The sequence below is a fragment of the Bufo gargarizans genome, chromosome 4, assembly GCF_014858855.1.
Source record: "Bufo gargarizans isolate SCDJY-AF-19 chromosome 4, ASM1485885v1, whole genome shotgun sequence".
Classification (NCBI taxonomy): domain Eukaryota; kingdom Metazoa; phylum Chordata; class Amphibia; order Anura; family Bufonidae; genus Bufo; species Bufo gargarizans.
Genome location: NC_058083.1, coordinates 167,854,542 through 167,926,630, shown reverse-complemented (window position 1 = coordinate 167,926,630; position 72,089 = coordinate 167,854,542). Strand labels below are relative to the sequence as shown.

The 72,089-nt window shown below is 44.3% G+C and overlaps 1 protein-coding gene across 1 annotated transcript; it reads left to right on the top strand.

Annotated features, from left to right (window-relative positions):
- The first annotated feature begins 40,751 nt into the window (after positions 1-40,751).
- On the top strand, positions 40,752-71,184 carry TTC14 (tetratricopeptide repeat domain 14). Its single transcript, XM_044291345.1, has 12 exons — positions 40,752-40,951; positions 43,955-44,079; positions 48,445-48,644; positions 48,733-48,817; positions 50,499-50,628; positions 55,951-56,103; positions 58,363-58,434; positions 58,522-58,641; positions 67,184-67,306; positions 67,601-67,718; positions 69,338-69,447; positions 70,039-71,184. Exons 1-12 carry the CDS (start codon positions 40,761-40,763, stop codon positions 70,787-70,789), a joined length of 2,178 nt encoding a protein of 725 aa, XP_044147280.1. The 5' UTR covers positions 40,752-40,760; the 3' UTR covers positions 70,790-71,184.
- Positions 71,185-72,089: the final 905 nt, after the last annotated feature.

Sequence of the window (72,089 nt, the reverse complement as noted above, 5' to 3'; positions counted from 1 at the left end):
CTGTTTGTCAGCTGATCAAAAGTTTAGGACCACACCTCCCAAAAAAAACTAAACCCCCCAAAACAGAAATCCAACTTACAAACATGAACTCAGTAATGAGTAGCTCCGTCGTTATTGTTTATCACTTCAAAAATTTGTTTTGGCATGCTTGATGCAAGCGTTTACATGAGGTGAGTGGGAACATTTCTCTAAGTGGTGAAGATGGCCGCACGAAGGGCATCTACTGTCTGGAACTGTTGTCCATTTTTGTAAACTTCCCTTGCCATCCATCCCCAAAGGTTCTCAATTGGATTTAGATCAGGGGAACACGCAGGATGGGCCAAAAGAGTGATGTTATTCTCCTGGAAGAAGTCCCTTGTCCTGTAGGCATTATGAACTGTAGCGTTGTCCTGTTGAAAAACCCAGTCGTTACCACACAGACGAGGGCCCTCAGTCATGAGGAATGCTCTCTGCAACATCTGGACATAGCCAGCGGCCGTTTGACGCCCCTGCACTTCCTGAAGCTCCATTGTTCCACTGAAGGAAAAAGCACCTGTCACGAGGGTATCAAGAACCACGCCTGACTCCGTTATACCCGGGGTCAGGAAGTCGCAGCGGTTGGCTGCACGCTCTATTTAAGATAGGGCTGTTTTCCTTATGGTAGCTTTCTGGGTTTGCTTTGCAAACCCTTTTGGCTCACTCAGGGATCCGTAGCTCCTTCTCCTCAGCTGTTCCTTGTCCAGCACTCCCAAACCTTCTTATATTCCTCTCTCACACTTCTCTGGTTGCCAGAGATAGAGCTTCCTGCCTGGACATCTATTCTGACCCACTGGAGCTGTGTTGCTGCGTTCTCGGATTGTTGATTCAGAACGCTACCCTCCGGATCCCTGTTGGACCTTTGTGGACTGCTGTGGTCGCCCACCTGGGTGTATGTGTTTGTCTGTATTTGTCTGTCCTCTCCCTGGTGTTTCCCTCTTAGCGTCAGTGGTGCGGACTAGCGATCCCACCGGCCCGTTCACTATCTAGGGCTCATTTCAGGGAAAGCCAGGGTTTAGGCACGTGATCGCCGCACGGGTGAGGAACCCGTCTAGGGACGTCAGGGCAGTCAGGTGCCAGCCGCAAGGTGAGTTAGGGGTCACCACCTTTCCCTCTCCCTTGGGCAGGGCTTTCCCTGTTTTCCTCCCTGTGCGTGACGTCGGTCATTACATTATCTCTGGCCCTTATTTTGTGTAGGTTAAAAAAAAAAAAAAAAAAAAAAAAAATTTTACCTACTTAGAATCCAGTATGGATCAAATTGCTGCTCTGTCCAAACAATTTCATGGCCTATCTTTGGAGGTGGTAGGATTGAAGGCGTCGGTCCTTCAGCAACAGCAGCAATTACAACTGACCGCAAGCCCAGCGGTTGCTACTGGTAACCAGGTTGTTGCGGAACCCAAGGTTCCTCTCCCTGACAGATTTTCTGGGGGAAGGGACAAGTTTTTGACATTCCGTGAGGCCTGTAAATTATATTTTAAGCTGCGCCCTTACTCCTCTGGTAATGAAGAACAGCGGGTGGGGGTTGTTATTTCCCTGCTGCAGGGGGACCCGCAGTCCTGGGCGTTCTCTTTACCTACTGATTCCCAGGCTCTTCGGTCAGTGGATGAGTTTTTCGGGGCCTTGGGTCTCATCTATGACGACCCTGACCGTGTAGCACTGGCTGAATCAAGATTACGGAGACTCTTACAAGGAGAGCGGCCGGTAGAGGAGTATTGCTCTGAATTCCGTAGGTGGGCTACGGATACCCAATGGAACGACCCGGCTCTCAGGAGTCAGTTCTGCTCTGGGTTATCCGAAAGGGTTAAGGATGCGCTTGCATTATATGAGACCCCCTTTTCCCTTGATGCGGTTATGTCCCTCTCTATCCGTATAGAGAGACGCCTTAGGGACAGGTTGAAAGAACCGGAGAAATTGGTAACCCCTCCCAAGCAGCAGTTAGTCTGTACGGACTTAGACGAGCCTAGGCAGCTAGGAGGAACTACTCGTCAGGTCCGTCCTCCTGAGGCTCGCCGTAGGCGTGGGGTTTGTTTTTTTTGTGGGGAGAGGGGTCATTTCATTAATGTCTGTCCTTCTTTCCTCAGAAACAAAAGACCGTCGGAAAAACTACTAACCCCAGGCTGTGTGGAGGATGTCAGCCGGGGGGTATACGTCTCCTCCATACGTACATCGCAATTTGTGTTGCCAGCGGTTATTATTTTTGGTGATAAGACGGAGACTATTTCTTTCTTTCTAGACAGTGGAGCAGGGGTAAATTTGATAGATGCCCATTTTGCCCGCACTTTGGGTTTGTCTCTCTGTACGTTACAGAGACCCATTCCCATATTCGCTATTGATTCTGCTCCCCTGTCTCAGAGAAACCTCACTCACATTGTTCATAATTTACACCTTCGGGTAGGGGACCACCATAACGAGATGCTTTCAGGTTATGTTCTGGAGGGGCTTCCCACTCCGGTAGTGCTGGGCCTTCCCTGGTTGGTAGCGCACAATCCAGTAGTGGATTGGCAGACCAGGGAGATATTGGAGTGGAGTGAGCAGTGCAGAGAAAATTGCTTAAATAGCAATTGCTTAGTCGCCTCCATAACTACCCTACCTACATTTATTTCGGATTTTGAGGATGTTTTTTCTGAAAAGGGTTGTCAGAAGTTACCACCTCATCGTCCTGATGATTGCCCGGTTAACCTTATTCCCGGCGCAAAATTACCCAAGACCAGGTTATATAATCTTTCGGGTCCAGAGAGACAAGCCATGAAAGATTATATCTCCGAGAGTCTGGCTAAGGGACACATCAGACCCTCTTCTTCACCGGTGGCTGCAGGGTTTTTCTTTGTTAAAAAGAAAGATGGGGGCCTGCGTCCTTGCCTAGATTTTCACGAATTAAATCGGATAACCATCCGAGACCCATACCCTCTTCCTCTCATTCCTGACCTGTTTAACCAGATTGCGGGTGCTAGGTGGTTCTCCAAACTTGATCTTAGGGGGGCCTACAATCTGATTCGTATTAAGGAGGGGGATGAGTGGAAGACAGCGTTTAACACCCCTGAGGGGCATTATGAAAATCTAGTTATGCCTTTCGGTCTGACCAATGCTCCTGCCGTCTTTCAACATTTCGTTAATGACATTTTTAGTCATCTAATCGGCAGGTTTGTGGTAATATACCTAGATTATATTTAAATTTATTCGTCTGATCTGAAAACACATGAGGTGCATGTCAGACAAGTACTGCAGGTCCTACGGACGAATGAATTATATGCTAAGATTGAAAAATGTGTTTTCGCCGTTCAGGAGATACAATTCCTGGGTTATTGTTTATCTGCTTCAGGTTTCCGTATGGATCCTAGGAAGGTCCAGGCAATTTTAGATTGGGATCTTCCTGAGAACCTCAAAGCACTACAACGGTTCTTGGGCTTCGCGAATTTCTATAGGAAATTCATTAAAAATTATTCACTTATTGTAAAACCGCTTACTGTCATGACTAGGAAGGGGACTGATTTTTCTAAATGGTCTGACGCCGCTAAAGTTGCTTTTTCCTCTCTAAAAGAGAGGTTTACCTCAGCACCTGTACTAGTCCAACCTGATGTCTCTCAGCCTTTTATTGTTGAAGTTGATGCGTCAGAGGTGGGAGTGGGGGCGGTGCTGTCTCAGGGTCCGTCTCCTGGCAAATGGCGTCCTTGTGCTTTCTTTTCTAAAAAACTATCAGCAGCAGAAAAGAACTACGATATTGGCAATAGGGAACTATTAGCTATTAAACTTGCGTTTGAGGAGTGGCGTCACTTCTTAGAGGGGGCAGTCCACCCAGTCACTGTGATTACGGACCACAAAAATCTCCTGTACCTTGAATCAGCTAAGCGTCTCACCCCTAGACAGGCTAGGTGGTCGCTATTTTTTACCAGGTTTAACTTTGTGATTACCTATCATCCTGGGGCAAAGAACACCAAGGCTGATGCACTATCTCGTTGTTTCCCTGGAGGGGGTAATGTGAGTGATCCGGTGCCCATTCTACAAAGAGGAGTGGTTGTCTCTGCGGTACACTCTGTTTTGGAGGGGAAGGTGTTAGAGGCCCAGGGGGACACCCCGGTCTCTTGCCCCTCAGAGAAATTGTTTGTACCGTTGAACCTACGTTTCGAATTATTAAAGGAACATCATAATTCGGCACTTGCTGGGCACCCGGGTAGTAAAGCAACTTTGGAGCTATTGTCTCGTCGTTTTTGGTGGCCAAGGTTGCGTCAGGATGTATTGGATTTTGTTCTTGTTCTACCTGTGCGCGTGCAAAAGTTTCACATACACGTCCTACAGGGTCTCTATTACCACTCGTCATTCCCAATAGACCGTGGACACATCTGTCAATGGATTTTATCACTGACTTACCTTTGTCTGCGGGTAAAACAGTTATTTTGGTAGTAGTGGACAGGTTTAGCAAAATGGTACACTTCATTGCGTTACCCGCACTACCTAATGCTAAGACTCTTGCTCAGGTATTCATCAGTGAAATCGTGAAGCTTCACGGGGTCCCTTCCGATGTTGTTTCGGATCGGGGTACCCAGTTTATTTCTAAATTTTGGAAAGCTTTTTGTTCCCGTTTGGGGGTACACTTGTCGTTTTCATCAGCTTTCCATCCTCAGTCGAATGGACAGACTGAGCGTACCAACCAAAACCTTGAGACATATCTAAGATGTTTTGTGTCTGAAAACCAAGAGTTGTGGTCATCATATTTACCGTTAGCTGAGTTTGCCATAAATAATCGTCGTCAGGAATCACCATTTCTTGGTGCATATGGTTTTCATCCCCAATTCTGTACTTTCAAAGAGGGGGGGTCTTCTGGGGTTCCCGAAGAGGAACGTTTTTCGTCATCTCTTTCATCGGTATGGCAGAAGGTGCAAGCTAACTTGAAAAATATGGGAGGTAAATACAAATGCATGGCTGATAAGAGACGGTCGCCAGGTCCGGACCTAGGAGTGAATGACTATGTGTGGTTGTCTACTAGGAATATTAAATTGAAGGTTCCCTCTTGGAAACTGGGTCCTAGGTTTATTGGCCCTTACAAAATTGTAGCCATCATCAACCCCGTGGCTTTTCGCCTGGAGTTACCTCAGACTTTTAAAATTCATAATGTTTTTCATAAGTCGTTACTCAAAAAATATGTTCCACCTCTAGAACCATCACCGCTGCCACCCCCTCCTGTTGTCGTGGATGGTAATCTAGAATTTCAGATATCCAAAATTGTTAATTCTCGTCGGATCCGCCGCTCTCTTTAATATCTGGTGCATTGGAGAGGTTACGGTCCCGAGGAAAGAATGTGGGTTCCTGCGTCTGAGGTAAACGCCGACAGGTTAGTTCGGGCTTTTCATGCCTCTCATCCTGAGAGACCTGGTCCTGAGTGTCCGGAGGCCCCTCGTAGAGAGGGGGGTACTGTCACGAGGGTATCAAGAACCACGCCTGACTCCGTTATACCCGGGGTCAGGAAGTCGCAGCGGTTGGCTGCACGCTCTATTTAAGATAGGGCTGTTTTCCTTATGGTAGCTTTCTGGGTTTGCTTTGCAAACCCTTTTGGCTCACTCAGGGATCCGTAGCTCCTTCTCCTCAGCTGTTCCTTGTCCAGCACTCCCAAACCTCCTTATATTCCTCTCTCACACTTCTCTGGTTGCCAGAGATAGAGCTTCCTGCCTGGACATCTATTCTGACCCACTGGAGCTGTGTTGCTGCGTTCTCGGATTGTTGATTCAGAACGCTACCCTCCGGATCCCTGTTGGACCTTTGTGGACTGCTGTGGTCGCCCACCTGGGTGTATGTGTTTGTCTGTATTTGTCTGTCCTCTCCCTGGTGTTTCCCTCTTAGCGTCAGTGGTGCGGACTAGCGATCCCACCGGCCCGTTCACTATCTAGGGCTCATTTCAGGGAAAGCCAGGGTTTAGGCACGTGATCGCCGCACGGGTGAGGAACCCGTCTAGGGACGTCAGGGCAGTCAGGTGCCAGCCGCAAGGTGAGTTAGGGGTCACCACCTTTCCCTCTCCCTTGGGCAGGGCTTTCCCTGTTTTCCTCCCTGTGCATGACGTCGGTCATTACAGCACCCCAGACCATTATGGCGCCCCCTTCACTGTGGCGCGTAGAAAACATCTCAGGTGGGATCTGCTTGTCATACCAGTAACATTGGAAACCATCAGGACCATCAAGGTAAAAAAAATTCTCATCAGAGAATAAAACTTTCTTCCACCTTTGAATGTCCCATGTTTGGTGCTCTCTTGCAAAGTCCAAACGAGCAGTTCTGTGGCATTCAAGGAGACGAGGTCTTTGAAGACGTTTTTCTTTTTGAAGCCCTTCAGTCTCCGATGCCGTCTGATGGTTATGGGGCTGCAGTCAGCACCAGTAAAGGCCTTAAATTGGGTCGAGGATCGTCCAGTGTATGACGGACAGCCAATTGGATCCTCCGGCTCAGTGCTGATGACTTTTTTTGGGTCTTCCACTTTTTTGTTCCATAACCCTCAGGATCATTTAAGAAATTCCAAATGACTGTCTTACTGTGTCCCGCCTCAGCAGCGATGGCGCGCTGTGAGAGACCCTGCTTATGCAGTTCAACAACCCGACCACGTTCAAAAAGGGAAAGTTTTTTTGCCTTTGCCATCACAACGTGTGACTACCTGACAGAAAATGACAATGAATCCACATCTTTGCACAGATTTGGCCTTTTAAAGGCATGTGGTCCTAAAATTTTGATCAGCTGAAAAACAGCCTGTTTCAGTTTAATTGTTATTTTCTATTAATTGAATGCTCAAAAAATGTTTTGTCTCACTCTCATTTCTTCTTGTTGCATGTTGAAGCTCTACTTGGAACCTTGTTAAGATCCAACAATGTAAAATATGATTTTTTTGCCATTTTTCAAGTGCTCTTAAACTTTTGATCAGGACTATATATAAAATAAGGGTCCATTCACAAGTCAGTATTTTGTAATCCGCAACCGTTCCGCTAATTTTTGGAACAGAACCCATTAATTTCAATGGCCCCGCAAAAAATACGGACAGCACTCCTAGCACGTGATGTGATGACATAGGGAGGAGCTACGTCGCACCCCCCTCCTCTCCTCCTACCACACTATGCTGAACTTCGGCGTCCACATGTAACGGAGCCGTTCTGGATATTGGAGGTGCCGCTGTGCTGCCTGTGGTTAGCAGAGGTGCTCCCCTTCTGAGTAGGCGCTCCCTGGACTTATGCGGTTACAGGCTCCTACTGGCTTTCTCAGTCTCCTCCACTCCCGACAGGATTGCAAGGTTTGGCTGCCTGTGTCTTCTGTCTCTATCTGCCTCCACCTTCCTCAATGTTACCTCCTGCTTCCATGAATAAGCCACCCCCTGCTACCATGAATAAGTCACCTCCTCTATGAGCCTCGAACGTTCCTCCCTGACCCCTCTGTCGTTTATCAGGTATATATATGTTCCTAAGTGCCTACAGCTTATTCTGTTTGTGATACTTTTGACGTTGCTATCAAATATGTACTGGAACTGATCTGCATACTCTGCTGCTGAGTTTTCTCAACCTGCATGGAAAAACTATTGGAAACAGTCTATATTGAGACTAAATTGGAGGAAAATAACTGAATTGGAGGAAAGAAGGAAAAGGCGGAGGGAAGAGAGGGAAGGGGAAACAAATATATAAAAAGAGAGGAAGGGGAAAGGGGGAAGGAAATGTCCCCTAAGCAAAACAAACGTTCAGCGGAACATTTGTCTAAAAAAACGGGGCAGAAAACACTAGAATCGGCTAAAATAGACCAGTTTTTAAAGTCCCCAAATGTAATTACAAGAGCAGGACAAAAAGGGATGGCTGATCTAAATGGTAAAAAAAAATGCCGGATTTAAAGTGGGAAAAGTAATGGAAGAGGCTCTTCAGAAGGAAGAGGTGAGGAGGGAGGAGTTAAAACGATTCATCTATTGTGGAGCCTGCCCCATTAAAATAAATTCTGGCTGCGGTCAAAAATAATTGAGATTTAATACAGAATATCTCAACGCAGCTTGGGGTAATTCAGACAGATGTGGTTCTGATAAGGGACGATGTTACAAAGATTCGGGACAGAGTCACAATTATATGGAGAATGAAGTTAAAATATCTAAATCTGAAATTTCCACATTGAGAATGGGGGTTAACACTCTTAAAAAGAAGGTGGTGGATCTGGAGGATAGGTCTAGGAGATGTAATTTGAGAATTACCTGAAGGCTTTGAAGAAAAAAATCTTGTCGAAATGATACAGACCTTAATTCAGGAAAAGTTTGGGAAGGAACATTTTTCTCCTCTGTTTCTGGTGAAAAGGGCACACCGGGTTCCAGGGGGCAAATCTATCCCTGGGAGGCAACCATGGATACTTTTGGTGAAGATACTAACATGAGACAGAGATATTGTTTTGAGAAGGGCAAGGGAGTGTCCTCCAATTGTATATAATGGAAGTAAATTGCTTTTCCGGACTTCTCTTAAGAGTTTTATGGAGGCTAAAAAACAGGAAAAGGACATTAAATATTAATTTGTCTATCCAGCTAAACTGTGAATAATATTCAATGGTGAAACTCATATTTTTTTTAATACTTCGGATTCTGCTATAGACTGGCTGGATCGGAATAATATTTAAGCAGTTTCTTCATGATCACTTTTTCTCTCCCCCCCCCCCCTTTTTCTACTTTAGATGGCGGTGGGAGAGGGGGAGGGGTGGTCTTAGGTGAGAGATCTGTGCAGTGTGGCAGATCAGGAAGTGTGGGGGGAGGGATGTGGGGTGGGTTGCGATGCGTCTCCTAAGATGGTGGGGTTGGTGTTGGAGATCTGGATTATATCTATATTATGGGAATCTGTTGGTTGGTCTGATGGCAGTTAGAATTTTCACCTGGAATGTGCGAGGCCTTGGGGATAAGATTAAAAGACAGACAGTTTTTGACCAGGTCTAGAGACATCTACCAGCGATTGTTTGCTTGGTGGAGACTCATGCTACCGAGGAGTCGGTTTTGTGGCTTGGTAGGGGATGGGCTGCGCCGACTTATCATTCTACCTTTACTAGCTACTCTAGAGGTGTTACAGTTTTGATTCATAGGGGGATTGATTTTGTCTACGAGGCATCCTCTATCGATAAGCAGGGGAGGTTGGTTTTTCTCTATGGGAAACTCTCCGGAAGATTGTGTATTTTGGTTTTTGTTTATATCCTGCCCCCTTTTCTTTATATGTACTTAAATGTTTATTAACCTTTGTGGTTCAGTGGCCTGAATGCCCCTCGCTGTGTTATGAATCCAGAAATAGATAGGATCACTTTAGGTGGAGATACTTACACTCCAGCCCAAGGGTCCCCCTTGGCATGTTTTTGTCTGGAAGCAGGATATGTGGATGTATGGGGATGGGTTGGAAAAGGGAAAAGAGCTTACTCCTGTATAAGTAAATCTGGAAATTCCATGTCTAGGATAGACCTGGCCTTGATAAATAAAACCATCTCAGACTTATTAAACCTATGAACTACGAGGCCAGGTCGCTATCGGACCATGTACCCCTATCTCTTGAATTAACCATGGGGGGCAATAATTATAAAGTAAGACCTCTATTTAGACTTAACTCCCACTGTATTTCTATAATGGATAAGGATGGATAAGGATACTCAAACAGGAGATGGGGTGCTTTTGGGATAGTAATAATAACACAGTCAGAGTCCAACTGGTATGGGACGCATTTAAGGCCTTTATGAGGGGAATTTTTGTTAGTAATATTTCAAATCTAAAAAAGGGATGAGGTAAGAAGGAGGGGGCGTTAAAAGAAGCAGCGTTAGGTGCCATGAATAAGTTCTCTAGGAATAAAACACCAGGACATAGGGAAACTATACAGAATGCAAGCCAGGCATATGCTGATTTTCTCTTGTAAAAGGCCCAGCAGAGACTAATTTTTAAGGTACAAAAATATTTTTCTGAAGCGGGGAGACCAGGGAAACTTCTAACGAGGGTGATCTCTAATAAAAAAAATTAAAAAAAGATATTCGGTCATTTGAGGGTATAATTATTGAAGAACAAGAGCGTATAAATGCTTTATGAGGCATTTTTCTGAATTAAATAATTCAGATAAGGTTATATCAGACGAAGATATGAATTCATATTTGGACTCTAGATAAAAATGAGATCCCCCTGCGCTCCTATTGTATTGCTACATGTCAATCTACCTGTATGAGGAGATCCTGCTGCTTGGTGTCTAAAAAGGAGCTATTGTTCTCCTTATTTAAGTGTATAGAAGGTAAATATATCACCAGTAGGTGATAAGAGACACAAGCGCTGGTACACAATAACAATCGGCTGGTCCTTAAGGTTTGCACTGTTACCTAGTACCTGTCTGAATGACCAGGTGGTGTGCTGTTAGAATGGTAAGGGTGGTAAGCGAGTGGTTAGTGCTGATATAGCCCCTACCCTCAGTACCTTGTTCGCTCTTCTCTCCAAAATGTTCCCGCTGTCGATGCTCCACTGTGCTGATTCTTCTGGGTTCCTTTTGTAAGGATATTAGTGTCCTTTTAGATCGCAGCATTCTTCTTGCTCTCCTGTCATCAGCAGCGCGGCCCCGGCCGGAAGCACACGCGGCGTGAGGGAGCTTGATCCGTTACCCGGGAAACCTGCTTGCGGTGACGTCACCTGGTGCGAGTATGGTGGCCTCCGTAGGACAGAAGACCGTAACCTACGCGTTTCAGAGCCAAAGCGGGCTCCTTCGTCAGGGTTAGTCTGCGCATTGTTCGTTGGAGGTTTAAATAGCTCGTCTGGTTTCCTATGGTAACGGATAAACACTGTTCTTGGGGTGAAAGAGGTGCCGATATATCAGTCTTTAGTGGGTGTGTTAAATGCGATTATTATCCCCATGGATTCTGTTTGGAATTCATTGTTTATTCAGGTACAATATTTTTGGTTGGGTTATAAAAGAGCAGTAACTACAATTTGTTTTGGTTATATATGTATTGATAAGGCACCACCAATCTGTTGATTGTTATTAGTGTGTTAGTTAGTGATTATTTATTACTGGAATGCAAACAATTCTATCTCCTGGTTTAGTCCATTTGGGGCTAAACTGTTGCATCTAAAAATCCATTTACTTTCAGTTCTGGACATAGGTTTGATATAGTCACCACCTCTCCTATCCTGCTTGACTTTTTCTATACCCCCAAAACTGGATCCTAGAAATTTTCCCTGATGAAATTCTGTATAGTGGCGTGATAGTGGGTGATACTCTGATTTCTTTTTAATGTTATTGATGTGTTCTCTTATTCGGATTCTGAGTTCTCTTTTTGTTCGCCCCACATACATTTTCCCGCATGGGCACTTAATGTAGTAAATGACTCCTTTTGTGTGGCAGGTAATGTAGTCCTTTATTATGTATTTACTTTGTGGGGTGTCTATTTGGAATGTCGGTTTAACCTGGTGTCTCAAAATTTTACAATTAGAGCACAGTCTGCAGGGGTAAAAACCCTTTTTGGCACATATTTTTGAGTTCACTTTGTCATTCTTGATGGAAGGGGCCACTAAATTGGCCAGGTTTGGGGCTTTTTTTAAAATGAAAGTAGGTTTATTGGGGATCTTATTACCAATGATTTTATCATATTTTAAAATGTCCCAGTATTTGTGTATTATTTTTTTGAAGTTATTAACCCCTATACTGTATGTTGTAATGATAGGGATTTTGATATCTTCACTGTGCTGAGGGTCATTTGTTTCTTCTTTTGTCCTAGGTTTTTTTGTCCTCTAATAGAGTGTGGCGGTCTAGGCCTTCTACAATTCTGATGATAGGGGTGAGTGTTTCCAATTTGTAACCTTTTTCCGTAAATTTGGCGTTTAACATTTTCGCCTCTTCTTGGTAATTAGTATTGGTGGTGCAATTTCTACGTGCTCGTATGTACTGACTATAAGGGATGTTATTAAGCCATATCGGTAGGTGACAACTGTCCAGAGGGATGAATCCATTGGTGTCTGTGGGTTTATGATATGTTTTCGTGTGTAGTTTGCCGTTCTCGACAAATATATTAAGGTCAAGGAAGTTAATCTGTACTTTGTCGTAGGATGAGATAAATTGTAGATAAGTCATTTTTATTTAAATTAGTTAAAAAATTGTCCAAGGATGTGGTATCCCCTTGCCAAATAAAAACAATATCGTCGATGAACCGCTTCCAGAGGACCAGACCCGCACCGAGCCCGCCATGGGGAAAGATGGTGAGCTCCTCCCATCTGCCCATGTATAGATTTGCAAAGCTCGGTGCGAATCTGGTCCCCATCGCGGTCCCCCACGTCTGGATGTAAAAGTCAGGTCCATATTTAAAATAATTGTGGTCTAAAATGAACGTGATACAGTCGCCTATAAAATTTATTTGATCACCTGACATAGTGCTATCTTTGTTTAAAAAGTGTTCCACGGCTTCACGGCCCTTTGTTTTTTCAATAACTGTATACAGAGCGGTGACGTCAAGAGTGCACAAGATAAAATCTGTCTGCCACTGGATACCCTCTAATATTTGTAGGATGTGTTTGGTGTCTTTTAAGTATGCAGGTAGTTTAACTACTTTATCTTGTAGCATAACATTGACATATTTGGATAAGTTGGAGGTGAGGCCCTCTATTCCCGAGATTATAGGTCTGCCAGGGGGGTTGGTTTTATTTTTGTGAATCTTGGGTAGGTAATAAAATATGGGTATTCTAGGAGTTTGGTTATTAATGAAGAGAGTCTCTTCTTTGGAGAGTATACCCATATTTTTACCTTTTAGGATTAGTTGATTCAATTTGAAAGTATATTGATTTGTGGGGTTACCTGGTAGCTTTCTATATGTTTTTGTATCTGAAAGGAGTCTTAGAGATTGTTTATGATAATCATCTAAATTTAGTATTACTAGTCCTCCTCATTTGTCGGCTGGCCTAATGATGATCTGATTATTGGTTTGTAGGGATCTGATAGCTCTGGTCTCACCCTTAGTGAGATTATGAGGTCCTTTTTTCTTTTTTTGGTTCATATGGAGGAGGTCTCTGGTAACCAGTGATTGAAAAGTAATCAGTGAGTCTGAGTATTCTGTAATTGGATTGAATTTTGATATTGGTTTTAAGTCAGTATGTATAAATTGGTCTTCTGCGGTCAGGGTATGGTGTGTGTCAGTATTTACTGATCTGGTATTCTCTTCATTTTTGCCCACTCTAGTCTTTTGATGGGTACTGTGATTTTTGGAGGATATTCCCTTTTTTCTTTCCATGGTGTTGATGTTTGTATATGAATTGGTTACTTGTTTATTTATTTTGGCTAATTTATCTTTTTTAATAAATAATTTTTTTAGGGCTAAGTTTCGCAAAAATTTCTTTACCTCTATGAAAGCATCAAAGCTGTTAAATTTTGACGTGGGGGCAAATTTTAGGCCTTTATGAAGGAGGGAGAGTTCTTCCATACTGAGAGGGTGGCTACTTAAATTGAATATGCCCTCTCCAATGGTTTTTTGTTTAAGCAAGAGTTTAGTCAATACTCGGCCTCTTTTCCCCCTTTTTGTTTTTTTCTTTTTGTTGGATTTCGTGCGTGAAAAAAATCCTTTTTAATGGTTTTTTATAGTTATTTTTTAATTGTTGTTATTGTTTGTAATGGTGCTATGTGATCTAGTTTGTCTGGGATTCTCTCTTTGTTCTGGCATTTGTCGGCATTGTGCGATTGTAGCATAACTGGCTTTTTGTTTTAGCTTGTCTATATTGCTGGTTTGGGTGATGGTCCCTGGTGATAGGGACTCTACTTCAATAGCCATATCCTCCTCTATCTCCTCTAATAAGGCATACCTGTTTGGTGATAATATGGAGCCGTTTTCATGTTTTTTATTTTTATTATTATTATTCTTAGCATCGTTGGTCCTAATTTCCTGTATCAGTGGTAGTGGAGTTATATGTATTTCATTATCTTTATTACTGGTATTATGCTCCTTTGCAGGACTGTCTTCATGTACTGTTAGATTGCTCATGGTGCAGTCGCACCATGTACTGTCAATGGTATCGAATTCTTCCTCCATTATTGGGCAGTGCTCTTGTAGGTTATTTTCTGTAATGGTTTTACTTTCTATTTCTAATTCGTCTCTTTTAAATTTCCTAATTTTTTTGGTTATTATAAAATCTTCTTTATTTTTTATTCTATTTTTTATGGATCTAGATATTTTGATCAGATCGTCCTCTTCTTTATAGGGTCTTATTTTGTCAAATAGTTCTAGTATTTCTCGGCTGTTCCTGTTTAAGCTGATTTTTCTCTTCTCTATTACAAATATGACCGCCCTTTTTGAGAAATCATGGAGTAAGGCGTCCCATTCTTTTAAAGTTGCTGTATCGCCCAAGTCTCCATTGAGAGATTTTGATATTTTAAGTCCCTTTGGTATGGTGTCATTTACCAGATATTCTTCTAGGGAGGACACTTTCTATAAGTCCCGCATTTCTGTGATTAATAGTTGTTCTAGTTTTTTTATATTGTTGGTAACTTCCTTTTTATTGTCATTCCAGTTCTTACCGATACTCAGAGGGAGTTTCTAGATTTGGATCTCTCTCTAGAGGAGCTAGATGCTGCACTGAAGGCATGTTTGGTAAATTCTTCCCCTGGGTCAGATGGACTCCCTTGTTTATTGAGGGAGTTTTTAGGATCATTTGAGGAGGGTAGCCTTCCAGAATCAATAACAGAGGCTGTAGTAATATGAATATTGAAAAAGGGGAAGAACCCCCCTAGATATTGGTTCATATAGGCCTATTTCTTTATTAAATACGGATATGAAGCTTCTCTCCATAATTCTGGCTACAAGACTATCCAAGGTTATTACATCAATTGTACACCCTGATCAAAATGGGTTTATTCCTAATAAGGTTACTCACTATAATTTGCCTCGTCTGTTTGCTAATATACAGTCCTCCGGGGGAATCTCTTGTTCCATTGTGTCTTTAGACGCCTCTAAGGCATTTGACAGGGTGGAGTGGGGATTCCTTTGGAAGGTTTTGGGAAGGATGGGGTTTGGTTCTATATTTATAAATTTGATTAAGCTTTTGTATAAGTTCCCTATTGCAAGATTGAACATTAATGGTAACTTGACGGAGAGCTTCTCTTTGAGTAGAGGTACCCATCAGGGTTGTCCACTCTCCCCACTGTTATTCGATATTTATATTGAGTCACTCAGTGCTAAAGTTAGGCAGGACTCCAGGATTGAGGGGTTTGGGATACTAGGAGCTTAGGACCGCATCTCTCTATATGCTGATGACGTGTTGTTTTTTATAAATCATACTAATACCTCACTTCGCAAACTTATTCAAATAGTTAACACCTTTGGTGCAGTCTCGGGCTTTGATATCAACTGGTCAAAGACAACGCTTATGCCTGTGGATAGACCTGAATATTCTATTGAGGGACCCTGGAGTTTGCTTAGGATTTCTGATTCATTTGAATATTTGGGCATGATTATATCCCCTAAAGTTGAAGATTTTTTACATCTAAATCTGATTCCATTGATAAGTAAGTTGAGGTCAAAAGTAATGGTATGGCTTCGACTTCCTTTATCTAGAGCTGACAGAATATCCCTGGTAAAGATGGTGATATTACCCCAACTCCTCTATATTGTTAGGAATTCCCCATTGTGGATTGAGGATACATTTTTTAAGTTAATTGAGAGAATTATTAATGATCTGGTGTTGGGAAGAAAGCGGGTGAGGCTCAAATTGGAATACCTTTATAAGCCGATGGAACAGGGAGGGCTGAACATTCCCTATTTTAAGGGCTATTTTATAGCTTCACAGCTATGGCTTTATAACCACTGGGAGGAAAGTCCACTTTGTAGGATTTTGTTGCGTAGATCTTGTGACACAGTGAAGGGTATTGTCTGGGAAAACAGGTATTTTTCTCCCAGTGTGTGCTGCTGGACTGATTGGCGGCCAGGTGGGGTCAAACAACGGACTAGATATCAGGTGCCGGTCCGGGGTTTTGGTAAAACCTAGCTGCCTTTAACAGACAGCTGGGATCGGCAGAGGGTATCTCTGTGTTGGGTTCTGAGGCTTGTGCCGGGTTGGAGGGCTGAGACCCGGGTGTAGGGGAAACAGGACTCCTAAAGCCTGCTTATGGACTTGACGAGGCAGACCTGCCAGCAGGGTGTGAACTAACACCCAGAAAATAAAGTGAATTTTTTGCTTTATTAACTTTTCGTGTGTTAATAAAGTGACTTGCGTTTTGTGCTATACTTTATGTGTGAATAAACACTGAAGTTTTGCTTTACAATTCGTTTTTTGCCTCTGTACTGCGTCCGCTTACCCTGCCTACCAGAGTGAATCCCTACAATCTACATTTGTTATTTATTAAGTTATTTATTAAGACATGGAGCACTATTAGAGGTTGGTTGGGAATAAGGGGCTCTCTCCACTGTACGCCCCTCTGGCATAATTACTATTTACAGGAGTTGGGTGATCTAGCTGAAGATAAATACTGTATGTTGCACAAGTGGTGAGTAATGGAGATACCGTATACTTCTTTCTTGGAGTTGAGACAAAGAGCATATAATTAATGTATCTTGGTTTAGATATTTACAGTTACTTTCTGCAATTTTAGTGTAAAGGGGAAATTGTTGTTACAGATAGATATACAGGTCCTTCTAAAAAAAATTGCATATTGTGATAAAGTTCATTATTTTCTGTAATGTACTGATAAACATTAGACTTTCATATATTTTAGATTCATTACATACCAACTGAAGTAGTTCAAGCCTTTTATTGTTTTAATATTGATGATTTTGGAGCACATCATGCTTCCATCTGCTGAAAAGCTTTATGGAGATGAAGATTTCATTTTTCAGCACGATCTGGCACCTGCTCACAGTGCCAAAACCACTGGTAAATGGTTTACTGACCATGGTATTACTGTGCTCAATTGGCCTGCCAACTCTCCTGACCTGAACCCCATAGAGAATCCGTGGGATATTGGGAAGAGAAAGTTGAGAGACGCAAGACCCAACACTCTGGATGAGCTTAAGGCCGCTATCGAAGCATCCTGGGCCTCCATAACACCTCAGCAGTGCCACAGGCTGATTGCCTCCATGCCACGCCGCATTGAAGCAGTCATTTCTGCAAATGGATTCCCGACCAAGTATTGAGTGCATAACTGAACATAATTATTTGAAGGTTGACTTTTTTTGTATTAAAAACACTTTTCTTTTATTGGTCAGATGAAATTTGCAAATTTTTTGAGATAGGAAATTTGGGTTTTCATGAGCTGTATGCCAAAATCATCAATATTAAAACAATAAAAGGCTTGAACTACTTCAGTTGTGTGTAATGAATCTAAAATATATGAAAGTCTAATGTTTATCAGTACATTACAGAAAATAATGAACTTTATCACAATATGCTATTTTTTTTAGAAGGACCTGTACTATTAGAGCTTTGAATGATTTGATGGGAAATTTGGGTCAGAAGTTGAAAATTTCTCAACTTTATAAATCGCTTTTTGAAGCACTATTTAATGGTATACGTTCCCCCGGACAAAAGGCTTGGGGATCTGTTTTCAGGATCAAACCAGGTGACTGGGGGAAAATAATGACTAACTTAAGATTAGTGTCACACAAGTTTAATCATGTTTTGGTTCAATTTAATATCATACATAGAGTATATGTCACACCAGTATTGTTTAATAAATGTGGGCTGAGGAGTATGTTTAATTGTCCACGATGTGATTCACTTGGGGCTGATTATTTACACATGTTTTGGTTTTGTTCAGAATATTGGGAGGCAATAGCTAAACCTATTACCCAAAAACTGAAAATAGTGATTCCATATACGGTGGAATGTTGGATCCTGGGTGATTTTTCCCAAATCAATTGTGATAAGTATTAAAAAAAATCCTCCTGATTAAAATACTTTTTTGGGCGAGACTTTTAATCAAACGAGGTTGGTTTTCACGAAATACTCCTAGTGTGTATATATGGTTAAATCTGGTCAATAAGATTAAGGCCTCTGGCAAACGACCGTAAGTATTTTTCGGTCTGCAAAAAACGGATCCGCAAAAAATACAGATGACATCCATATGCATTCTGTATTTTGTGGAACGGAACAGCTGGCCCTTCATAGAACTGCACTATTCTTGTCCGTAATGCAGACAATAATAGGACATGTTCTATTCTTTTGTGGAACGTAAATATGGAAAAGGAATGCACACGGAGTACCTTACGTTTTTCTGTTTTTGCGGACCGTATACAGGACCATTAATTTAAATGGTCCGCAAAAAAAAATATATAATAGTACGTCACAGCAGATCACCCATACCAGTGTGTCACAGCCGATCCCCCCCATAATATTGTGTCAGCAGCAGATTCCCCCCATTATACTGTGTCAGTAGCAGATCCCCCCAAAACAGGGTGTCATTAGCAGATCCCTCCATATAATATTGTGTCAGCAGCAGATCACCCATAATATTGTGTCAGCAGCGGATCCCCCCATAATGTTGTGTCAACATGATTTTAACACACCTTTAGTTCAAAATATTTTTTGCTTATTTTCCTCCTCTAAAACTTAGGTGCGTCTAATGGGCAGGTGCGTCTTATAGGGAGAAAAATACGGTATATGGCTTTTTGATCACTTTTTGTTACATTTTTTGAGGAGGTAATTTACTTCTTTTATCAAGTCCCCTTTGGATCTTGAAGATCCAGTGGGCTGATCGCTGTACAGTGCACTGCAATAGTGCAATGCACTGTACTGTTAGTATTACATTGACACTAAGGCCTTATGCACACAAACGTATTTTCATTCCGTGTCCGTTCTGGGTTTTTTGTGGACCGTATACGGGACCATTAATTTCAATGGGTTCGCAAAAAAAAACGGAAGGTACTCCATGTGCATTCCGTTTCCGTATGTCCGTAGTTCCGTTCCGCAAAAAAATTGAAAATGTCCTATTATTGTCCATCTTATGGACAAGGATAGGACTGTTCAATTAGGCGCCAGCTGTTCCTTTCCGCAAAATACGGAATGCACACCGGATGTCATCAGTATTTTTTTAGGATCCGTTTTTTGCAGACCGCAAAATACATACGGTCGTATGCATGAGGCCTAAGCCTGATCAGACCCTCAGGGTCTTTCCGACTCAGGTACATGGCAAATTTTAATGCCTTTTTAAGTCGTCCAGTTCGGGCGTAACTGTACGCCCGATTGTGTTAAGTTACATGCAGTCTGGTCGTAGAGTTACGTCGAAATGCTGGAATTGGCATTTATCATGGAGAGAAAGTTAATACAAGGCACTTACTAATGTATTGTTATTATCCATATTGCCTCCTTTGCTGGCTGGATTCATTTTTTCATCACATTATACACTGTTTATTTCCATGGTTACAGACCACCCTGCAATCCATCAGTGGTGGTCATGCTTGCGCAATATAGGAAAAAGCACTGGCCTATGTGCGCTCCCATGGCCCCGGCCACCAGAGAGGCTGACGCTTTTTCCTATAGTGTGTAAGCATGGCCACCACTGATGGATTGCAGGGTGGTCTGCAACCTTGGAAACAAGCAGTGTATAATGTGAAGCAATATGGATAATAATAATACATTAGTAAGTGGATCGTGTTAACTTTCTCTACATCATAAATGCCTCTTGCTGAAGTGAGACAACCCCTTTAAAGGAGTTCTCTGGGCCTTTTGTCTAATTAGTAGTTTTAAATAACCCTTTGGAGGGAAGCTCTTTTACATAGTACTAACCCTCCTTAGCTCCCCCGATGTCGCCATTTCCTCTGCACTCGCAGGCACTGCGGGCTCTTCCACCCGGATCCCAATTGGCTGCTTTTTTTTCTGTTCAATTGCATTGACTATAATGCAGCTGAACTGTAAAAGGAACGGCAACATCTGGTCAGGACCCGGGCAGAACAGCCTACAGCACAAACGAGAGCAGCAGAGATGCCGGCATCAGAGAAGGGTAAGTACTATGCAAATAAGCTTTGATCCACAGGTTAGACAAAATGCTGAGTACCCCTTTGAGGTATGTGTATGAGGTCATACTATTGTGTTTGTTTATACATTGTGCTCTATTGTGCTGATATTTCAACCGTTTTATGGTCTACACTTTAGGCTACATTCAGACGACTGTAGTGTTCTGCGATCCGCAAATTGCCCGTGTGCGTTCTACAATTTGCGGGCCGCACATGGCCGGCACTATGATAGAAATGCCTATTCTTGTCCGCAATTGCAGACAAGAATAGGACATGCTCTATTTTTTTTTGTGAGGCTGCGGAACGGAACTATGGATGCGGACAGAACACGGTTGTGGACAGCACATGTTTTGCGGCCCCATTGAAATGAATGGTCGTGTGAATGAGCCCTTATTGTGATGTCACAGCACCTTGTACTGTATTGGCATTAATGTTATGCACTGTTGTAGCAAAGCCACATTGTGTATGTAAATATTTAAATATTTTTCCTTCAAGTTAATTTTCAAGTTACAGAATTAATTTGAACCTAATCCTAACTAAAGTACCTTCATTACCAATGTCATCATATTATAGCCATAAACAATGTCAGCAGAATTCTGCCAATAAACATTGCTAACAAACTGCTCCCAAAGTAAATCAAGCTTGAAGTATTCTTTAGCATACAGGAAGTGCCAGTTACTTAAAGGGGTTGTCCGGGTTCAGAGCTGAACCCGGACATACCCATATTTTCACCCAGGTAGCCCCCCTGATGTTGGCATTGGAGCATCTCATGCTTCGATGCGTTCCATTGCCCTGCGCTAAATCACGCAGGGCACTCGCTCTTTTGTTTACAATAACACACTGCCAGGCGAGGCTTCTGTCTGGCAGTGTGTTGAGTGACGTCAGCGGCTCTGATGGGCATGCTTTAGCGCTGTCCTAGCCGTTTTACTGGCTAGGGCAGCTCTACAGCCCGCCCATCTGTGCCGGTGAAATCACCAGATTTCCTGGCAGCCCCATAGAGAGCCCGGTTCGTCACCGGAACTCCTGAAAATGCCTTTGACCTGCGCGATTTTGTTTTAATTTTATTTTAACTACGGTAGACCTCGGCTCAGTGTACATAATAAATGCATGTCAGAAGATGTAGCAAAAATCACTCTTCAGAAATTCTAGTTTGCCTTAACAACTGCCTAACACCTTTGGGGACACTTTTTATGATTGCATTTTACTCATTTTCGGCTAAAAATATTACTTGCAATTGGTCTTTATAAAAAATTTCCAGCATTAGCGGTTAAAAGTTAACTTGCAGACTACCCTTCCTGAATTCCGTTAGCTGATGTGAAAGCTAACCTCAATTCTGTCCTACAGGGTTAGGTTTCAGCCTATCTGCAGAGTATATTACTTTCATTGTCACAACTGAGACGTCAGGTTGCTGTTCTGACAGTTGGATGTATGGCTCCTTCCAGGTCATAAACACACATTTAAGCCATTGAGCTATAACTCATGTTTATGAGCTGTAATACTGAGTTATGGACTATACATCCAGCCACCAGAGCGGCAACCTAATGGCTCAGTGTGAAACTGAAAGTAAGATACTCTGCAGATAGGATGAAATCTAACACTTGAAAAAATAATGTTTAACCCAAAATGAGTAAAATGCAATCATAATTGCCCCCAAATGTATTCATAGCCTTTAAAACATAATCTTCACTTATACAATAGAACAGTGATGGTAAACCTTTTAGAGGCCGAGTTCTGTCTCTACCTTTTAGAATATGATGACAAAATATAATATATTGAAAAAATTTCAGCACATGACTATAATGTAATTCAGAAATACTATTCAGAAGTGTTACAGCACCCTCTGGTGGAAATCACAACAATACACTCAATTTATCACATTTAAAAAAAAACTACACATAACTGGTATATACATTGGAAAATGTCCAATTTCATGTTATTTTTCCCTACACTGTGAACACTAACAAAAAAAAAATAACGGCAGAATTGCCATTTTTGGTCACCTTGCCTCCCCCCAAAAACAGAATAAAAAAGCTGCATATACCCCAAAATGATAAACAATAAAAACAGAGCATTCAAAAAGTGAGCATTCACACACCTCTGTTGACAGAAAAATTAAAGTTATAGGGGTCATAACATTGCAACATTTTTGGGAAAAAAAGTTTTTCATTAAATACTCGTAAAAGTAGTAAAACATACCATATAAATTTGCTATTGCCGTAATTACACTGACCAACTGAATGAGCCTGACATGTAATCTTTACCGCACAGCGAGTGCCGCAAAAATACAATAGGGTAATTGCATTTTTTTCTTTTTCAGCTGTGGGGATTCGCTCTGGTAGTTAGGACTAGCGGATGCAGTATAGAGGCAAAGTACACAGTTCTTGAATCAAACAGCGGTGATTATTCACACATTGGTGTATAACAAAATGCAGCTAAGCTGTATCACAAAGGTCACGCAGGTGGCTTGGTGTTTGTTCACACACAAGGAAAGTCCATAAACAATAAAATTCACCTTTTCTCCTGGTTGTTAATTCACACCCTGTTAGCAGTTCAGCCTCATCAAGTCCATACGCGGCCTGTTCGCCTTTAGAGGGGCCTGAGTCCTCCAGCCCAGCTCAAACCTTAAATCCCAGCACAGCCCTCAGTTCACAGCACACAGACTCCTGAGCTCCATTGTCATAGGAAGGTAAATCCACACACCTGGCAGTGCTGGCTGGTTTTTATGCCTGGCAAAACCTGGCCTGGAACATGGGGAGTAGTCACCCACCCAGCACTTTGACTACTCTCAGTAAGAGCCGTCCCGGATCAGCTATAACAGCCATGCTAAATCTTTAGGTGTCAATTAGCAATAGCTGCTGCTGACACATAATACCAGCTCTTACTTCACTGAGGCCAGGAACCTCGGTGACACATACCTTCCATCCACGATGATTCCAGGTACCTTCTTACACAGCCCACTACTAATTTTTCTACAGCTTTACAATACAGTAAAGGGAACCTTACATTGGGCCATTAAAAAGTTAAACTTTGCAAAAAACAAGCCATCATATGGCTCTTGGAATGCAACAAGTTTCCAAGATTGTTATTTTTTTGGGCAAAACACAATTCCACCATTGTTTATATGGTTTTCAGTGTGTGTTAAATACATTTAGGTCTCTTTGAAATGAGTGAGTTTTCCATCAGGGTGCGATGCGTGAAGCAGGGTGTGATGCGTTTTTCACAAATCATTTCTGCGTTCAGGAAAAATCGCAGCATGTTCAATATTCTGTGTTTTTCATACAGCTATGGCTCCATGGAAAAGAATGGGGCTTCAGTGAAAAACAGATTGTCTCCGGTGTGGGGATTCACTCTGGTAGCTAGGAGTAGCGGATGCAGTATAAAGGCAAAGTACACAATTCTTTAATCAAACAGCGGTGTTTATTCACACATTGGTAGATAACAAAATGCAGATAAGCTGTATCACAAAACGCAGGTGGCTTGGTGTCTGTTCACACACAAGGAAAGTCCATAAACAATAAAAGTCATCTTTTCTCCTGGGTGTTAATTCACACCCTGTTAGCAGTTCAGCCTCATCAAGTCCATACGCGGCCTGTTCGCCTTTAGAGGGGCCTGAGTCCTCCAGCCCAGCTCAAACCTCAAATCCCAACACAGCCCTCAGTTCACAGCACACAGACTCCTGAGCTCCACTGTCAGAGGGAGGTAAATCCACACACCTGGCAGTGCTGGCTGGTTGTTATTCCTGGCAAAACCCGGCCTGGAACATGGGGAGTAATCACCCACCCAGCACTTTGACTACTCCCAGTAAGAGCCGTCCCGGATCAGCTATGACAGCCATGCTAACTCTCAAGGTGTCAATTAGCAATAGCTGATGCTGACACATAAAATACTGTATTTTACTTCACCAAAGCCAGGAACCTCGGTGACACATACCTTCCATCCACAATGTTTCCTGGTACCTTCTTACACCGGATACAACCTGGATGCAATCGTTTTTCACTGATGGTTGCAAGGAGATGTAGATTGTTATTCTTGTTTTTTAATGCACATGAAAAATGTATTAAAAACTGATTGCACCTACGTGTGCGGTATGCCAGAGCTTGCAAGGGAATTATGCGTGAGGTCACGGTGTGGGCATTAGGTGTGCCGAGGTAAATACAGTTCTGGTTACTCACGGTTATGTTGTCCCTGGGCAGGCTCGCATAAGTGAAAAGGAGAATGGCACAAGGATTCTCTGGGGCACACTCTGGTATAAGGGATACACTGCCCAAATGGGGGTTTGAGGTGCCCTTGGTGGTCTGTATTAATGTGCCAGTGGCAATGTCCCTTGTAATCGTGACGCCAATACCTTTTGTATGGAGGTACAACCATTTACTATAGTGTTAATAGAGGAACTGAGTCTGAGGCAAACAGGGTGAAACTCAAAATGGCACTTTACTGATGATGACTCTTGATTACAATAAATCCATAGGCATTAAACAGTCTCTTGATACAATCCGGCATTAGGCACAATCTCCCATGCATATGGGGAAAAGGAAATACAAATCCTCAATGAAGTACAGGCTCTTGTAATACATAAGAAAACTACTGCTCAGACTATGCTGGTAATAATGAAAGTCTAAGGGTCCATTCACACGTCCGTTGTTTCTTTCCTGATCTGTTCCGTTTTTTGCGGAACAGATCTGGACCCATTCATTTTCAATGGGTCCTGAAAAAATATGAGACATTGTGCTGTCCGATTTTTTTCAGGACCCATTGAAAATGAATGGGTCCAGATCTGGTCCAGATCTGTTCCGCAAAAAACGGAACAGATCAGGAAAGAAACAACGGACGTGTGAATGGACCCTTACACTGGTACCAACTCCGGCCGGATTCTAATCCTTGAATAAAAAGGTGCTTTTCTGAATCCTGAAACTTCTATTCCAATGCTGTTCTGACAGTTGGCCTGACTGTCCTCAGGATTTAAACTGGAGATGTAGATGCTTCAAGCTATCTCCTACATCTATTACAAAGGTGCCTAATAAGTCCTCAGGTAATGACTATCTTGCTAATCCTTTGTCTTGCATAAACATGATAGTTCCTCAAATACTCGGCTGCATACAGTTTAGACATTGGTCACCCCGGAGGAGCGATCTATAGGAGTGGATTGCTCACCTCTAGGAAGAATACTTGTAGGCCTTAACCCTCGGCTATGGAACCGACAGGGACAGAGTAGAGAGGCTGTGAATATGTCTCCCTCCAGATATTCAGCTACATCACTGTTGCTTTCTTGAAGGATCATGAGAGAACTGCATTCAACTGAACTCTCACTTGGATTTACCTGAGCTCATCTGCACTGGTTTGGATTCACCTCCACCAAGAACTGAACTTCTCCAGAGCAGGACTGCACACGCGGCACATGACTGCACAGCCTAACTTAGGTCTGAGCTAAGCTATTTATACACACTGACACTGCTCCATCCTGTGGAGAATCGAGTGTAGTGCACCCTGACTAGGCCTGTGTAAAGGATACTTGCATGTAAAATCACATTGTGACATGAAGAATATGACAGGAGATAAAATACAAAATACAGGCATATCACAAGACCTTAATACATGGTAAAAATGCGTTTGCGGGGCCCACGGTTACTTGAGTGGGATGCTGCACGTGGAAAAAACACTGAATGCAATCGCAGACAAAACTGACTGACCTGGCGTGCAAAATCATCAGTATTTTCTTAAACAGATCCTAAAAGAATTCGTAACGCTCATGTGAAAGAGGCCTCACTCTTGTGGAATACAATATTTTTTATGTTTTTCCACTTTCACGCAATAAAAACACTTATTAAAAGATAATTTGCTTTGAAAAGGCAAATAAAATTTTCATTTTTCCATCAGAGGGCTTTTTTTTTGAGGGGGGGGGACAACTTGCAGTTTTTATTAGTACTATTTAGGGGGTACATACAACATTTAATTCATTCTATGGGAGGCTGTAATTTTACAAAACACCTTCTTTCTGGCATCAAGAGTTAAATGTCTACGGTTATCATCTAAAGGGTTAAATGGCAATGATAGCCAAGCACCGACTAGCCCTTACACAGAAAACCAATGCCCAGGCTTATCTGACAGTGCCATAAAAAGGCATATCACAAACAGTAGAGCCCTTAGCGGCTTCTTGTGCCCTATCTCCTCCTCCTTCCTCTGCGGCCCCTCTTTATCCTCTTTGACTGACAGGCCCAGGTGAGAGGACTATGTCTCCAGTAAAATTCTTAGCAGTGCCGTTTTGTAGAATCAAAATTTTGTGACAACTGTGCTGGATTTACAGAGTCACTGTTTTCAAAGGCGCCCATCTTAGGGCTCATGCACACGACCGTATGTATTTTGCGGTCCGCAAAAAAAGATCCGCAAAAAATATGGATAACGTCCGTGTGCATTGCATATTTTGCTGAACGGAACAGCTGGCCCCTAATAGAACAGTACTATCCTTGTCCGTAATATGGACAATAATAGGACATGTTTTATTTTTTGGCGCAACGGATATACGGACATACGGAAACGGAATGCACACGGAATTACTTCCGTTCTTTTTTTTGCAGACCCATTGAAATTAATGTTTCCGAATAAGGCCCGCAAAACGGAACAGACACGGAAAGAAAATACGTTCATCTGCATGAGCCCTAACATTGACATATTCATAGCATGAAAACGCCATCGCCAGTCTATTGCCTGATCACTACAACCTTACTAACTAGTCATGTAAGGGGAAGGAGTTATAACATGGAAGATTTCAGTGGCGCCATTTATGACATTTCCAACCTAAAAAGGGCGTGTTCTGACATCACACTGATTTCAGTGTATTGCGATCTGCAGCTCAATGACATTAGTTTAATATGCCAAATGTGGCTGAGAGGTTCCCTTTAAAGGGTTAACACTAGATAGAGAAGCCTATGGAGAGAAATATACTACAAAACATTGCTTAGAGCCTCCTTGTATTGTCAAAAATGACAAAAGCCAAAATGCACACAGCCAGCCTTAGGCCTCTTTCACACGGGCGTGACGGATTAGGTCCGGATACGTTCAGGGTGTGTTCAGTGAAACTCGCACCATTTTGCAAGCAAGTTCACTCAGTTTTGTCTGCGATTGCGTTTAGTTGATCAGTTTTTTCCACACAAGTGCAATGCGTTTTGATGCGTTTTTCACGCTCGTGATAAAAAACTGTAGGTTTACAAACAACATCTCTTAGCAACCATCAGTGAAAAACGGATGCAATTCGTTTTTCACTGAAGCCCCATTCACTTCTATGGGGCCAGGGCTGCGTGACAAATGCAGAATATAGAACATGCTGCGTTTTTCACGCAACGCAGAACTGATACGTGAAAAAAAAAACTCATGTACACAAACCTATTTAAATGAATGGGTCAGGATTCAGTGCGGGAGCTATGCGTTTACGCCATGCATTGCACCCGCGCGGAAAACTTGCTCATGTGAAAGGGGCCTTAGGGGTGTGCGACCGCCCAGGGCACATTCCTCCCTACATCTGAAGGGGGCCCCAGGGGATTCTATAGTGTGTATGTATAAATTATGAATGTTTAGGGGCTATTTCAGGGTGTGCAATTTATGATATTATTAAATTCAAGGGCACAGTGCAATGTATTACCGTATCTTTGGACCATAAGACGTATCTAGGATATAGAAGAAGAAATAAGGAAAAAATTATATTTTTCAGCAGACCTCAGATCAGACCCCAAAGCTACATCAGACCTAAAATAAAAACCCCATTCCTCTTCAGACAAGACCCCCATCAGACCCAATTCCTCCTCAGACCTCATATCAGCCCCTTATTCCTCCTCGGATAAGACCCCCAAGCTACATCAAACCTCAGATCAGACCCCCATCCAGTGGCGTACCAAGTGGCGGGCCGGCCCGGGTGCCACTCACAAGGGGGGTGCCGGGGGGTGCCATGACGGAGTCACCCGTCCCCGGCTCCATCCACTGCTGCACCGCGACGCGACTCCGCCAGGCGCCGGCTTCGGTCCGGTGGAAGGATTATTGCGGCGACGGGCGGCGCGCAACATGACGTGACGTCACGACGCTGACGCCGCGCCGCCTTCAAGGATCAGAAGCGGAAGGATCCATCCATTATACCAGCGGTCGGACGGCCGGACGGGCATCATCAAAATAAATGTGAGACGAGTAAAGTAAATAATTGTGTAATTAAGGGGGGTGTACCGTGTAATTAAGGTGGGGAGGGAGGGGGTGTAATTACGGGGGGGGGGGGGTGTTATTAAGGGAGGGGGTGTAATTAAGGTGGGGAGGGAGGGGGTGTAATTAAGGGGAGAAGAGAGGGTGTAATTAAGGGGGGGTGCAGGATTTGTTCATTTTATTGATGGGGATTTGGATTTTTTTTCTTTTTGGTGCAGATGGAAAGTGATTTTTTTTAAGGGGGTGCAGGTTTTTATTTTATTAACCACCTCCGGACCGCCTAACGCAGATGTGCGGTCCGGAGGTGGCAGCGCTGCGCACAGCGATGCATATACGCGTCATCTCGCGAGACGCGAGATTTCCTGTGAACGCGCGCACACAGGCGCGCGCGCTCACAGGAACGGCAGGTAAGCGAGTGGATCTGCAGCCTGTCAGCGGCGATCGCTCGCTGGCAGGCTGGAGATGTGATTTTTTTAACCCCTAACAGGTATATTAGACGCTGTTTTGATAACAGCGTCTAATATACCTGCTACCTGGTCCTCTGGTGGTCCCTTTTGTTTGGATCGACCACCAGAGGACACAGGTAGCTGTGTAAAGTACCACAAAACACCACTACACTACACTACACCCCCCCCCCCCTGTCACTTAACCTGCCAAACAAAGGGTTCGCCCCGGGTGCCAAATGCTCTAGGTACGCCCCTGCCCCCATCAGACCTCTGTATCAGACCACCATTCCTCCTTAAACATCAGATCAGACCCCTATCATACCCCAGTTCCTCCTCAGACTAGATCCCCAAGCTCCATTAGACAAAAAAAAATATGTATTTATCTCTTCTGCTCTGAACTGCGTTGACACTCAACGATCGCTGGTCTTCCGCAGACCCACTGTAACGGGGAGCAGGCGACGCGCTTCCTCCTTGCGTCCTTGTCTCCATGGGGACCAGGGGGCACGCTGAGGAGGTGTGCGCGGACGGCATCCTCCTAGCTGAAAGAGGTGAAAGAGCACAATTTATCCGCGCTCAGATGGTTTGGGCTGGACTTTGGTCACGTGATGCTGGCCACGTCATGTGACCTACTTGTTTTGCTATTTAAAAAGGCAGCCTACTGGCCACAGGTTGCCTATGAATGGTCTTGCTACCCTCACCAGCATTTTCATATTGTGCCTTCTGTGTGTTCTGGACCTCTGCTCTGTTTTTCACCTCGACCTTGTGACCTCCGTGGTATTGACGTTACCTCTTGGCTTCTGACTCTGGACTGTGTTTTGACTTCGTTATCAGATTGCTCCCTGTGTACCTGCGTGACCTCCTGGCTTTGACTTTGGCTTGTCTGACTCTGTTACCGTACTTCTGTTATCTTCTTAGGCCCCTGCACATAACTAAGCGAGGGACTGCTGCCAAGTTGTACGCCGTTGGTTAGTACGGGCCGTGCAAGTAGGCAGGGACAGAGGTCGGGTGGAGTTTAGGGCTGCACTTATCCCTACCCTCTGTCGTGACAGATTCACAGGCCTTACCTATACCATGGACCCTATGCAAGTCCTCACGGACCAGGTACATAGTCTCGCCCAAATGGTGCAGGATTTGGCGGAGAGGCTACAGCAGCAGGAATTGCACCAGGCCCCACCTGTAGTGGCCTCCTTCGCTCAAAATCTTGAACCTCATGTCAAACTGCCTGACCATTTTTCAGGGAATAAGAAGTATTTCCTGACATTTAAAGAAAGCTGCTTTATTTTTGTTTATGTCCACATTCTTCGGGTTCTGAACAGCAAAGGGTAGGCATTATCATGTCTTTTCTGCAGGGAGATCCGCAAGAATGGGCCTACTCCTTTCCCGTGGACTCCCCCTGCCTAACTACTGGTAAAGCATTTTTTCAGGCCTTAGGGGTACTCTATGACGAACCTGATAGGTCGACGGTAGCAGAGTCCCAGTTAAAGTCGCTTTGTCAGGGGGACAGACCTGTTGAGGAGTAATGCACCCAATTCCAGAGATGGTGTGTTTCCTCTGGCTGGAATGACCCAGCACTTAGGTGTCAATTCAGGACTGGACTCTCCGATAAACTGAAGGACATGTTGGTCTGTTATCCCACCCCTGACACTTAAGCACTTTAGAACAGACTATGACCCTAGCTGTCAAACTAGATCGATGTATTAGGGAAAGACGGCGAGAACTCCTGACTTTTCCACAGGTGGTGGTCAAAACGGACTCTTCACCCTTGAGAGTCAAGTTGGAAAGTAACCCAGAAGAACCCATGCAACTTGGGATAACCAGGAGGGATCTTAGACGTCAAAAGGGTGCCTGTTTCTACTGCGAAGAATCTGATCACTGGGGACGTCTTTGCCCCAAAATTCCTCCCTCCAAGAGATTCTCCAGGCCTGATGATCAGAAGGATAAGGTGCTCCCAGAGGTAGTAAAATAAAAAGTATTGTTTCCAGTGATTATTTCTTTGGGCATTTGTAAAGGGTCTGGGAAGGCGTTTGTTGATTCTGGGTCCGCCTCTAATTTTATCAACTATAATTTTTCCTTGTCATTGGGATTACCTATTTTGTCTCTTCCCAAGCCTATACACATTATAGCTATTGATTCCACTCCTTTGGTGGGCGGTACTGTCGAATATTGTACGCCTGAGGTAACCTTGACTGTGGGGGTTAGTCATATAGAGAGTTGTTCCTTTTTTATATTAAAACATTTACCCGTGGAAGTAGTTTTGGGCATGCCCTGGCTTCAAATTCATAATCCAATTATCAACTGGTCCACGAGTGAATTAGAGAAATGGGGTCAAAAGTGTGAGTCATGCTGTTTACCGGTTTTTCAAGCTGGAATCGCTTCTGAATCAAATAACCTGTCCCCTTAGATCAGGGACTTCGGTGATGTGTTTTCCAAGTCTGATGCCGAGTTCCTTCCCCCTCATAAACCGTATGATTGTGCTATCAAACTTATTCCAGGATAAAAGTACCCTAAGGGTCGTATTTATAATCTATCTGGCCCTGACCGGAGGTCTATTAGACACTATCGGAAGGAAAGTTTACAAAAAGGTCATATTAGACCTTCGGTTTCCCCCATAGGGGCAGGATTTTTCTTTGTTGAAAAAAAATATGGTGGATTAAGACTTTGTATTGATTACCGAGATTTAAACAAAATTACTATAAAAAATCAATTTTTTGCCGTTGATTCCAGAACTGTTTATTCAGGTCCTTGGAGCCCAATGGTTCACTAAACTCGACCTCAGGGAAGCATATAATCTCATTCGTATCAAGGAGGGGGATGAGTAGAAAACTGCTTTTAGTACCCCTGAGGAGCATTATGAATATCTAGTGATGCCATTTGGTTTAAGCAATGCTCCAGCGATTTTCCAGAATTTTGTCAATGATATTTTCAGGCAATTTATTGGAAAATTCTTGATAATTTATTTAGACGATATTTTGATTTATTCATCCGATTGGGATTCTCATGTTAGACAAACTAGACAGGTACTAGAGGTTCTTTAAGAAAACCAACTATTTGCTAAAGGTGAAAAATGAATATTTAGGGTGCAGTAAATGTAGTTTTTGGGGTATGTTCTCACTCCCCAATCCTTTAAGATGGATCCAGGGAAGGTGCAGGCGATTCTGGAATGGGTGAGGCCCTCCTCTCTAAAAGCGTTACGTTTTTAGTTTTTTTCCAATTACTACCAGAAATGTATTAAACAAATTTCGGTTGTCGTTAAGTCTCTCACTGACCTAACTAGAAAGGGAGCGGATTTAGTGAATTGGTCTCCCGAAGCCACTAAGGCTTTTGAAACACTCAAGAGATGTTTTATTAACGCTCCTATTTCGGTCCAACCTGACCAAGAGAAGCCTTTTGTGGTCGAGGTCGACAGCTCCAAGGATGAGGTAGGAGCGGTACTCTCCCAGGGGTCATCAACTTTCACGAACTTGAGACCGTGCGCATTTTTCTCTCGTAAGTTCTCTCCTACCGAGAGAAGTTAAAAGGCTTGTGCCAGCAAGCGGGCGTGTCTTTCTCTGAAGGAGGGTCACATCGTGCCATGTGTTTAGAAGGACCTGCAATCAGCTGACATCACTGCCCTCCATGTGACTACAGCAAAGGACTAATCATCACCCAAAGGAACAGTCATCTACCAGGTAACTGACTTGTACTCTGTGTAATCCTGTTTGTACCATATTACCTGTATTTGTAACTTCAGACCACTGTATATATTCCTTATGTATATTGTGTTATCTAGTGTGCCCTTAAGGCAATTAAATATATAATTTAATCTTGTGCTGTCTTGTATCTCAATCACGAATCCCAACGTCCGTGTTTCGGCCTGGTTATAAGCTACCGTGGGTTGGTTTCTCACCCTATATAAAATCCTGTTAGCAGACCGGCCTTTTATCAAACGAGAAGCTGGTGCCAGATTTCCCGGGCTGAGGAAGCACTGTTTCACTGGGGCAGTCACCAGGCTCCCTCAGCTTGTTGCCTCTCTGTGCCCTTGTGGACAGGAGGAGTCGGTGTAAACTGTACCAAGCTGACCTTACATGCTCCTTCGGGAGAGCGTAACGTCACGTCTTGGTAACCACTGACCATACCGTATCTTGTGAGCTTGATGTAGTCGAAGTCTGACGTCAGTCGGGACATGAGGGGTATGGTATTCCTCACACCAGGATACTGAAAAGGTCTCCAGGACAGGACGATCAGAGACACAGGCTTAGCAGTAGGCTACTACTAAACATAAATGTGTACTGATGGAGATTTAGGGATGTGCGACTAGTGGTAAGGTAATCTTTTTATGTAGCGGTACAGTGGTCCCCCAGAATGAATTCTACCTGTGGGCCCTTGTCACCCCAGTCCGACACTGCACCTGCAAGTGCTACTTCCTAATGCTCTATGCAGTCAGGACACGTACATGCTGATGACCATGCTTCCATAATGGAAGCCCTACATTTCCCCCCCCCCCCGCCCCCTGCTTTTGGGGGGGGGGGGGATGTGCTTCGTACACACGGTGTACATTAAGTGTTTTTTTTCATGTGGAAATTCAGCATTATAATACAGTACCAGCTAAGTATAAAGGATGTTACTCATCAGTGTGGACCCACTGCGTCAACTAACAGGTTTGGCTTTGGGCTAAATCATAAGGGCATTATTTCTGCACTCCTCTGGTATTCACTATTTAGCCCCTGTACAGGGATCCGGACTTCGCTGCAGAGGGCAGTCCCAGTATAGTTGACAGCTGACTTATTGTGCACCAGGAGCTCAGGATAACAAAAAATGCACCAAAACCACAGGTGTGGTCTGAACAGTCACTTAGACTTGATTGCTGAGGTTCAGGAAGCACACAGGAAGTATAGATGAATGCAGACACAGGATATACTGGCTAGCAGGGTGATACACAGGCAGGAATCCAAAATACAAACAAAACTGAAAGTGCAGAATCACACATGCAGGGCGGGTCAGGACTGGAGACACACTGGATACAGAGGCAAGAGATAACACAGATGAATCACTATAGCACTAGACCACAATACGCCTTTGCTGGTCACCAAGGAACCTTGACGCTCAGGCACCCTCTGCCTGGAGAGGGCCATTGGCTGGAGAAGTATAAGCAAGCGCGCTCACTGGCCCTTTAAGAGGTCGGAGATGAGCGTGTGCACCATAAGGCCTCTTTCACACGGGCGTCACGGATTTTGTCTGTAATTGCATTCCGTTGTTCAGTTTTTCCACGCGAGTGCAAAGCGTTTTAATGTGTTTTGCACGCGCGTGATAAAAAACTGAATGGACTTCTTCACTGAAGTTCGGGTTTGGGTTCGGTGTTCTGTAGATTTTAATATTTTCCATTATAACATGGTTATAATTGTAAATAATAGCATTCTTTAATACAGAATGCTAAGTAAAATGCCCCTTGGGGGTTAAAAAATGATTTAAAAAAATTACTCACCTCATCCACTTGATCGCGCAGCCGTTATCGTCTTCTTTCTTATTCTTGCAGGACCTACAAAAGGACCTGCGCTGACGTCATCGCGCTCACCACGTGGTGAGCGTGGTGACGTCAGCACAGGTCCTGATGAATGAAAATAGACCTGCGCTGACGTCATCACGCTCACCACGTGGTGAGCGTGGTGACGTCAGCGCAGGTCCTGCTAAATTAAGATAGAAGGATCTTTTATCTTCATTCAGCAGGACCTGTGCTGACGTCACCACGCTCACCAGGCATGCTCAACCTGCGGCCCTCCAGCTGTTGGAAAACTACAACTCCCAGCATGCCCTAATAGCTATAGGCTATTCAAGCAAGCTGGGAGTTGGTTTTGCAACAGCTAGAGGGCTGCTGGTTAGGGCATTCTATGTTAAGTCGGTCTGTATTGTTATTGGCCATGTCGTATTGCTGGTGCTACAAAGCCATTAACAACACAGACCAACTAAACAGTGCCGTCCTCATTACTTTAATTAACCACTTCAACCCCCCTAGCTGAAACCCCCTTAATGACCAGGCCACTTTTTACACTTCTGCACTACACTACTTTCACCGTTTATTGCTCGGTCATGCAACTTACCACCCAAAGGAATTTTACCTCCTTTTCTTCTCACTAATAGAGCTTTCATTTGGTGGTATTTCATTGCTGCTGACATTTTTACTTTTTTTGTTATTAATCGAAATTTTACGATTTTTTTGCAAAGAATTTTCACTTTCAGCTGTAAAATTTTGCAAAAAAAAATGACATCCAGTTATAAATTTTTCGCTAAATTTATTGTTCTACATGTCTTTGATAAAAATAATGGTTTGGGTAAAAGTTATAGCGTTTACAAACTATGGTACAAAAATGTGAATTTCCGCTTTTTGAAGCAGCTCTGACTTTCTGAGCACCTGTCATGTTTCCTGAGGTTCTACAATGCCCAGACAGTAGAAAACCCCCACAAATGACCCCATTTCGGAAAGTAGACACCCTAAGGTATTCGCTGATGGGCATAGTGAGTTCATAGAACTTTTTATTTTTTGTTACAAGTTAGCGGAAAATGATGATTTTCTTTTTTTTTTCTTACAAAGTCTCATATTCCACTAACTTGTGACAAAAAATAAAAACTTCCATGAACTCACTATGCCCATCACAAAATACCTTGGGGTGTCTTCTTTCCAAAATGGGGTCACTTGTGGGGTAGTTATACTGCGTTGGCATTTTAGGGGCCCATATGCATGAGAAGTAGTTTGCAATCAAAATCTGTAAAAAATGACCAGTGAAATCCGAAAGGTGCACTTTGGAATGTGTGCCCCTTTGCCCACCTAGGCTGCAATAAAGTGTCACACATATGGTATCGCCGTACTCAGGAGAAGTTGGGGAATGTGTTTTGGGGTGTCATTTTAGATATACCCATGCTGGGTGAGATAAATATCTTGGTCAAATGCCAACTTTGTATAAAAAAAATGGGAAAAATTGTCTTTTGCCAAGATATTTCTCTCACCCAGCATGGGTATATGTAAAATGACACCCCAAAACACATTCCCCAACTTCTCCTGAGTACGGCGATACCACATGCGCAAAGGTGCCCAAATTCCCTTTAGGAGGGCATTTTTATGCATTTGGATCCCAGACTTCTTCTCACGCTTTAGGGCCCCTAAAAAGCCAGGGCAGTATAAATACCCCACATGTGACCCCATTTTGGAAAGAAGACACCCCAAGGTATTCAATGAGGGGCCTGGCGAGTGCATAGAAATTTTCTTTTTTGGCATAAGTTAGCGGAAAAAGATTTTTTTTATTTTTTTTTCTCACAAAGTCTCACTTTCCGCTAACTTTCAATCTTTCATGGACTCAATATGCCCCTCAGCGAATACCTTGGGGTGTCTTCTTTCCAAAATGGGGTCAGTTGTGGGGTGTTTGTACTGCCCTGGCATTTGAGGGTCTCCGCAATCATTACATGTATGGCCAGCATTAGGAGTTTCTGCTATTCTCCTTATATTGAGCATACAGGTAATGAGATTTTTTTTTTCCGTTCAGCCTCTGGGCTGAAAGAAAAAAATGAACGGCACAGATTTCTTCATCCGCATTGATCAATGTGGATGAAAAAATCTCTGCCCAAAAAAAAAAGTAGGGGAAAGGCGTCTGCCAGGACATAGGAGCTCCGCCCAACATCCATACCCACTTAGCTCGTATGCCCTGGCAAACCAGATTTCTCCATTCACATCAATCGATGTGGATGAATAAATCATTGCCGGGATTTTTTTTTTTATATATACAAAGTGTTTGCCAAAGCATAGGAACACCGCCTCCTCCTCAGCTCATATGCCTCGGCAAACGTATCTTTTACTGCAGAGGAGAAATCTCGTCTTGCAGCGCCGCATACACCGACTTGTGTGTAATCTGACAGCAGCGCAATGCTTCTGTCAGAATGCACATCAGTGCTGCAGCTAGTCAATCGGTTGGTCCACCTGGAAGGTAAAAAAAAAAAAAAAGAAAAGAAAAAACCAGGCCGCAATTATTTTATTAACTTTTGAACAGAACATATAAACTTTAACTATTTGAACTGAACATTAACCTTTTTGCTTACTGGTGATTTTTTTTTTGTTTTTTACCTTTATAGGACAAACCTCTCCTTCCCCATGGGACAATGTGCAAAGCGCAAATCGCCCAAAGATGTGACGAAGTGCGTTATGCACTTTGTCCCAGGTGAAAGGAGAGGTTTGCAGCAGCTCTGTGTGAATGGGCCCTAATAGCCCATGTGTGCCTGTCCTGGTGAGATGTGATGCCTATGCTAGGTGTACCTGTGTGTGGTACGTCCGGAAACACTCCCCTAAGCATAGGGCAGGGTGGTCAGGGCAGTCAGGACAGAAATAGCGGGTGTCACGCCTTATTCCACTCCTGCTACAGACACAACATCTTTTTCGGGGTGACGGTTGGGTTGAGGTACCGGCAACGATATTGGGGAAATGTCACTCGTGTAGACGGCTAACTACATTGGTGGATGGGGCCACGGAACCTCCTGGGTACAGGAGGTTCTCGATGATCTCTTCCTGAATTTTGAGGAAGGATCGTGTTCTCCCAGCCTTACTGTAGAGATCAAAACTATTATACAGAGCCAATTGAATCAAATATACAGACACCTTCTTATACCAGCGTCTGGTTCTGCGGGAAACTAAATACGGAGACAACATCTGGTCATTGAAGTCCACCCCTCCCATGTGAAGGTTATAGTCGTGGACTGAGAGGGGCTTTTCAATGACACGGGTTGCTCGCTCAATTTGTATTGTCGTGTCTGCGTGAATGGAGGAGAGCATGTAAACGTCACGCTTGTCTTTCCATTTCACCGCGAGCAGTTCTTCGTTACACAAGGCAGCCCTCTCCCCCCTTGCAAGACGGGGGGCAACGAGCCGTTGGGGGAAGCCCGCGCGACTAGTTCGCGCGGTGCCACAGCAGCCAGTCTGTTCTAGAAACAAACGCCTGAAGAGGGCCACACTTGTGTAGAAATTGTCCACATAAAGATGGTACCCCTTGCCGAATAAGGGTGAAACCAAGTCCCAGACTGTCTTCTCACTGCTCCCCAGGTAGTCAGGGCAACCAACCGGCTCCAGGGTCTGATCTTTTCCCTCATAGACACGAAATTTGTGGGTATAGCCTGTGGCCCTTTCACAGAGCTTATACAATTTGACCCCATACCGGGCGCGCTTGCTTGGGATGTATTGTTTGAAGCCAAGGCGCCCGGTAAAATGTATTAGGGACTCGTCTACGCAGATGTTTTGCTCTGGGGTATACAAATCTGCAAATTTCTGGTTGAAATGGTCTATGAGGGGCCAAATTTTGTGGAGCCGGTCAAAAGCAGGGTGGCCTCTGGGACGGGAGGTGGTGTTGTCGCTAAAGTGCAGGAAACGCAGGATGGCCTCAAAACGTGTCCTGGACATAGCAGCAGAGAACATGGGCATGTGATGAATTGGGTTCGTGGACCAATATGACCGCAATTCATGCTTTTTGGTTAGACCCATGTTGAGGAGAAGGCCCAGAAAAGTTTTAATTTCGGAAAGTTGGACTGGTTTCCACCAGAAAGGCTCGGCATAATAGCTTCCCGGGTTGGCGGTTATAAATTGTGTGGCATACCGGTTTGTTTCGGCCACAACTATGTCCAAGAGCTCCGCAGTCAAGAACAGCTCAAAAAATCCCAGGGCCGAACCGATCTGAGCTGTCCCAACCCGAACTCCAGACTGGGCGGTGAAAGGGGGAACTACAGGTGCGGCTGAAGTTGGGGACTGCCAATCAGGGTTTGCCAGCACCTCAGGGATTCTAGGGGGTCTACGGGCCCGTCTTTGCGGTGGCTGCTACGGGGTAACTACTGCACGTGCCACCGTACCAGCTTCAACTGCCCTTCTGGTGCTCGCCACTTCACCAGGTTGTACGGCAGTGCTGGTACTAGGTCCAGGGAGGGCTGCGCTGCTGGTGTATGCCTCACCACGTAATCCAACAGCGCCAGCCCCACTCTGCTGCCCTTGAAGCGGATCCTGCGCAACCTGTGGTCTAGCGACACGGGGCCGGGTACGTCTGGTGCTATCAGGGACCTAAACCTTCTCGTCCGAACTTTGGGTCAGAGTGCCACTGCTTTCTACAGGTTCATATTCTGACCCACTAGATTCGTCAGATGAGGGTTCCCATTCCTCATCCGACTGGGTCAGAAGCCTGTAGGCCTCTTCAGAAGAATACCCCCTGTTTGACATTTGGGCAACTAAATTTAGGGGTATTCCCTGAGACTACCCAAGAAAAAAAGCAAGCCTGTCTTACAAATGGGAGGCTAGCGAAGTACCGGAGGCCGCTGCGGTTGATAAAAAATATCAAAACTGATTTTTTTATCGCCGCAGCGCGTGTAAAGTGAATGTGCAGTGAACAAAAAAAAAATTTTTGGGGTCACTGCGGCGGGGCGGGTGTGGGCGAACGATCAGGCCTGATCGGGCGAACACTGCGTTTTGGGTGGAGGGCGAACTAAAGTGACACTAATACTATTATAGATCTGACTGTGATCAGTTTTGATCACTTACAGATACTATAAAAGTACAAATGCTGATTAGCGATACGCTAATCAGCGAATAACGGACTGCGGTGCGGTGGGCTGGGCACTAACTGATCCCTAAACTACCTAACCAAGGGACCTAAACTATCCTAAAACCTAACGGTCAATACCAGTGAAAATAAAAAGTGACAGTTTACACTGATCACTTTTTTCCTTTCACTAGTGATTGACAGGGGCGATCAAAGGGGTGATCAAAGGGTTAATTGGGGTGCAGGGGGTGATCTGGGGCTAAAGTGTAGTGTTGGTGATACTCACTGTGAAGCCTGCTCCTCTGCTGGATCCAACCGACCAAAAGGACCAGCAGAGGAGCAGGCAGCCATATAACAGATCATATTTACTAATATGATCTGTTATCTGGCTCTTGATTGGATTTTTTTTAAAATCATCAGCTTGCCAGCCGCGATCATTGGCTGGCAAGCTGATGACGCGACCCCCCTTGAAGAAAATGCTGGCCCGCATTGCGCATGTGCGGGCCGGCTAAGCGCGTCATCACGTATATGCATCAGTCTGCCTGCAGCTGCCGCCTCCGGACCGCGGATCTGCGTTCGGCGGTCCGGAGGCGGTTAAAGGGGTTGTCCGTGTTCAGAGCTGAACCCGGACATACCTCCACTTTCACCCAGGCAGCCCCCCCCCCTGACTTGAGCATTGGAGCAGTTCATGCTCCGATGCTCTCCTTTGCCCTGCGCTAAATCACGCAGGGCAAAGGCATTTTCAGGAGTTCCGGTGACGAACTGGGCTCTCCATAGGGCTGCCAGGAAGCCCGGTAACGTCACCGGCACTGATGGGCTGGCTTTAGCACTGTCCTAGCCAGTAAAACGTCTAGGGCAGCGCTGAAGCATGCCCATCAGAGCCGATGACGTCACCGAACACACTGCTGGGTACAAGCCTCCGCCCGGCATCGTGTTATTGTAAACAATAGAGCCCTTGCCCTGTGCGATCTAGCGAAGGGCAATGGAGTGCATCGGAGCATGAGATGCTTCGATGGTAACATCAGGGGTGCTGTCTGGGTTAAATTATGGGTATGTCCGGGTTCAGCTCTGAACCCGGGCAACCCCTTTAAAGGGGTATTCCGAGCCAAGCGCGGCACTTGGCTTCCTCCGGCACATCAATAGAAATGAATGGAGTGGAGGCGCGCATTTCCATCTAACTGCTCCATCCATTTCAGGGGGGCTCCACGGGGTATGGGGTCCCCCATTACCCTGATCAGATAGTTATCCCTTATTCAACTTCCCTATAGAATCTGCATGTTTTATATGTGCTTTTAGTTGAGGATTTCCCCCTGTGGATTGCAAAGGATATAAGCGGTTATAAAAATCCACACCGCGGGCCAATTTGTGCCCAGCTTTTTTTTATGCAGAATGTGCATAGGAAATGAAAGGTGGGATCTGATTGGTTGCAATGGGGACTTTCCATCAGGTTTGATAAATCTCCCTAAAATGCTATTTCCTACACACAGCAGTTTGTAGGTTACTTAGAGGTACTGTTTATAGGAGTGCTTTCTTATCAAGGGCTGATTTACAGAGCTATAAGGACTATACATGAGAAGAGGTGACGCTTCAGACCTTGCAGTCAGCACCGCCCTCCTCTCTCTCACTCCCACTGAGAAGGACGGCGCAGTCACGTGGCGCGCCTAGGTCCGGTCACATGGCGATGACGTCACACCCTCGCCCGGACCCCAGTGTGTTATGTGTGGTGGTGGTCATGGACAAGGACCTGGTGCGGCAGAGCCTCAGTTACCACGGTCCTACTCTGCTGTCCTTGGTAAAGAGTGAGCAGCATGAGCACGCCGGCTTCAGGCAGCTGCTGGGGGAGCTCTCCAAGTGGCCGCAGTACAGGTAATCCCCGGAGACGGTGGTTCCTCTGCCATCCATTGCTGGCTAAACTTTACTCCCCTGTGTGGAGCTGTTCCTGTGTTGTGTCACAACGATTCTGCCAGTGGGCTAAACATAGAACTTCCCTGTAACTCAGAGATTAGCAGGTGACAACTCTGGGAGTCCCTCATCTGTTTGCACCCTACAATGGATTTAAAGGGGATGTCCATCATCTAAAAGATTTTAGGGGTGGCCAGGCATGGCCTAAAAACAACAGCGCATCTTGCCCCCTGTGTACAGGCATGTTACCACTGGCGCCACACAGTGACGTGTGGAGGACGGTACGGGACCCCTGAGAGCCAGACAGGTAGAAGTAGGTTGATGTTGACCAGCAGGTTTGTTTCCCAGACACGGCCATACGCGGTTTACTCCATATTCTTACTGCCCATACATGCTCAATGGACAAAAGATCTTTCTTCCATCAGACGAAAAATATTAAAGGGGTTGTCAGGGTTCAGAGCTGAACCCGGACATACCCTTATTTTCACCCAGGCAGCCCCCCTGAGGCTAACAGAGCATCTCGTGCTCCAATGCGCTCCCTTGCCCTGCGCTAGATCGCGCAGGGCAAGGGCTCTTTTGTTTATCATAACTCACTGCCGGGCGGAGGCTTCTGCCCAGCAGTGTTGAGCGGGCTTTAGTGCTGCCCTAGCCGTTTTACTGGCTAGGGCAGAGCTAAATCCTGCCCATCAGTTCTAGTGACGTCACTTGGCTTCCTGGTGGCCCCATGGAGAGCCCGGTACGTCACCGGAACTCCTAAAAATGCCTTTGTCCTGCGCGATTTAGCGCAGGGCAAAGGACAGCATCGGTGCATGAACTGTTCCCATGCTCATGTCGGGGGGGGGGGGGGGGGGGCTGCCTGGGTGAAAATGGAGGTATGTCCGGGTTCAGAGCTCTGAACCCGGAAAATCCCTTTAAACATGAGCTCTTCGTTTTCAGACAATAACGCTTTGTCATTGGTTGGCTAAAATTGTTAATTTCACCCAATGAATGTTCGTTTTGGGTTACATTTGTCCGTTTTGATCAACTTTAGGGTTCATTCACACAATTGTATTTCTGGTTCCGCATCTGTTCCCCAATTTTGTGGAACTGGTGAGGACCCATTCATTTCAATGGGGCAGCAAAAGATATGGACAGCGGACCGTGTGCTGTCCGCATCCGTAGTTCCGTTCCGCTGCTTCAGGAAAAAGATAGAGCATGTCCTATTCTTGGCCGCAATCGCTGGCCATGTGTGGGATCACACAGCCGGTATCCGTGTTTTACGGATCTGCAATTTGGGGACTGCAAAACTCTTGTGGTCATGTGAATGTGCCCTAGACTAATTTGTATGGCCACCTTAAAGGGAACCTGTCACCTCTACTATGCTACCCTCGCTGAGCGTTTCTAAATGTTCATTGTGTTACCCTAAACATATAAATTACACTTTTTTAATTTCATTTGCAGACAAATTCAATAAGTATTATGCATTTTTGTACTTCCTGCTTTTTATGCAAATTAACATAAGTCATATCTTACTTGTGTGACCAGAGAAGAGTCATATTTTCAAGCTCTGACTCATCTCAGGTTAAAATTTGCATATGTATCAAATCGGTTTTCATAAACAATAAAAGCACACAGAGCTATGGGGACTGGGTATTGTGGATGTGCTAGCGGTCATCTAGCAACCCATGTCCTCAGCTCTATACCCAAAATCCTGGTGACAGGTTCCCTTTAAAAGGGTTTTCTGAGACTTTAATACTGATGACCTATCCTCAGGATAGGTCATCAGTAGGGTTGCATCAGGTATCGAATTTTCAATACCCAATTTATACTTTTATGCCAGTATCGATTCGGTACCGGGATTTGCGTTGTTATGATACTAGGCTGCGCTGCTGCCTCCCTCCTATGATGCGGCCGCCACTGAAACCAATGAAAAGAGCGGGCTCTGAGGCTGCCCGCACCACTGCTACCAGTGAATGTGCGGCTTAGTAAAGCACGAGGAGGGACGGGGAGGGAATAAACTGCTGCGCCGTCTGAGCTAGTAAGGGCGAGGCGCTGGCTAGGGTTGAGGGCCCCTTGCGAGGCGCTGGCTAGGGTTGAGGGCCCCTTGCGAGGCGCTGGCTAGGGTTGAGGGCCCCTTGCGAGGGTTGAGGGCAACAAAAAAAAACACAGGCAGCTAGTAGAGCATATCAGCTCTGTACACAAAACAGGATTCTATATTGTTAATAAAGACCAATTGAAAAAATAATTTTTAGCTCAAAATAAATATAATGCAATAATAAAATAAAATTGCCCCCAAAGGTGTACATAGCCTTTAAGGATCTGTCATATTGAATCTTGCCTTGCCCTTCGAGAGAGAGATCAGCAGTGCCAGAGGTGTGTTGACACAGCTTATCTAAGGCCTCTTGCCAACGAACGTAAGGGGCCCGTGCCCGTTCAAGTGAATGGGTCCGCGATCCGCATGCGGCTACCCACGGTCGGTGCTCGTGCATTGTGGACCACAGCATGGGCACGGAGCCCTTACGTTTGTGGGCAAGAGGCCTTATTTCAATGAAAAACCATCACATATATGCAGCTTGATTTCAGGGGGAAGTATTATGGCCCGGTGCGGAAGCTGTATACATAGTCCCAGCATCAGGAGTGGATCCTCTTCTGTAAGAGCAGGAAAACCCTGACAGGCCGATGGTATCTAAGCCTGTCCTTGGCTAATATGCACATCCTGCACTGGGCCACAATACACTTGTGTGACACAGGCGTGCAATTTTGTTGGTGAAAGAAAATAACAAGGTGCCCGCAGCTGTGTGAGGTCAATGCCAGACTACCACCCCCCACAGCTCAGCCTCCTGGACCGTCAGGTTCACGCAGCACAGTTTTAATAGCAAAGATGAAGCTTTCCTCTATTATTTCTCATTTAGAACCCACTCCTCGTTTTAACTTGCACTGACTGGACTTCATCTATCAGTTTTACCACATTTTTATGTCTTCTCGCAGGAAGGAAAGGAATCTCGACAACATTGAAGTTCAGCAGTTTATTGCAAGGAAGGCAGATCTGCTCTTTGCTCTTTCATGGAAATCTAATGTTCGAGAAAAAGCAGAATCGCAGGAATCATCAGAAGGTATGTTCATGTTTGATACATTTTCCCCTGAGCTGCTTTTAGCCTATAAGCATAGAAGAATGCCCTGCCATAGATTACATTTTCTTGCACATGAATCTATGGTGTATGAACCTTATTGTATTTGAAGGCTTATTCCCATCTTAGTTGTTCGTGGAGATCGGAATAACCAGGGGTGCTGGGGGCTCTCCATCATCCAGCTGACTGCTATACTGTATGCATGGCTCAAATTCCTTTGTAAGGGAATTGCAGAAACAGTGTGTCAGAGCCCGCTTGGCTGTTTCCTTAAAGGGGTATTCCCATCACAGACAATGCCCCCATTGTCTGATAGGTGCGGGACCCGCACCTACAATGAGAACGAAGCGGGGAAAGGAATGGAGGGCGCAATGCGCATGCCCAGCCCCCCTTTATTCATTTCTATGGGGCCGCCGAAAATAGCCGAGCCATAGCTCGGCTATTTCAGTCTGCCCCATAGAAATGAATGGGAGCAGGGGCCGCGCGTGTGCGGTGCCCTCCTATTCACTTCTATGGGAGCAGCACTTGGTGGACAGACCCCAGGAAATCCGGGGTCCTCCAGCCACAGCTCTCCCCGCTCTATTCTTGTTGTAGGTACAGGTCCCAGAGGTGGGACCTGCACCTATCAGACAATGGGGGCATATCCTAGCGATATGCCCCCATTGTCTGTGATGGGAATACCCCTTTAACCAAGTCCACTGTGTATTGAACGGCATGGATGGGGATAACCGTTTGAGGTTTATGCTATGAAATCAGCTTATCTACAGGGTAGGAAAAAAGCATCTGAGCTATGGTGGTCCAAATACTAGGACCCCCACCAATTATAAGGGCAGTCCCATGTGTAGGTATGAATGGAACAGCATGTTTAGCCTGTGTGCTGCTGCTGCATTTCATCTGTATGGGACTACTGGAGAGGGATAGGTTGCATGGGACCGCTGTCCTCATAATCAGTATGGGTCCCATAGGTCGGATCCCCACAGATCAGACACTTCTCATATACTATGATTGGGGGATAAGTGGACTTCATGGCACAACCCCTTTAAAGGGGTGTTCTGATATTTTAATATTGATGGCCTATCCTTCAATATCAGATAGGCTGAGGTTATACAACTTGCTCTGGTGCCGAAACTACACAGCTCCCACCACTGTAGTAGATGGTGCTGGTTACTGCAGCACTGCTTCCACTTAAAGGGATCCTGTCACCATGAAAATGCTAAATAATCTGCAAGCAGCATGTTATAGAGCAGGAGATGCTGAGCAGATATTATAGTTTTGTGAGAAAAGATTCAGTAAAACTTGTATTTCATTCATTTATATTCCTCCTGATTCTGGGCTGGGAAGTCACTGAAAAGGTCCTATGAGTGATTGACAGCCTTCCCTCTATGACTGTGTATACATAGCTGCCAATCACTGATGGGACCACCTCTTGGACTTTAAAGCCCAGAATGAGCAGAGATATAAATGAATAAAATAAGTTATACTGAAAATTGTGCGACAAAACTATATATCAGTCTTCTGCTTCTCCTGCTCTATAACATGTTGCTTCACCCAGCTCAATGTGACTTGTTCCTTTTTAAGCTTTTGGAGAGCTGTTCTGCAGTAACCGGCTTTGTCCACTATATGATAGAGGGAGCTATGTAGTTCATGCGCCAGTGCCAATTGTGTGAAGGCAGCCCAACGAGTGTTTAAAGTGACTGCATCAATCAAGTATAAATTAATGTTCCGTTTTTATTTGGTAGAAGTTTTGGAGATTCTGTCCCATGAATAGTAACAAGTGTGATATCCCCACCTTTTTCTTTGTATCCCTTAACTCCTTGCTGCAGTTGAGGTAATAGTATGTTGGTGGCCTTAGGTAGTTGGTGAACCTTGATGGGAGGATACCTGTAATACAGCTACACTCCTGCTAAAGCTCTCTTGAGCTTGATTCAGGTACTGTTCAAGATGGTTGACCCCCCCCTTGTTGATGTGATCGCATAACTGTACAGTCATTCTGGGGAGTCTCTGGTAGATGCCTGGCATATCAGTGTATCGTTCCTTATCTTCTAGTCAAAAACCTATGACAAGCATAATGTACCTAGGGATTACCTACAGTCAGGTCCATAAATATTGGGACATCAACACGATTGTAACATTTTTGGCTCTATACACCACCACAATGGATTTGACATGAAACTAACAAGATGTGCTTTAACTGCAGACTGTCCGCTTTAATTTGAGGGTATTTACATCCAAATCAGGTGAACGGTGTAGGAATTACAACAGTTTGCATATGTGCCTCCCACTTGTTAAGGGACCAAAAGTAATGGGGCAATTGGCTTCTCAGCTGTTCCATGGACAGGTGTGTGCTATTCCCTCGTTATCCCAATTGCGATGAGCATTTAAAAGGTCCAGAATTCATTTTAAGTGTGTTATTTGCATTTGGAATCTGTTGCTGTCAACTCTTAAGATGAGATCCAAAGAGCGATCACTATCAGTGAAGCAAGCCATCATTAGGCTGGAAAAACTAAACAAACCCTTCAGAAGGATGGCAAATACATTAGGCGTGGCCAAAACAACAGTTTGGAACATTCTTAAAAAGAAGGAAGGCACCGGTGAGCTCAGCAACACCAAAAGACCCGGAAGTCCACGGAGAACAACTGGTGGATGACCGAAGAGTTCTTTACCTGGTGAAGAAAACACCCTTCACAACAGTTGGCCAGATCAAGAACACTCTCCAGGAGGTAGGTGTATGTGTGTCAAAGTCAACAATCAAGAGAATACTTCACCAGAGTAAATACAGAGGGTTCACCACAAGATGTAAACCATTGGTGAGCCTCAAAAACAGGAAGGCCAGATTAGAGTTTGCCAAACAACATCTAAAAAAGCCTTCACAGTTCTGGCACAACATCCTATGGACAGATGACACAAAGATCAACTTGTGCCAGAGTGATGAGAAGAAAAGAAACTGCTCATGATCCTAAGCATACCACCTCATCAGTGAAGCATGGTGGTGGTAATGTCATGGCGTGGGCATGTATGGCTGCCAATGGAACTGGTTCTCTTGTATTTATTAATGAAGTGAGTGCTGACAAAAGCAGCAGGATGAATTCTGAAGTGTCTCGGGCAATATTATCTGCTCATATTCCGCCAAATGCTTCAGAACTCATTGGACGGCGCTTCACAGTGCAGATGGACAATGACCCAAAGCAAACTGCAAAAGCAACCAAAGAGTTTTTTTAAGGGAAAGAAGTGGAATGTTATGCAATGGCCAAGTCAATCACAAAACCTGAATCCGATTGAGCATGCATTTCACTTGCTGAAGACAAAACTGAAGGGAAAATGCCCCAAGAACAAGCAGGAACTGAAGACAGTTGCAGTAGAGGCCTGGCAGAGCATCACCAGGGATGAAACCCAGCGTCTGGTGATGTCTATGCGTTCCAGACTTCAGGCTGTAATTGACTGCAAAAGATTTGCAACCAAGTATTAAAAAGTGAATGTTTGATTTATGATGATTATTCTGTCCCATTACTTTTGGTCCCTTAACAAGTGGGAGGCACATATGCAAACTGTTGTAATTCCTACACAGTTCACCTGATTTGGATGTAAATACCCTCAAATTAAATCTGACAGTCTGCAGTTAAAGCACATCTTGTTCGTTTCATTTCGATTCCATTGTGGTGGTGTATAGAGCCAAAAATGTTAGATTTGTGTCGATGTCCCAATATTTATGGACCTGACTGTACATGTGGTTGACTTAAATGGGTATTCCCATCACATACAATGGGGGCATATCACTAGGATATGCCCCCATTGTCTGATGGGTGCGGGTCCCACCTCTGGAACCTGCACCTACAACGAGAATGGAGCAGGAAGAGCTGTGGCTGGAGGACCCTGGATTTCCCAAGGTCGGTCCACCACCAAGCGCTGCTCCAATAGAAGTGAATAGGAGGGCACCGCACACGCGCGGCCCCTGCTCCCATTCATTTCTATGTAGCAGACTGAAATAGCCGAGATAGCGCTCGGCTATTTTCGGCGGCCCCATAGACATGAATGGAGAGCTGTGCATGCGCAGTGCGCCCTTAGTTCAATTCCCCGCCTCGTTCGCATTGTGGGTGTGGGTCCCAGAGGTGGGTTCCGCACCTATCAGACAATGAGGGCATATCCTAGCGATATGCCCCATTGTCTGATGTGGCAAAACCTCTTTAAAATTGAAGGATTTTGCCAGTGCTGCCCTCTTTATGATTTTGGTAGCAGTATAGATAGATAGATTAATGAACTGATTGCAGCAGTTTAGGCTACATTGTTTTCTAACTAGACTGTCCACGTTATGTCTTCTGAGATCTGCAGCTAACAGTTCTGTATTTTGCCCTGCAGGTTGTTATGCGGTCATGCCCCCTTTGGAGCAGTTCATGGAGGTCCCCAGTGGTCAGAAAAGTGAATTGTTCTTTAGAGATGTTGAACGCGGGGACGTTGTTGTTGGGAAAATAACTTCAATTCGTGATTTTGGATTCTTCATGGTGCTGATCTCCATGGGCAGTGGCATTTTGAGAGACATCGAACCATTAGAAATAAGTGTAGGTATTTATGCCGCTATGTTCCACGCTGTTTAATTGACCGTGTACACTTACCTATATATTATTATTTTTTTTTTCCTTTAATCAGGCATTGTGTCCTCTTAGAGATGTGCCTTCTCAGACTAACCGTGGTGATCCGTTATCATACTATCAAATTGGCGATCTAATTCAAGGTAATGTCACAACTTCTACTTTATACTCATGTAGGGTATAAGTACATGGTGAATTTAGGAAAGCTTTATTCACATGGATATATTGCGGCTGTGTGTATAAGTCTGTTGTATGTTACGGATCTGTCTTCTCCCTGAAGCAGTGCTTCTAATGGAGAATACCTCCATACATACAAGGTCTAAAAAAACTGGTACAGTCGAGGGCTCTGGAACCTCAGTAGGAGCCTTAGTGTGGCACCATACAAAACAGAGCTGTAACGCAGCTGTGTGCATGAGGCCAAAGGCTATTCTCATTTCACACAAATTCTAAGGGGAAGATGTATTAAACTGGTGTAAAGTAGAACTGGCTTAGTTGCCCTTAGCAACCAATCAGAGTCCACCTTTCATTTTCCAAGGGAGCTTTGAAAAGTGATATCTGATTGGTTGCTATTGGCACCAGTTTTGATAAATCTCCACCTAAGTATTTTGCATGGCTCTGTAATGTGTCTTTGTCTGCCTGGAGCCTAAATCGGAGTCTTTAGAATTCATATAGATCTGCCAGGCAGCTCAATAGCTAAGGATCTTTGTACATTGCATTGTCTCATTCTGAGAGAGAGAGACCGAGAGAGAGAGACCGAGAGACCGCATCCTGATGGAGACTAAAGGACACAAATGAATTCTCTGAATGTGTGTGAACATGGCCTAGTTGATTGTATACTCAGACTTTGTTTGTCTAAATAACATTGAACTAAGTAGTGAAATGGCTTTCACTGACCAGCCCCAAAACTACAATTTGAGTGGCATAATCAGTAACCACTTGTGCTGTATGTACAACCCCCAACTCCAAAAGGTTGGGGCACTGTGTAAAATGGAAATAAAAACAATGCAAAGATTTGCAAAACTCAGACTTTATCCACAATACATCATAGAACTCCAATCGGATATACAGGGATTTGCAGTACAGGATCAGGTCAGTTTTTAATGCGGAGCCGCCCGAGGGCCCGTAGATCATAAGCATCCAATATTACCCATCAGCCTTGTGCGTATATATGGATTTCTCCAGATTGTCTGACATTATGTTCCGTAGATAGTGGGATATTTAAAGTCTTCACAATTGTACATTAAGGACCATTTCTGAAATTGTGTCACAATTTTAGACGCATTTTTTCGCAGATAGGTGCATCTCTGTTCATCTTGACTTCTGGGAGACTGTCTCTCTATCTCTATCATGCTCTTTTATTTATACCCAGCCATGTGAGTAGTAAATTGCTCATCCATCTGTTTTCTTTAAGTATCACTTATTTTTTTTCAACCTTTTGTTGCCCCGTCCCAACTTTCTAGAGATGCATTGCTGCCATCAAGTTGTAAATTATTATTATTATTATTTTATTTTTTATTTTTTTTGGGGGGGGGGGGGGGTTCTCCATGAAACGATAACATGTCTCACTTTCAACATCTGATGTGTTCTATGAGTATTGTGAATAACATGTGAGTCTGAGATTTGCAAATCATTGCATTTATTTTACACAGCGACTTAACTTGGGGTTGTCAGTAAATCCTTGCCTCACTTTACATCATAGCGCCTTCAGAACAGGTATCGCACCTACTTCCATTCTGCTAGATACCAGCTCGGAATCGGCTCCACTGTTTGTATCATGTTCTGACTGTTATCAGATGTTATGTGGTTTCATTCAATCTCTTGTAGCTGCTGTAAAGGACGTTGACCGTTACAATGAAAAGATCACGCTTTCCTTGCATAAGTCTTCACTTCCAAGTCATCTGTCCCATTTAAAGCTTGGTGTTCTCAGCTCTGAAGACATGCCAGACTACTACAAGTATGATCAGGACTTTAATTTTATTTTTTATTTAATTTTTTTCACATTTTGTCTCTAAGGCTCTGTTACTCCATTATTGCCAAAGAAAGTGTTATCAGGTTTTCCATCAGACATGCTGATATTTTTCACTGCAGGAATGGTGCAGTCTGCAGCATTATTCTTGGCATCAAAAATATGGAATGCCTGAAGGACCCAATTAAAGAAGCCTTGTCACCACCAGTGATGAGCGGCAGGGGCAATATTCGAATTTGCAATATTTTGCCAATATTCGTGATATGTTCGCGAGTTTGTGATCTTCAGTCATTATTTTCTTGATCGCGCAAATCGGCAATCTGAAAATTTGCTATAAAAATTTGCGGTCAACACTACTCCTAAAGTATATTGCAGCCTTCTCATTGGCCCAGAAGCAGTGAGGAATCATTGGTACTGATGAAAAAAAATCTAGAATCTTCGCGATTATGAAGATATACCAATATAGTCTAGATATTTGCGAATTCTCGTAGTGCCAATATTCGTGATTAGAATATTCGCAATCAACACTAGTCACCACAAAATGCAATCTGAAAGCAGCATGTTATAGTGCAGTAGAAGCTGACCAGATTGAGATATAGATATATATTTATATTATATACTGAATCTTTTCCCATAATCATCTTATATCTTTGCAGGAGAGTGGGGTTATTGGTGACTGATAGCTTTTTGTGTATGTGTGCATACAGAGATAGCTGTCAGTCATTGATAGCACCTCCCTCCTGTACAGATAGGAAGTGAAAAAAGCTAACGTATAAATTTATAGATGAAATTACAGGATTTACTGAATCTTTTCCACAAAAATATATATCAATCCGCTCAGCTTCTCCTGCTTTGTAACATGGTGCTTTCATATTGCACTGCGTTTTGTGGTGACGGTACCATTTTGCTACCAGCGCTGTACATGTACAGTGCACATGCAGCGGGCGTCATGGCTGGCAGGTCTCTGCTGTTTCAAACAGCAGAGACCTGCAGCTAATTACCTCGACCGTCAATTATGGGATTGCGCTAATTAAAGCATTAAGATGCTTTGAGAGATCAAATGCGCATTAATTACTGTGATGCCGTACAAGGAATAGGCATCGCAGTGCGCATGCGCCGGCCGACGGACTGAGTGCGCAGGGGCGGGATCTCGGCGAAACAAGAAGTAAGTAGATGGACGGGCAGAGGGAAAGAATGGGCAGGGGGAAGCGAAAATAAGGCTGAGCTAGCGGGGCACCTACGAGGGTAACGCCGCCCCTGGGCACTTGCGAGCCCTCATTTGCATATGCTACTAAGTTGTTTTTTGCCAGTTTTATAAGTCCAGGATTGCTCATAAATGTAACGTTTTTATTAACTGTAAGGCTGCTAGAAAGCTATGGGAAGGGTTAAAAAGGTGACTTTGATTACAGACTCCCTTTAAAGACTGTGAACACCTTCGGAGGCAATTTTTGTTATGATTGCATTTTACTTATTTTGGGCTTAAAGTTGTTTTTTCAGTTAAAAATTTTCAACAGTTTCTGTCCAATATTTTCTTTTATTGTATTTGCAGAATATCTTGCTCCCGTTTTTCAAAGAATCCATCAGGCAGCTGTATTTGATGTGTAGCACTCATCTCTGAACTCCTGACGACTCATAAACACTATAGCTAAATTCTTATCGGAATATGGCTTAAATGAGTGCTTATGAGCTATCTGTCTGCAGATACAATTAAAGTGAAGGCTGTAGAACAGAAACTGTTAATAAAGACAAATTGAAAAGATGATTTTTAGCCCGAAATGCAATGATATAAATTGCTGCGAAGGTGTACATAGCCTTTAATGTGCGATTTGGCATATAAACCAAAGCAAACCTGTACTTTATAATATGGTGTGACTAACTTTTGTTTTCTAACCTGTTCAAGACCAGACAAATTTGTTTTGAATTTTAATTTATTTTTACATTCCTATTTTTTTTAAAGCACGCAGTGGTGCTAAAAATCTTTTTTTTTTTTTCTTCTTAAGGTGTCCTTTTTCCATTAAAGGGGTATTCCAGGATCAGGATATTGATGGCCAATGTCTAGCACAGGCCTTCAGTATCAGATTAGTGAGGGGGGAACTCCACTCACCCACACTGATCAACTACAGTATTTGAAGGGCCCACATCATTTTTTTTCAAGCACTCTTCATTGTCTACCTGCACACCATCTACATTGTTACAGTAGTGAAGGGTAATTACAGCTCCCTCTTTTTCACTTGAAAATAAGGAAGCTGTCATTGCCCTGCATGGTGGTAAACAATATCTCTGACAGCTGGCTCCCTTCTTGGAACAGCTAGATATCCATACAGCTGCAAACTGAGCCAGGAAATTCAGCAAAGAGTAGCTGGGCAAACTGCTAATAAAAAACAGCCACCTATCAACTGATATGAGTTGAAGATGTATCATTAAAGACCAAAACCACATGTCCATTAACCCCTTCCTGACACATGACCTACTATTACGTCATGGAAGCCACTGCGTTCCCGCAATTTGACGTAATAATACGTCATGGTGATCGGGCGGGCACCAATGCGATGTGCGCGCAATCACTGCAGGGGCCCAGCCGATGCCGGCGGATTAACCCCTTCTCCGCCGCGGTTCACGCTGACCACGACACAGAAGGGGTTTGTGTTGGGTGAGGGAGCGCATCGAGTCCCCACGCTGCTGTGGCGGGGACTCTGTGTCAGAAGGCAGCCTGACGCTGTGCAGAGGTTGCCCAGTGCCTTGCACGGCATTGGGACCTGCCTCAGGCTGGGTCTCCTACGAAACCTGTTCGTGTACTACTCACTTTAGTACACAAACAGGCAATGCATTACAATACAGATGTATTGTAATGCGTTGCAGAGGGGATCAGACCCCCAAAAGTGAACATCAGAAATAAAGTAAAGAAAAAAAAGTAAAAGAAAAAGTTTTCAATAAAATTAATAAAGTAAAAAAGAAAAAAACGCCCCTTTCCCCTTATTTTATAATAAAAATCAGGAAAAAAAACACACATATTAGGTATCGCCGCGTCCGTAATGACTGACTCTATAAATATATCACATGATCCACCCTGTCCAATAAACACCATAAAAAACTTAAAAAAAAGCAATTTTTGTCACCTTACATCACAAAAAGTGCAACACCAAGCAATCAAAAAGGCGTACGATATGTCCCAAGAAAATTGGTATCGATAAAACCATCTCATTCTGAAAAAAATTAACCCCTACCTAAGACAATCGCCCAAAAAAATTAAAAAAAATATAGCTGGAGACACTAAAACATAATTTTTATTATTTTTTTGTTTGTTTCAAAACTGCTATTATTGTGCTAAAGTCAAATACATAAAAAAATATATACATATTGGGTATCGCCACGTCCGTAACAACCAGCTCTATAAAAATATCACATGACCTAAGCCCTCAGGTGAACACTATAAAAACTGTGTAAAAAAAAAAGGTATTTTTGTCACATTACATCACAAAAATTGCGACAGCAAGTGATCAAAAAGGCTATACCCCCAAATCAGAGCCAATCAGTCACCTCATCCCGCGAAAAATGATTTCTTACCTAAGACAATTGGTCAAAAAATAAAAAAGCTATGGCTCTCAGACTATGGATACACTAAAATATCATCATTATTTCGGATTAGAAAAATGTTATTGTGTAAAACTTAAATCAGAAAAAGTAGACATATTAGGTATTGCCACTTCTGTAATGATCTGCTCTATAGAAAAAAAGTCACATGACCTAATCCCTCAGGTAAACGCTGTGAAAATAAATAAATAAATAAAAACTGCGCCACAACAACCTTTTTTTTTTTTTTTTTGGTCACCTTGCCCCATAAAGTGTAATAATGAATGATCAAAAAATCATATGTACCCAAAAATGGTACTAATAAAAACGTCAACCCTTCCTGCAAAAAACGAGCCCCTGCACAAGACGATCGGCAGAAAAATAAATAGGGCTTTCTCAAAAAATGGAGATACAAAAACGTAATTTTTGTTTTAAAAAATGCTTTATTATGTGAAACTGAAACAAACATCATAGAAAATAGACATATTTGATATCATTGCGTCCGTAACAACCTGCTCTATGAAATTGGCGCATGATCCAACCTGTCAGATGAATGTTGTTAAAAATAAAAACAAATATTTTTGGGTTACCGTGTCTCACAAAAAACGTAATATAGAGCAATTTAAAATGTATATGTACCCCAAAATAGTACCAATAAAACTATAACCTTATCCCGTAGCTTCCAAAATGTGGTAACTTTTTTGAGTTTTTTCTCTAGGGGTGCATCAGGGGGGCTTCAAATGGGGCATGGCATCTAAAACCAGTTCAGCTAAATCTGCCTTCCTGTGTGGCCATACAGCAGTTTACAACCACATGTGGGGTGTTTTTGTAAACCGCAGAATCGGGGTAATACATATTGAGTTTTGTTTGGCTGTTAACCCTTGCTTTGCTACTGGAAAAAATGGATTAAAATGCAAAATCTGCCAAAAAAGTGAAATTCTGAAATTTCATCTCCATTTTCCATCAATTCTTGTGGAACACCTAAAGGGTTAACAAAGTTTGTAAAATCAGTTTTGAATACCTTTTAAGGGGTCTAGTTTTTGGTAAATTTGGAATTTTTTCACAAATAAAGGTGAAATATATTGACTCAAATGTATGACTATCCTGAAGTACAATGTGTCACGAGAAAACAATCTCAGAATGGCTTGGATAAGTAAGTGTTCCAAAGCTATTACTACATAAAGTGAAAACTGGCCCGAGCTAGAAGGGGTTAAAATAAATACATGGTCAGCTACCGGTAATTGAGTGCAAGTGATGAAACCGCCTCTTCCTTGTCTATATACTCTAGTAGGGAATAATGATGGGACATCTCCTTTTAAGGGTATGTTCACACTGTGAAAATACATGTCAGAAAAAATCCTACGTGTATTTTTGCAGTGGAACCCGCAGCTGAAATCTGAGTCTGACCCTTGGATTTCTGCCGCAGTTTGAACTGCTGTGGAAACCTCCCTTGGATTAGCAAATATGAGCCATGTGTACTAACAGTGCATTTTCCAATTGAAAACAATGTTAAGTGTATTGTAAGCGTTTGTTACATGGATTCTAGAGCAGAAAAACACAATCTACATTAAAAAATGTTGTGCGCAGTATGCTCCCCCCCCCCCCCCATAAAATAGCATATTTGACATTATGAAAAGCCCACCAAATGAGCCATAATGTCAGCAGATGCTAAAAATAAGAAGCTCATCCTTTTCATGGTAAAAACAAGTATAACTACGGACTCAATTTGTTTCCATCCAGACACAGTACTGCCTTCTCCAGCAGCAATGACACTTACGAAAAGGTCCTGCGGCAATCTGTCGCATTTTCCAACCCATCTACTGTGGAATTCCTCTTGAATACTCTTGGAATTGATGAAACAAAGCCACCATCATTAATACGGGGCCTGCAGAGGTAATGTTATAACAGATCCACAAGGTATAAATGATGTTGGTCTCCGATACTTATGCAGCTGCATAATGACTAGTAGTCTGTCATTTGCTAATGCACGGAAGATATGAGACCGGTTCGCTTAGGTTGCATGGCTTTTCATAGATCATAAAGCAGATCTGTGTGTTTGCTCCAGATTTTCTCTTAGCTACAGATGTTCTGCGTTGAGTCACTCTGGCATTTAGGCCATGGTCACACATTGTGGCACTTGTTCAAATGAACAGGGATGCTGACATGAACACCTTTTACTGCGATGGAAATGAATGGGTTTTAAGGAAACTGCATAGCACAGATTGCTTGGCTGCTTTGGTAACCCCTAATGTACTCCGTATGCATTCTGTTTTTCCTTTCCGTTTAAAGATGGAACATGTCCTATTATTGCCCGGAAATCACGTTTTGTGGCTCCATTATAGTCAATAGGGCAGCAAAAAAAAGGGAACACATACGGAATGTACTCCATGTGCCTTCCATATCCGTTCTGTTTTTGCGGAACCATCTATTGAAAATGTTATGCCCATCCCAATTTTTTTCTATGTAATTACTGTATATGACATATGGAAAAACGGAATGGAACCAGAAACACTACTGAAAAAACGGATCCGTTAAACACAGCCCTTAGGGTCCATTCACACGTCTGCATGAATGGTTCCACAACCATTCCGCAATTTTGCAAAACGGGTGTGGACCTATTAATTTTCAATGGGGCTGGAAAAGATGCGAACAGCGCACACTGTGCTGTCCGCATTCGCACTTCCGTTCCGCCCAAAAATAGAAAATGTCCTATTCTTGTCCGCAAACACGGACAAGAAAAGGCATTTCTATTTAAAGTGCCTGGCATGTGCGGTCTGCCGGTGTCCGTGTTTTGCGGACGTGTGAATGGACCCTTAACCCCATAGTGCCCAAGCAACTTTTTTTTCACTGTTGCATTCCAAGAGCTATAATTTTTATTTTATTTTTTCATTGATGTAGCTGTATGGGGACTTCTTTTTTGTGGGAACAGTTTTTAATGGCACCATTTTGGATACACTCAGCTCATTGATGAACTGTTATTAACTCTTTCTGGGAGGAGTTGGGGGGGGGGGGGGAGAAATCAGCAATACTGCCATTGTCTTTTTACATGCTGTTAGTGGAATTAGAAAGGTAATCTATTAGGCTGTGCCACCGGCCTGGCCTAATAGGCATGGACAAAAGGCAGACCTCAAGGCCTTCATTAGTCCCCTGGCTGTCATGTAAAGGCCTCAGCACCCTTTGGTCATATTTGCTGGGGTGCCAATGGGTGACAGAGGGAGCCCCCTCTCTCGAAAATCACTTAGATGCTGTAGTTGCTATTGACCACGGCATCTAAAGGATTTAACAGTCCTGTGTAGCAGTTATGCTGATCCGAGCTGTTAGAGCAGGAGCCTGGCTGTGATTAGACTGCTGGTCTTCTGCTCTTCCCTGCACAGGAGACGCCTGCAGCACTTATTCCTTCATAAGAAAACAGCCATATAGTCCAAGGCCCCTTTGTGACCACCATATAAAGATGCATTTGTGGTAACTAAGGGGTTGTTCTGCTTAAAAAGTACTGCTGCTGAGTTCAGATCAGTCATTGGTATCTCTATACTTACCCCCGGTACCTTACTGAGTCCACAAATCAGGGTTTCATGAGGAGTACAGAAGTAAAAATTATTAATGTGAATTCAACTGCAGCAGTACCATTCATGCATTACTGTAGTTCATATTGCTGGACTGAGGTGACAGTCCTTTTAACTTTTACACCAGGGCCCATGAGCCTTCAGCTACACCCCTCAGAATGTGGTCAAATACTAGGGTTAGTTCAATGGTGAATTTCGTTTAGAAATTGATTGTAACGCATGAAGACAGTTGTTTTTTTTCTTTTTCTTTTTTTTCCTCTTCAACACAGTTGAAAAAGATGGAAGAAATATGGGATAATGAACTACCATTCTCTCAAATTTTTATTACTATTTTATTTTTATTTTTTTAGAAAGTGGCAGAAAAAACACCTGCTAGTCAGGAGGGGTACTGCCTTACTGCGCCCCAAATCGCTGTTTTTACATCCATTTTGTAAACCTTTGCCGCTGTTCTTCAAGTTCTTGTGCACGTACTTATGAAGGACTTCTACACTTAAATGGAACAAGTCTCACTAAATGTTAATTGTTAAATATTAACCAGTATTGTTACTCTTAGTACAAGATTAAACTGAAAAAAAAAATATTTCTGCAGGGAGAATTTTTGTGACCAAGATTATGCTCCTCCTTTAAGAAGAAAACAGTCGTCTTCATGGGCATTAAAGTGGTGAGCGAATGTTTTTTATAATTTTTTTTTATTAATATCCTTATGGTAAATTACTCAAACACCTTCACAACCATTTGCTTTTTACAGTGTGAAGATAGGAGTTGATTACTTTAAACTGGGTCGTCATGTTGATGCTATGAATGAATACAATAAAGCTTTAGAAATTGACCCCAAAAACGTTGAAGCTTTGGTCGCACGAGGTGCCTTGTGAGTATTTATTACTTCAAACTGCATTCTATGTATGTACAATAAAATATATAATTAATTTTTTATTTTTTTTGAAGGGGGGGGTTAACCCCTTCCCGACATATGACGTACTATTACGTCATGGTGATCGGGCGGGAACTGGAGCGGTGCGCGCCCAATCACTGCAGGGCTCCTGCTGTTTCAGCCGGCATCGCTGTACAAGCCGATGCCAGCGGATTAACCCCTTCTATGCCGCGATCAGCGCTGACTGCTGCATAGAAGGGGTTTGCGGTGGGTGAGGGAGCCCATCGGGTCCCCGCGCTGCTGTGGTGGGGACTCGATGGGTGAGAAGGCACCCTGATGCCATGTAGAGGCTGCCCAATGCCTTCTACGGATGCCCAGGAGATCCAACCTCAGGCTGCGTCTCCTGGGCAACCTGTTTGTAAGTATAATACACTAACAGGCAATGCATTACAATACAGATGTATTGCATTGCAGAGGGGAGCCGACCCCCAAAAGTACAGTCCCAGAGTGGGACAGAAATAAAATTAAAAAAACAAAAAAACGCCCCTTTCCCCTGATTTTATATTTAAATAAAATAGAAGAAAAAAAAAAACACACACATCTTGGGTATTGCTGCATCCGTAACGACCGGCTCTATAAATATATCACATGATTCACCCCGTTCGATAAACACCATAAAAAAAATAAACATTTTTCACCTTACATCACAAAGTGCAACACCAAATAATCAATAAGGTGTATGCCCTCCCAAAATGGTACCAATAAAACTGTTACCTCATCTCGCAAAAAAAGAGCCCCTACATAAGACAATCGTCCCCAAAAAATAAAAAAATAAATTAGCTCTCAGAACATGAAACTAAAACATAATTTTTTTGTTTCAAAAATGCAATTATTGTGTTAAAGTAAAATAAATAAGAAAAAGTGTATATATATTAGGTATTGCCACGTCGGTAACGACCTGCTCTATAAAAATATCACGTGACCTAACCCCTCAGGTGAATGCTGTAAAGATAAATAAATAAAAATGTGCCAAAACAACCAATTATTTTTGGTCACCTTGCCTCATAAAGTGTGATAATGAATGAACAAAAAATCATATGTACCAATAAAAACGTCAACTCTTCCTGCAAAAATCAGCCCCTGCACAAGACGATTGGCAGAAAAATATAAAAAAAATGGCGTTCAGAAAATGGAGACACAAAAACATATTTCTCGCTCATATCATTGGGGGACACAGGACCATGGGTATAGCTTGCTGCTGCCACTAGGAGGCGACACTAGGCTGAAAGCTGTTTGCTATACCCCTTCCAGCCTGGAGAGAGCATATCAGTTTTTAGCTTAGTGTCGTAGGAGGCAGACCTCCCTGCTGCGCAGGGTGGCATTGCAATTTTTTATTTTTTATTTTTATTTATTTTTTTCAGATTCCGGATGGGGGTCCAGGGTCGCTTGCGTCCCTGCATCCCTGGGAGGCTGGCCGGTGTACCTCGTTCACCGCCTTGCCCCCCCCAAGAAGGCAAAGTGGACCAGGGCAGCCTCACTCCCCTGCTTCCCCCCAGCTACAGGGTCATCCTCCCTTCAACCCTCCTCTGCCCGGACCCCTGCGCCTGGTGCCAGCGGTTTAGGGGTGACCCTGCTGGCGATACAACTGAGGGTGAAGACCACAGATGAAGACAGGTGAGTGGATCTTCGCCCTCAGCGCTCCCCTCTATCCAGACCCCCCTCGCTCAGTGAACGGCACGGGAGGAGTGCTTACAACGGGCCCTTGCGTTATGCCGATCGACCTCCCAGTTCCGTCCCCTCCACTGCGCTGTTTTATCCGCGCATCTCAGGCTTGTCGGCCACCGCCACATCGGGCGGTCCGGCGCCTCCTGACTGTCCGCCGTTCCGCTCCCGCTTCGCCGCTTAACTCGCCGCTGCGCCGCGCACATGTTTTCGGTGCGGTTGCAGTCGGCGTTCCGGCAGGGACATGTGGTGCACAATATCCAGGAAGGGGGCCTCCGCGCGGACATATTGGGGAGGAGCTTTAGGCACTGGCCGCAGCTGCGGTCACGTGATCGGAGGGGGGCGGGACGCAGTTTCCCCACTTTAATCGGACTGCCGCTCCCGGGCTTTGAGGGGGCGTGGTTTATTCTCCCGCCCTGCTACATCTTCCTGTTCCTTCCGACTCAGCGTGGGTTAGGACACAGGACCTGGGATCCCTCTCCGTTTTTCTGGTAGGCGATAGATACCCCGTCCAGCAGGAAGGTTCTGACCATGTCTGACCCGGCCACTGACCCACCTCAGACTACCTGTAGGACCACTTACTATGCCTGTTCCGTGTGTTCAGCTAAATTCCCTCGGGGCCAGTCACTTTCACTGTGCTCGGCTTGTCAGAAGCCTGCGCAGAGCAATCCCCCTAGAACACTGCAGCCCGCAGAAGCGTTAGATCGCCCGGTTCAGGGGGAACCAGACTGGGCAAGGTCTCTGTCACGGGCAGTGGAGGACCTCTCTAAGATCTCCCATTCCACCCTTTCACTGCTGGGTCGTTTAGTGGAGAAGTCGCCACCGGTGCAATCCGCGCAACCGCATTGCACGCAAACCAGAGGCAGACCTCCTGGTAAGCGCCCCAGAGCAGGCAACCGTTCCTCCTCTGACGCCTCAGCATCCCCCCCTGCTCCTGGATCCCAGTCACAGGCGTCCTCCCTGTTAGGTGACGCACTGTCAGAGGGTGAGCTTGGGGATTCGGATGCGGATATGGATCTGGAGCACTCTTCTCAGATTGCTTCCATGGTGGATAGCCTGATTTCGGCGATAAGGGACACCTTCCGGGTTCAGGAGGATCTTCCCTCCGCTAGCCAACAAGGGGTGTCGTTTCTGCGTGCGAAACAGACCCCCAAGGCGTTCCCATTGCACGAAGATTTTTCTATTGTGGTTAACAAGGCTTGGGACCAGCCGGGTTTGCGTTTTGTTATCCCAAAACGTCTGGACCTTCTCTACCCCTTTCCACGCGAGACCGTGGAACTGTGGTCCTCCCCGCCGAAGGTGGATCCGCCGGTGGCTCGCCTGGCAAAATCTACGACCATTCCGGTAGCGGATGGTTCTTCACTCCAGGATCCGGGGGACCGTCGCGTGGAGTCGCTCTCCAAGTCAATCTTTACGGCGAGCGGTTCGGCACTGCGTCCGATTTTCGCGTCCGCCTGGGTTGCCAAGGCAGTTTCGGAGTGGTCCATCCGGTTAAGCCAGGACATTTTGTCCAACCTCCCGCCTGCTGAGCTCGAGTTGTCTGCGCTCCAAATTTCCCATGCGGGGAAATATATCTGTGAAGCGGCACTGGATGCTGGGTCGATGGTGGCCCGTGCCTCAGCTCTCACAACTTCGGTCCGCAGGGAGTTATGGCTCAAGGCCTGGAAGGCTGATTCTTCCTCCAAACGCTCTCTCCTAAAGCTTCCGTTTTCTGGGGCTAGGCTTTTTGGGCCGAAACTGGATGTCATAATCTCAGAAGCTACGGGTGGCAAAAGCACCCATCTGCCCCAACCCAAAGCGAAGCGGCCTTTTCAGTCCAGATCTGCGTCTTCACGCTTCCAGTCCTTTCGCCGTTTCTCGGGCACCCGTTCAGTTCCCACCTCCGCGGCGGGACCACCCAACCAGGATCGGCGGAAGGGCCCATCTTTTAAGCCCCAGCAGGCTTGGCGTCCGCGTGCTCAGCAACCTCGCACAGCGCCAAGTAAGCAGCCTTCCGCATGAAGGTTTGTCCCCACCCTCTCAGGTGGGGGGGCGTCTTCTCCTGTTCCAGGACATTTGGCACGCCCACATTCCGGACGCATGGGCGCTCGAGGTAGTTTCTTCGGGCTACAAAATAGAATTCAGGTCCCTTCCCCCCAACCGTTTCTTCCTTTCCCAGCCTCCCAGAGATCCCGTCCGGGCCGCGGCTTTCTTGAACGCCGTCCAGTCCCTACTTCTGCGGGGGGTGATTTCTCCGGTACCTCCAGAAGAGCGTTTCACAGGTTTTTATTCCAACCTGTTTGTGGTCCCCAAGAAGGAGGGCGATGTGAGACCGGTGCTGGACCTCAAGCTTCTGAACCGCTATCTACGGGTTCAGAGGTTCAGAATGGAATCTCTTCGCTCCGTTGTGGCCTCATTGGTGCAGGGGGAGCACATGGCGTCTTTGGACGTACAAGATGCGTATCTCCACATACCTATCGCTACCATGCACCAACGTTTCCTCCGGTTTGCCATCCAGTCGGATCACTTCCAGTTCGTCGCTCTGCCATTTGGTCTGGCGACGGCCCCGCGGGTGTTCACGAAGGTTCTGGCACCCCTTCTGGGGATTCTGCGGTCCAGAGGCATTACCCTTCTCCCATACCTGGACGACATCTTAGTCAAAGCCCCGTCAGCGTCACAATGCGCAGACAGCCTTCGGATTACGATGAGCATGCCTGTCTCCGACCACTCGGATCAGGTTCCTTGGTATGACGTTGGATTCCGAGGCCGCCGTGGTCCGTCTCCCTCTGGACAAGAGATTGGGCATTCAGAATGCAGTGGTTCTGCTCACCCGGCGTCGCAAGGTATCGATTCGCAACTGCATGCGAGTTCTGGGGCTGATGGTGGCCTCATTCGAGGCGGTACCGTTCGCCCAGTTCCACACCAGGGCGTTTCAGCGGCTCATCCTGTCCTCCTGGGACAAATCCCGGGATTCGCTGGACCTCAGGATCTCGCTGTCTCAGCCCGTTCGCGAGGCTCTCGCCTGGTGGATGATTCCGGACCACCTGTCGTCAGGGAAGTCGTTCCTGCCGGTGTCATGGACGGTGATTACGACCGACGCCAGCCTCCGCGGTTGGGGAGGGGTCTTCGGTACTCGGACAGCCCAAGGTGTCTGGTCTCTGTCGGAGTCCAAGCTACCCATCAATATCCTGGAGCTCCGGGCCATCTACCTCTCCCTTTGCCATTGGACCACCGATCTGCGGGGCCGTCCGGTCAGGATACAGTCGGACAACGCCACAGCGGTTGCCTACGTCAATCACCAGGGGGGGACGCGCAGCGGACCGGTGATGGACGAGGCCGCGAGGATTCTGCAGTGGGCGGAAGCCCATGTCCCGGTGGTCTCGGCGATCTTCATCCCGGGCGTGGACAATTGGACGGCGGATTTCCTCAGCCGAACGACGGTGGACTCGGGGGAGTGGGCTCTCCACCCGGAGGTGTTCGAGGACCTTTGTCTCCGGTGGGGTCGCCCGGAAGTGGACCTAATGGCATCTCGGTTGAACCACAAACTCCCGTGCTTCCTGTCTCGCGCAAGGGATCCGATGGCCTACGACGTGGACGCACTCGTGGCACCGTGGGACGACTTCAGTTTTCTGTACGTATTCCCGCCGCTGCCGCTCCTACCGCGGATTCTTCGCAGAATCAGGATGGAGGGTGTTCAAACGCTCCTGATTGCCCCAGACTGGCCGCGCCGAGCTTGGTACTCGGAGCTCGTTCTGCTCCTGGGGGACGCGCCGTGGCCTCTTCCACTCAGGCCCGACCTGCTCTCACAGGGCCCAGTCTTCCACCAGGGTTTACATACGCTGCGTTTGACGGCGTGGCTATTGAAACCTTCCTGCTGAAGAACAGGGGTTTCTCGGATGCGGTCGTTCGCACGATGATTAGGGCTCGGAAGCCCTCCTCTGCGAGAATCTACTATCGTACGTGGAGGTCGTTCTTGAAATTCTGTGAGGACAGGGACCTCCCCTCTAGGAGGTTTTCCCTCCCTACGGTGTTGGCCTTTCTTCAGGCGGGTTTGGAGCTGGGTCTGGCCCTAAGTTCGTTGAAAGGGCAGGTTTCGGCCCTTTCCATTTTTTTCCAGCGTACACTGGCGGTGCTGGGGCCTGTCAAGACCTTCATGCAGGGTGTTGCGCACACCGCGGTTCCATATCGGCCACCGTTGCATTCCTGGGACCTGAATTTGGTGCTGGTGGCACTTCAGTCCGAGCCGTTTGAACCCCTGCGAGAAGTCTCCCTCCGCATGTTGTCATGGAAGGTCGCATTCCTGGTTGCCATTACGTCCATACGTCGGGTGTCGGAACTGGCGGCACTGTCGTGCAAGGAGCCCTTCTTGGTGTTCCATCAGGATAAGGTGGTGCTCCGGACGGTGCCGTCGTTTCTGCCGAAGGTGGTGTCGGCGTTCCATGTCAATGAGGACATTGTCCTCCCCTCGCTTTGCCCTAAACCTTCCCATCCTAGGGAAGTGGCGCTTCATCGTCTGGATGTGGTGCGGGCCTTACGGATTTACCTGGCCGCGGTAGCCTCCTTTAGGCGAGCGGACTCTCTGTTCCTAGTTCCGGAGGGTCCTCGGAAGGGTTTGGCGGCATCCAAGGTGGCGATTGCTCGGTGGATTAGATTGGCCATTCACGAGGCCTACCACTCCAAAGGCAGGGTTCCTCCGCCTGGTGTCACGGCTCACTCTACCAGGGCGGTCGGGGCTTCTTGGGCACACTTTCACCACGCTTCGGCGTCTCAACTGTGTAAGGCAGCGACTTGGTCTTCGTTGCACACCTTCACCAAGTTTTACAAGGTGCATTCGTTCGCATCGGCGGATGCTGCTCTTGGCCGTAGGATCTTACAGGCCGCAGTGTAGTGGCTCGACTCTGGAGGTGGAGTCAGCGGTTTTCCCACCCTGGGGACTGCTTTAGGACATCCCATGGTCCTGTGTCCCCCAATGATATGAGCGAGAAAACGAGATTTTTGTGAACTCACCTTGTAAAATCTCTTTCTCGCTTTATTCATTGGGGGACACAGCACCCACCCATTGTTGTTGGTTTCTACTGAGACCAGTGGTCCAAGTTACCGGTTGGGACTGAGGTCAGGTTCGGTTGTGTTGTTGGACTGTGGTCTTCCTGTTTTTGTTTTGTTTCGGTATGTTTCTCCTACTGCTGAAGCACAAACTGATATGCTCTCTCCAGGCTGGAAGGGGTATAGCCTGCAGGGGAGGAGCAAACAGCTTTCAGCCTAGTGTCGCCTCCTAGTGGCAGCAGCAAGCTATACCCATGGTCCTGTGTCCCCCAATGAATAAAGCGAGAAAGAGATTTTACAAGGTGAGTTCACAAAAATCTTGTTTTTTTTTTTTTTCAAAAATGCTTTATTATTTAAAACTGAAACAAAGAAAGTAGACATATTTGATATCACTGCGTCGATAACAACCTGCTCTAAAAATGGCGCACGATCTAACCTGTCAGATAAACAGTGCCAAAACAGCCATTTTTTGGTTACCTTGCCTCACAAAAAAACGTAATATAGAGCAATTAAAAATCATATGTACCCGAAAATAGTACCAATAATACTGTCACCTTATCCCCTAGTTTCCAAAATGGGGTCACTTTTGGGAGTTTCTACTGTAGGGGTGCATCAGGGGGGCTTCAAATGGGACATGGTGTCTAAAAACCAGTCCAGCAAAATCTGCCTTCCAAAAACCATGCGGCAGTCCCTTTCCTTCTGCGCCCTGCCGTGTGCTCTCACATCAGTTTACGATCACATGTGGGGCGTTTCTGTAAACCTCAGAATCAATAATAAATAAATAAATGTTTTGTTTTGTTTGGCTGTAAACCCTCGATGTGTTAAAGAAAAAAATGGATTAAAATGGAAAATCTGCCCCCAAAAAATGAAATTTAGAAATGTCATCTCCATTTTCCTTTTAATTCTTGTGGAACAACTAAAGGGTTAACAAAGTTAACCCTTTAGGTGTTTCTATTATTTCAGCCCCCCAAACTGACTTCAGACCTGAACTGGCCCTTTAAAAAGTGGGTTTTGGAAATGTTCTTTTTTTAGCTTCTAAAATTCTAAGCCTTCTAACATCCCCCAAAAATAAAATTACATTTTCAAAATGATGCCAACATAAAGTAGACATCTGGGGAATGTTGAGTTATATTTTATGAGGTATCACTTTGTCTTAAAAGCAGAGAAATTTGAAATGTTCAAAATTGCTAATTTTTGACATTTTTGGTAAAATTTGGATTTTTTCATAAATAAAGGTGAAATATATATTGACTCAAATTAATGACTGTCATGAAGTACAATGTGTCATGAGAAAACTATATCAGAATGGCTTGGATAAAGAAAAACGTTCCAAAGTTATTACCACATAAAGTGACACATATCAGATTTGCAAAAAATGGCCTGAGCAGGAAGGTGAAAACTGGCCCGGGGTAGAAGGGGTTAAGGAAGATATATTACATATAGTCTCATTGCTTCTCTTAGAACCGCACCATAGTATTAGTTGGAGACCTTTTTAGCCAGTTTTGCTTCCCTCTTTATGAAGTCTGAGGCATTCAGTGCTACAGTAAAATCCCAAAGAAGTCTATTGCTGCAGTTTTATGGCTACAATACATTGTAAGGAGCTGTAATATCATTATGTGCATGAAGCCTGAGATCATCATTTACAACACTAATATGCGGGAAGGTCAATTCGGAATTCATACACTAGCAGGATGGCCATTTACATTTCACGAATGATATATTTTATGTATAAACAACCAAAGTGTCATAGACTTTGCTTATGACTCCTAATGTGCCCCGTTTTCATTTTTTCTAGATATGCTACGAAAGGCAGCTTAAATAAAGCAATTGATGATTTTGAAATTGCCTTAGAAAACTGTCCCACGCATAAGAATGCAAGAAAATACCTTTGCCAAACCCTTGTGGAAAGAGGCGGACAGTAAGTATGCTTAAAAACAAATTTACTTTGCCTGAACATTTCAATGCAATCATTTTCCTGTTATGGTTCCATCTGAAAAATTTTCCTCCATATAAAAATATATAACTTCTTCTTCTGTCCTGAAGAATAAAAGCCAATTCAAGCTTCAATGGAGAAGTATGAAATTGTACCACTTGTAGATGTAACTTTTGTCTTTCCAGTTGTAATCTTTGCATTTATTCTGAAATCTTCCTAAGCCTACACTTGTCTATATTAGTCTGTTCTGTTAAAATTAACATGGTGACTGAATTGCAGGCTGGAGGAAGAGGATAAACTACTGAATGCAGAAAGTTACTACAATAAAGCTTTGACAATAGACGAGTCATTCACGGAGGCTGAGGAGGCACTGAACAAAGTGCGGCAATGTATACAGGTGATTCTTTATTTTCTCTTACTTTGCTATGGACATGATCAAATAAGCAACGTTGGAATGCCATGTGTGATCTCCTCTATATTGATATTGTTGGGCTACTACATAAGGCGAGGTTTCTTCTCAAATGATCTTAAAAGGGTTTTCTGAGACTTTACAACTCGTATGTAATCAGTATCTGATTGGTGGGGGTCCGACCGATCAGCAGTTTGAGAAGGCATCGGTGCTTGCAGTAGCGCTGCAGCCTTCTCCCTGCTCTCCAAGCACAGTGCCATCCATTTGATTTTGGCTGTGCTTGGTATTGCAGCTTAGCCCCATTCACTTCTATGGGGCTGAGCTGTGCCTAGGCCATGAGACCAATAAATATGACGTCACATGGCCTAAGAAAGCTGAGAAAAGGCTGCAGCACCAGTGCCTTCTCAAACATCTGATCAGCCAGGGCCCCGGGTGTCTGACACTCACTGATTAGATATTGATGGGCTATCCAGAGGATAGGTCATCAGTAGTAAAGTCTTGGAAAACCCCTTTAAGGAATAATGCATGTTACAACTTGGGTTTCCATATCCCTTAATGGAGTTGTCCCATTAAGACAACTTATCAGTTATCCACAGGATAGGAGATAAGAGTCTGATTGGCAGGAGTCAGACTCCTGAAGCCCCTGGTGATCACCACAACAGAGGCCCATGTTGAATGGAGTGTCTTCATGGGACAGCCAAAATAGCAGGTTACAATTGGAGCGGCAGTGTGGAGAATGCAGGCACCCATTCTCATGATTGGTGGGTACCACAGGTGTTGGATCAGACACATATCCCCCATTCTGTGGATGGGAGATAAGATGTTGTAATGAGACGAGACCTTTATGAGCGAGTAGAGAGCTAGAGTTGGAATTTTGATTATGGTAAACTATTAAATATCATTAATTTACTAAAGATGTACTGCTAGTCTTTGCCTTTTATATATAGAAGCTCACTTTGGGGGTAGGGAAAGCCTGTGGCTATCATCAGCAGAATAGAGGACTGTAGTTAACAAGTTTACACCGGAACTATAGCTTTCCAGATGATATTTACTATAAGCTACAATAGTTTCAGGTTTGTGCATTGCTTCCTGTAATACTGATGATGTATCTTCATGTGTCTCCTCCTGCCTTGAACTCTTGGTGCTGTGGCTGTGAATATCCATAATTTCCTTTCCTGTTTTGAAAATGGACTTTGATCCCTAAACTACCACCTAAAAATGGACCCGGGTCAATGTCATCTGGTTTGTATGAACATACTCTTAATACTTTCTCATTTTTATTGACTGCTATTTTGTCTTTTTGTACTTTTTTATTTTTTTATTTTTTCTTATGGTTATATCATGCTTGGTAAATTGATGCCCATGTAAATCATGATTAAATGGCAATTAATACCTAATGGGTTTAATGTGGACATTTCCACTTTCCCACTTTTGTGCCCCTTGAATTTTTTATTTCCTTTTATCTCTTGGATATACAACTATATGGCTTATTTATTCAAATATACATATGGCTTATTGTCGTTTTAATGTGGGTGGTGGGACTGCTGAATATTATCTATAAAATGCATGTGTTTATAACAATATCTTTTTGATAACTTGATAAAAAGAAATCTTTGGAAAAAAGAGAGAAACATGAAGAAATTGAGGAAAAAGCTAAAGAAATGAAAATAGAAACAAGTGCAGAGAAATTGCGTAAACTGCTAAAAGAAGAGAAAAGGTACAGATGTTTAATCTTACTTGAGGGATCCAGATCAACCAACTTTTAATGTCTTCATCAGACCACCCCTGTCCATATGCTGTATTAGAGCGTATGGACACCTTAGAGTTGATTCCATGTTTGGGACCTCTCCTTCCCCTTTATGTTCCAGAGTGTAGAGCTACTCTGACAATCATTTTACTGTTCTGGTGGGCTCAAACCATTGTTGTTTTGCATGGATGGCCATTTATCTGAATGGCCACTATGTGGTAATATAACAGGGTAAGGGCATGGCTGACCGAAGCTTCCCTGATGATGAATTGATCGCCCCAGGGGTTGCTTTGTAAGAGATACCCACTTGTAAAAAAGCTGTTTTTAAGAGTTAAAGAGGTACTATGATTCATATAAAGATCTCAAATTCTAATCTAATTTGTGCCAAAATGTAATACTGAGAACAGATAGTTGAGGAAACTTCAATTAGTGCAGTTAGATTCTTGGCATTAGGAGCTGTACTTTGGCACCAAATTTTCACAATTTTGTTACAAACGTGAGCTGCTCTTATTTCTGAAAAAAACAAAAACAGTTTTTACCAATTACTATTTATGATGATAGAAAGAAGAAACGCAAAAGATCCTCCTCATCATCAAGTACTTCATCTTTGGAGAGCTCTTCATCTTCTAGCCATAAAAAACACAAGAAAAGGAAGAGAAGTAGAAAGCATTCTGCGTCGTCAAGCCGTTCAAGAAAGCACTCATCCAGTGTGTCGACTCGTGAAGATGAACAGCTTACCCCACCCGCAGAAACTTCTGCCTCTTTTCTGAAACAAGATGACCACAGGCTTTGTGACAGTCAAGATAAGTCTCGCAGAAAATACCTGGAATTCAAAACAAGGAATCGATCCCTGTCGTCTTCATCTTTGGAGTATATAGATCCTGTTGGAGGTAGGTCTGAAGATTCAAGAGATTCATACAGTAGTGCAAAAACTCATGCTAGTGGTGGCACATCAAAAAATGTGACCTCAACCAGTAAGTATAGACCTGGTAGAAGAGATTCCACAGACTCGTACAGCAAAAGAACAGAAGTGAAGCACAGAGATGACACTAAAGCGTCATTCAGTCAAAAGTCTGATTCTTATCAAAGTAAGTATTCTGTGTCAGACTATGGAACCAGTGACAGAAGATCTAGTGGGAGTAGTAGTAGATCACATGAACAGTCTCTCAAAAGAAGTGCAAATACATCTCATAAAGAATCCCAGAATGGTGATACAGCCGCCAGTAAGGCTTTACCTGGCAATTTGTTGAATATTCTCACCCAGATTGCTGAGTTTGAGAAGGAGAAAGGGGTCAAACAAACATGTAAATAAAACGTTCTTCCTTTTGTTACCATGAGCCTTTATTTTGAAAGAGAAATTTTATGCGTTTATAATGAGAAAATTCAGATGGCTTGTTATATCCACAGTGTCCTGGATTATGAATTGGACAATGTGCTTTTTTTTTCCTTGTACAAAGACGCTGCCTTTTCTGGGGTTACACTATTTGTAATATTTTGTCTTTATGATACTACAGTGCTGCATGGAAAGTAAGTTGGAACACAACCCAGCAGTGAGCTACTGTGTTATTTACCACCATTAAGACAATACTACACTATGGTCGATGGCCTTTTTATGTACAACTGTGCACTTTCGAGTGTCTTCTGACACAATCTGTGGTGCACTATTGTTACCGATTTGTTAATAAACTCCAGATCATAATGTGAATATTGGGATTCTAGTTCTCTTTATCTTCTTTTGTAACAAAGGTATTTTCAAACTTGCTCATTGTTCATATAGTCCGAAACAGGAAAGTGATATACAGTGCTGCCCATAATTATTCATACCCCTGGCAAATTTGGACTTAGTTACTTTTATTCAACCAGCAAGTAATTTTTTGACAGGAAATGACATAGGTGTCTCCCAAAAGATAATAAGATGATCTACAAGAGGCATTATTGTGGGGAAAAAATAACATTTCTCATGCTTTATCTACATTTGCGCAAAGTGTCCAGTCCAAAATTATTCATACCCTTCTCAGTAATCAATAGAAAAGCCTTTATTGCGTATTACAGCAATCAAACTCTTCCTATAATTGCAGACCAGCTTTTTGCATGTCTCCACAGGTATTTTTGCCCATTCATCTTTAGCAATGAGCTCCAAATCTTTCAGGTTCGAGAGTCTTCTTGCCATCACCCTGATCTTTAGCTCCCTCCACAGACTCTCAATTGGATTCGAGTCTGGACTCTGGCTGGGCCACTCCAAAACGTTAATGTCGTTGTCTGCTAACCATTTCTTCACCACTTTTGCTGTGTGTTTTGGGTCATTGTCATGCTGAAATGTCCATTGGTGCCCAAGGCCAAGTTTCTCTGCAAACTGCCTGATGTTGTCGTTGAGAATCCTCATGTATTGCTCTTTTTTCATGGTGCCGTTTACTGTGATTAGGTTCCCTGGGCCATTGGCTGAAACCCCCCCCCCCCCCCCCCAAGCATTAGGTTCCCACCACCATGTTTGATGGTGGGTATGCTGTTCTTTGGGTTGAAAGCTTCTCCTTTTTTACGCCAAATGAAGGAAACATCATTGTGACCAAACAATTCAATTTTTGTTTTATCTGACCATAACACAGAAGACATCT

Coding starts and splice junctions, on each gene's coding strand:
- TTC14 (XM_044291345.1), top strand. CDS start 40,761: ATGGCGATGACGTCACACCCTCGCCCGGACCCCAGTGTGTTATGTGTG. Junction 56,104..58,362: donor TTAATACGGGGCCTGCAGAG/GTAATGTTATAA, acceptor ATATTTCTGCAG/GGAGAATTTTTGTGACCAAG. Junction 58,642..67,183: donor TTGGTCGCACGAGGTGCCTT/GTGAGTATTTAT, acceptor CATTTTTTCTAG/ATATGCTACGAAAGGCAGCT.